Consider the following 72,089-nt stretch of genomic DNA (forward strand, 5'->3'; position numbering starts at 1 on the left):
CGGCTTTGGTGGCTGGAGTCTTCCCCCTCTCCCGCCGGGCACTGGCCAACTTCTGATGCTTCACAGGTGGGGGACTGGCTGTGCTGTGGCTCCGTGCCACACTGGCTGTCCTGGTGGCCGGTGCACCACAATGCGCAGCATCGCCAACGGAGGCTGGGAGATCACAACCCGCGCTGCGGGGTTTTCGGATCATCGTGCGGCTGGATTTCCAAGTCAAGTACTGCTGGGCATGGAAAAACAATGCAAGGCCTGCCCAGACCCGAGAGTGCTGACCGGATCGACGCATCGCTCTCCTGCAGAGAGAAGAAACAACGTGCCCGGACCTGGCAAAAGGAGAAACAACGCAAGGTCCCACTCGTGAGTGGAATCAACGTATCACAAGCCCTTTTTGACACGCACTTGTCCGTGCGGGGTTATTTTTGACGCGCCCAAGGTACTTTTTCACGCTGACAGCGTTAGTGTGTGTTTGAAACTACTTGAAGACTCTTTTTGATTTTGGAAACCGCCAACAAAGACAGCCACTTTAACACTCCGACCGCAACGGCGGTACAAACAAACAGCGCAGCGGTCACCGCCTACAGACAGGCGGGAGACAATGTACCGCCCACACTATTATGACAGGCCAATCCGACACCTTTTCTGGGGCGGATTCACCGCGGATAAAAACACAGCGGAAACAGGAATCTCAAAGGAAAAACGCTCACCTCTACATACCCCACGAGGAAGGAGGACACCATGGAACCGGAACTCCAAATTCTACCTGCGATAGTCTTCCTGCTACTCTACCAGGAGCACGAACGCCGGCGGCGCAGACCACGGTGAGTACTGCACCTACGACACAGGGGAGGTGGGAGGCAAAATACAGGGACACACACACGCAACACCCCCACCCACTACAACACACACACTAATACATGTTAATACATTACAGTTACACTCCCAAGCCCCCCAGAAGAATGCAAAGACAAAAGGAAATGATTGTAACAATTGTAATCTATTAAAATCCAGTACTCCAAAATAGATATACACCATAAACAAATATATACACCAATAATACAAGTCCAGGTATTGCACCATTTATAGTCCGTGGACCACTGGGCCCAAAATGCATAGGCGAGGCACACACTCGATACCCGATCAAAACAGAGAGAACACTGCAGGGGCATCAGATAGAAATACAACAAGCACCTCAGCCGGATGAGTGTACGACGCCACATCCACGAGGGGGCTCAATGCCCACTGTTCAATCCTGGGGAGTGCAAAGCCACAGTCTCTCAAGTGGATAACAGTATCCACTGATTCTGGAGGGGGACTGGTGCCCAGAGTGCTTCATTCTGTGAAGGACAGAGGTAGTGGATGGATCCCTCCACTGGTTCTGGAGGGGGACTGGTGCCCAGAGTGTTTCATCCTGTGAAGGACAGATGTAGTGGATGGATCTCTCCACTGGTTCTGGAGGGGGACTGGTGCCCAGAGTGCTTCATCCTGTGAAGGACAGAGGTAGTGGATGGATCTCTCTACTGGTTCTGGAGGGGGACTGGTGCCCAGAGTGCATCACTCACCTCGTGACGGACCCAGTTGCGTCAGTGCCCCTGACGCTCATGGGCTAGCGGTGCTTGAGTTGGCGGTCCTTCATGGCCCAGCAGTGCTTGCGCTGGCGGTCCTTCATGGCCCAGCTGTGCTTGTGCTGGCGGTGCCCTGTTCAGCGGTGCTTGAGTTGGCGGTCCTTCATGGCCCAGTGGGGCTTGTGCTGGCGGTGCCCTGTTCAGCGGTGCTTGTGCTGGCAGTGCCCTGTTCAGCAGTGCTTGAGTTGGCGGTCCTTCATGGCCCAGCGGTGCATGTGCTGGCGGTCCTTCATGGCCCAGCGGTGCTTGAGTTGGCGGTCCTTCATGGCCCAGCAGTGCTTGCGCTGGCGGTCCTTCATGGCCCAGCGGGGCTTGTGCTGGCGGTGCCCTGTTCAGCGGTGCTTGTGCTGGCAGTGCCCTGTTCAGCGGTCCTTCATGGCCCAGTGGGGCTTGTGCTGGCGGTCCTTCACGGATCAGCTGGGCTGGGGCTGGCGGTGCCCTCCTGGGCAGCTGGGCTGGGGCTGGTAGTGGCCTCCTGGGCAGCTGGGCTGGCGGTGCCCTCCTGGGCAGCTGGGCTGGAGCTGGCAGGTGGCCTCCTGGGCAGCTGGGCTGGGGCTGGCGGTGCCCTCCTGGGCAGCTGGGCTGGGGCTGGCGGTGCCCTCCTGGGCAGCTGGCCTGGGGCAGGCGGTGGCCTCCTGGGCAGCTGGGCTGGGGCTGGCGGTGGCCTCCTGGGCAGCTGGACTGGGGCTGGCGGTGGCCTCCTGGACAGCGGGGATGATGGCGGTCTTCTCCGTTGTGCAGCTCTTCCCAGACTTGCCGGGTTTCTTGTGGCCCTTCTCCACCTTGGGAGGTGTCACAGCTGACTCCACACTCCCAACGGGACCCCTGGGAGCGGCTTTGGTGGCTGGAGTCTTCCCCCTCTCCCGCCGGGCACTGGCCAACTTCTGATGCTTCACAGGTGGGGGACTGGCTGTGCTGTGGCTCCGTGCCACACTGGCTATCCTGGTGGCAGGTGCACTCCACATACCAGTGACTAAAGGCACCACTGGTCCCGGAGATGTTGTGGTTGAGGGGCTACTTCGGGACCTATGAGATGGACGGGGTGGGGGAGGTGTGAGAAAGAGGTCAAGGGTGGACAGGAAAAGTTTCTTGGACACACTGGGACGGGTAGCTGGAGGGGGTTTGGGAGTGGAGGAAGAGGTGGTGGTAGTAGGAGGTGTACGTTTGGTGACTTTGGGTGCAGGTGCATGCGCTGGAGGCTGTCGTGAGGTGGATGGCTGTTGGGTGGGTGTGTGGGTGCGTTTGTGTACCTTGGGAGGGGGCGTCGCAGACACACTGGGAGAGGACACAGGGGACGTGTGAATGGTAGTGGGGGTGGTGACTGCACATGAGCGGGTGTGCTGGTGGGTGTGCTGGTGAGGGACGTAGTGGCTGTAGAGGTAGTGCATGCAGGTGTGAGTGTAGACGAGACTGGGAGGGAGGAGGGAGATGACGAGGAGGGGGACACAGTGGAGGCAGTGGATGTTGGTGTGTCTGCATGTGTGTGTTGCTTGCGTGAGTGCCTGTGGGATGTGTGGTGCTTATGTTTGCCTGAGCTTCCCTTGTGTGGTGAGGTGTGTGCAGGCTGGTCTGATGGTGTGCTTGGGATAGGCAGAGGTACAGGGGATTGGGTCTGGGTGGAGGAAGTTGAAGGGGGGAGGCTAGAGACGGGGACAATGGCTGCCATCAGTGCTGAGGCCAGAGTTTGAAAAGCTCGGTGAAGGGCCGCCTGACCAGAATGAATGCCCTCCAGGAATGCATTAGTTTGTTGCAACTGCCTTTCTACACCCTGGATGGCATTCAAAATGGTAGACTGCCCAACAGTGAGGGACCTGAGGAGGTCAATGGCCTCCTCACTGAGGGCAGCAGGGGTGACAAGGGCAGAGTCTGAGGTGGCTGGGGCAAAGGTGATGCCCACCCTCCTGGGTGGGCGGGCATGGGGTGAAGGCAGAGGGGCTGCTGGGTGGGTGGTGCTGGTAGGGGGGGTGGCGGCTGTACCTGTAGATGCGGGGGGCACAGATGTTGCCGCCACCACAAGGGAGCTCCCCTTGTCCGTGTCGCTGGTGTCAGCTCCTGTCCCCGCCGTGAAGCTCCCCTTGCCCTCCGTCCCACTGGTGAATTCCGAGTCCGTAGTCTCGCCCTCCAGGGCCATGTGGGATGCAGCTCCCTCGTGCTCCGGTGCCACTGCTCCTCCGCCTGATGATGCTAATGCACACAAGAACAGGGAGAACACAAAAAGGGGGACGACGACAGAAGAAAGACATGTTGAGTGCATGGATTACCGCTACCTTTGGCGGACAAGACAGACACAGAAGCCCCCTGCACTACGCCATGCTCTTGGGCTCCACTGTTCAATTACTGGGAAATGGCCTACAAGCTTATGGACGACATCTGCACACAGAGATGACACAGGGGCATGAATAGCTGTACTTGGCACTCTACAGAGGTGTGCTGGGGTGCCACATGGCCTGCCTTACGGAGGGGCCTTGCCTACAGAACTCGCCCTGGCCTAGGGAAACCCACAGCCCTCCTCCCCCACCCAGACAACTCCACTGCGAGCAAAGTCAGCAGAATGAGAGTGTACTCACCCCCTTGTGTCTGCTGTGATGCCCTCAAGCGCCCATCCAACTCCGGGTAGGCCACCGCCAGGATCCTGAACATTAGGGGGGTCATGGTGCAACGGGCACCCCTCCCACGTTGGGAGGCCATACCCAGCTGAGCCTCCGCAATCTTCTTGCTCCAGCGGTGAATGTCCTCCCATCTTTTCCGGCAGTGGGTGCTCCGTCTGTGGTAGACCCCCAGGGTCCAGACGTCCTTGGCGATGGCACGCCATATATCTTTCTTCTGGTGGGCGCTGACCTACATGAAATGTACAGGGGAAGAAGAGAAGTCATTACCAACTGCACCGTCAAAGTGATTGGCCCCCATCCCTACCCTTGCCATGTGGCACATGCATTCACCGTCTTTCATGCATGCAGCACTCTGCCCCCTTCCTTCTTACATCCAGCCCTCTCCACACAGGCATAGCCCATACAACATTTTCCCTGTGTACTTACCTGTTTGTCTGGAGGACCGTAGAGTAGCGTGTAGGGGGGAGGACCCCATCCACGAGCTTCTCCAACTCCTCCCATGTGAAGGCAGGGGCCCTTTCCCCAGACGCACGAGCCATTGTCTCTTCCAGACTGAGGTCATAGCAGCACTTGCAGTGTAGGTCCTCTCCTTTCGAAGATCAGGTATCGAGTGATTGAACAGATAGAAAATGGCAGTCACGTCCGCGGCGGTCACGTCCGCAGCGGTGCGTACCATCACCGCCGGCGTACATCGTCATTGGCTCCTGGGACCCATAGGGTCCAATGTTAACCAATGCAGCATTGTGCCGCGGTCTCCGACCGCCTACCGGGACGGTGTACAACGCCAGCGCAGTTACCTCCCATCCCATTGTCACACTTTAGAGGTCAGACAGCCGCCATTTCAGGGGTCCACATGGCCTCATTTTCAACTGCGTCACACATACCTAGGCCTAGTCTCAACACACATACAAGCCACCTTTTGTGTATGATTGGTGTTCTGTGTAAACTGTGGGTACGTACCTCTGAGTTGTTTGACTCTGTGCTCGCTGTTGTCCTTCAGAGGCACCGTCCGCTGGGACATGTGAGGAGATGGCGGCATCCTCCGGTGTACCGACCGTTGGTGGACCTGTCGACAATGGAGGAGCAACATTTGATAATCACCTACAGGTTTGACCGTGCCACAATCCAGGAACTGTGTACCCAGTTGGAGCCAGACCTGATGTCAGCAATCCGCCATCTCACAGGAATCCCCCCTCAAGTGCAGGTGCTGTCAGTGCTCCATTTCCTTGCAAGTGGGTCTTTTCAAACAACTGTGGCCATGGCATCAGGGATGTCCCAGCCTATGTTTTCCAACGTATTGTCCAGAGTGTTGTCTGCCCTTCTGAAACACATGCGGAGCTACATCGTTTTCCCTCAGGTGGAGGATTTGCCTACTGTGAAAGGTGATTTCTATGCCCTGGGACATATCCCCAACATCATAGGTGCCATTGATGGGACCCATGTGGCTTTGTTCCCCCCCCCCCACAGGAGTGAACAGGTGTACAGAAACCGGAAGAGTTATCATTCTATGAATGTACAGAGGGTATGTTTGGCAGACCTGTACATCTCCCATGTGAATGCCATGTTCCCTGGCTCAGTGCATGACGCCTACATCCTGCGGAATAGCAGCATCCCTTATGTGATGGGTCAACTCCAGAGGCACCGTGTGTGGCTATTAGGTGAGCACCTGGAAGCAAGACAGTGGGAATGGTTGTCTGGGTATATCCCTACAGGTTAGTGTGTGTGTCTAACAGTTGTCCCTCACCATTTGCAGGTGACTCTGGTTACCCCAACCTGTCATGGCTACTGACCCCAGTGAGGAATCCCAGGGCAGGGGAACGCTACAATGAGGCCCATGGGCGAACTAGGAGGGTGATTGAGCGGACCTTCGGCCTCCTGAAGGCCAGGTTCAGGTGCCTCCACATGACAGGTGGATCCCTATTCTACTCACCAAAGAAGGTATGCCAGATCATCGTGGCCTGCTGTATGCTTCACAACTTGGCTTTGCGACGACAGGTGCCTTTTCTGCAGGAGGATGGTCCAGATGGCGGTGTTGTGGCAGCTGTGGAGCCTGTGGACAGTGATGAGGATGAAGCAGAGGAAGAACACATGCAGAACAGGGACTCAGTGATCCAGCAATATTTCCAGTGAAACACAGGTAAGAATACAATCCTGCCTACTACATGTACTTTTACACTACTACCTCTCTCCTGTCTGTCGTTTTCACCCAGTGTATGGTCACTGAGTTGTCACTTTCCCTTACGGTTTCACAGATGTGGGTCCCACTGTGTGACATCTGCCTAAATTCCTCATGGACTAGAGCTGTGTGACATAGGTATGTTGACATTACTATTTCAAAAACATTTTGTCACTGTAATTGCAAATACACTATTTTGAAATCACAGACAGACTCTAGATCATTTTGTGCTTTAGGTGTGTTTATTTGAATGCAAAATATTGGAGGGGGAAGTTAAATGGTGAGGGGTGATGGCGGAGGAGTGTCCATGGCAGAGTCCAGTCTATTAGTCTCACAGGTGCATTGCCCATATGGGCATAGGAAGTGGAGCTGGGGCAGTTTAATTATGGACAGGGTGACAAAGTGGGACAGTAGGATGACAATCAGGGTGGTCTCATTTCTTGGCGGGGTCTTGGCATTGTTCTCTGTCTGCAGGGGGTGGGGTGCGGGTGTGGTGGTCCTGTGGCGGGGCGTCCTGTCCACTAGCGCCGGCGGAGGTGGTGGGCAGTTTATCGTCCATGATAGTGTCAGGGGCCCCTTGTAGTGCCACAGTGTCCCTCCTGGTGTTGAGTATTTCCTTCAGCACCCCTACGATGGTGCCCAGGGTGGAGCTGATGGTTCTGAGTTCCTCCCTGGAGCCCGTATACTGTTCCTCCTGCATGCGCTGGGTCTCCTGAAACTTGGCCAGTACCGTTGCCATCATCTCCTGGGAGTGGTGGTATGCTCCCATGATGGAGGAGAGGGCCTCGTGGAGAGTGGGTTCCCTTGGCCTGTCCGCCCCCTGTCGCACGGCAGCCCTCCCAGTTCCCCTGTGTTCCTGGGCCTCCGTACCCTGGACCGTGTGCCCACTGCCACTGCCCCCAGGTCCCTGTTGTTGTTGGGGTGGTGTGTTATCCTGGGTTCCCTGTAGTGGTGGACACACAGCTGATTGACGTGCTCTGGGCACGGAGGTATGGGCCCGCTGGGTGGGTGCTGTGCTGGTGTTTTCAGAGGGGGGAAGGTCTGTGGTGACCTGTGCCTGTGTGAGGGGAACCGACTGTCCAGAGGTCCCCGATGGTCCGGGCTGGTCATCTAGATCCAGTTGGACAGAGCTGCGGTCATCACTGTGGGCCTCTTCTGTGGGTGGAGTGGACATGTCTGGACCCTCCTGTTCGGTGACTTTGGGTAGGGGTCCTGCAGGGGTGGAAAGGCATGATTATTGCATCTGTGTGTGCCATGGTGTGCAATGGGTGGGTCACCATGTACCCCAGTGCTTCCATTCTTGTGTGGGACCTTCTGTGATAATGGTTTAGAGGGGTGTATGGGTATGTGCAGTGGGCATGCTTTGGTGATGGGTGTCCATGCTTTGGTGTTGCATGCAGGGCTTGGTGCTGGGATGGGTGGTTTGTGATATTGGGACATTTGTGAGGAGTTGGAGTGATGGGGGTGAGGGCAAGGGTGGGGGTATGTGATAGCATGCAGGTAGGGTGGGGGATGTAATAGTAAAGCTTTGACTTACCGGAGTCCATTCCTCCACCTACTCCTGCAAGGCCCTCAGGATGTAGAATCACCAAGACCTGCTCCTCCCATGTTGTTAGTTGTGGAGGAGGAGGTGGGGGTCCGCCGCCAGTCCGCTGAACCGCCAGGTGGTGTCTTGAGACCACGGAACGCACCTTCCCCCGTAGGTCGTTCCACCTTTTCCTGATGTCCTCCCGATTTCTTGGCTGTTGTCCCACTGCGTTGACCCTGTCCACTATTCTTCGCCATAGCTCCATCTTCCTTGCAATTGAGGTGTGCTGCACCTGTGCTCCGAATAGCTGTGGCTCTACCCATACGATTTCCTCCACCATGACCCTGAGCTCCTCCTCCGAGAACCTGGGGTGTCTTTGCCGTGCCATGGGGTGGTGTAGGTGATGTGTGGGGTGGAGTGTATGGTGATAAGTGTGGTGATATGTAGTGGTGTGTTGTGTGAGGTGCGTGGAAGTTGTGTGGGTGATGGTGTTATGTGCCTGTGGATGCTGTTGTACTTGCTGGTGGTGTCTCTCTCTGGCCTTCTTTCTGAATTTTTTGTCGTAGGGGTTTGTGGGTGATGTGGGTGTGTGTTTTATATTGTAATGGGTGTGTGGGAGTGGTGTGTGTATGTGTCTCAGGTGTGTGTATTTTGAATCGTCCAATGTGGGGATGTTTTGTAGAAGTGTGTGTATTTTGAGCGCAGCGGTATGTACCGCCAATGGAATACCGCGGTTGAAAGACCGCCACGTGGATTTGTGTGTCGTGATAGTGTGGGCGTATTTTTGTTGGCGTGACGGTGGAGGTTTTGTTATCGCCAGTTTATCACTGACCTTTGGTGTGGCAGACTTGTGTGGGTGTCTGAATTTTGGCGGGTTCCGAGATGTGGGTCATAATAGCTGTGGCGGAATTCTGTGGCCGCGGCGGTGTGTTGACGGTCTTCTGCACGGCGGTAAGCGGCTTTTACAGTCAATGTTGTAATGACCGCCTAAATCATTTAGGAGAAGGTATTGAACACTAAAGTAGTCACATTTACTATTTTAACTCTGATCTAAGCCATTTAGTTGAAGATGTTAGCTTGGGGTTATGTTATACACTAAAGTGGACACATTTTCTATCCCACTCAAATGTAAGCCACTCAGGGGAATGTTTTGGACAATAAAGGGTTGCCATTTACCATTCCCACTCCAGTCTAAGCCATATAGGGGAAGGTGTTGGACACTAAAGTAGTCATATTTCCTATTTCACCTCTTTTCCAAGCCATTTAGATGAAAATATTTGACACTGAAGAAGTGACATTTACCATTCAAATTTAAACCATTTAGGGGAAGTTTTAAAACACTGAGGTGGTCATATCTACGATTCCCACTTCAATCCAAGCCAGGTATTGGAATGTTTTAGACACTGAAGGGGTGACATGTACAATCCCCACTCCAATCTGACTCATTTAGGGGAAGCAGTGGACACTAAACAGGTAATATTTCTTATTCGTACACCAATCTAAGGCACTTAGTGGGAGGTGTTGGACACTAATGGTCACATGAACTACTCCCACTCCTATCTAAGGGCCTTATTACAACATTGGAGGTCCTAGAACCACCAATGTTGCAGTGGCTGTCAGACCGCCACAATCAAGGTGGTCAGACTGCCAGGGTCATAATGTGGTGGTCTGACCACCTGGAGTGCGGCCACCAGGGGATCACCTTCCCCACCCGGAACATGGTTCCCAACAGGCTGACCGCTGTCGGAGTCGTGTTCAGCCACAGCGGTGCTGAGTTTAGCACCACTGTGCTGATTGCAAGTCCAGTTTTTACCAGCCTTTTCATGGCGGGGGCCCCCAGCCCAGCACCCTCGGAATTCGTACTGTCTGCTTTGCACTGTTCCCACCAGGCTGACCAGCGGGAACACTGTAATATGACAGAGGGTGAGGCAGCTGTGTTGACGTCCACATGATCCCCGCAAGTTTGACTGTCAGCTTGTCCGACCGCAATAATCATAATAAGCCCCTAGGTCATTTAAGAGAAGGGTTTGGATATTAGAGAGGTGACATGTACATAACCACTAAAATCTAAACCATTTAGGGGAAAGTGCTGGGCATTACATTGGTCACACATACTATTTAAACTAAAATTCAAACTATTTAGTGGAAGGTGTTGGTGTCAACACTAGAGCAGTACGCGCTCTACTGGCGACAAAAATGCAAAAACCCAGCACTCTCAAAACAACGTCATTTATGTATTGTGCTGATATGTTGTGGTTTAACTTTTTGCATTGCAGAGTTCAATCCTGAAAACGTATTTTTAATATGCTTACAAATACTGTTCCTTTGCAATGTATTGCTGCAGGTTTTCAGAGTGTGTTAGGGTGTGGCCCCTTTCCAGGGCCTTCCAGAGACTTTCCCTGCAACATGCCTGGGCGTGGTTGTGGGCTGGGCCAAGACTCTATAAAAGAGAGCTAGCCCAACTCCCAGTGCTCACTATTCAGAGGTCCCGGTGCAGAGCAGCAGCTTCTTCCTGAGCTCCTGTTCCGGCGGCCTATTTGGATCTTCCAGTCTTCTGCCCTCATCCTTCATTGGTGATCATTGTTCCAGGCGGTAAGACGGTGGTTGAACGTTCCCGACACCGTTATTGAGAATTTTCATATTCTTGGTTTAATTCTTAAATGAGTAACAGATTACTTGCACGCTACCATTTCTTGACAATTATATGGTAGTTTACAAAGAGGCAAGACACGCGATTTATTCCATAAAGGTTTGACTTTGTTATTCATTACACGCTACCATTTCTTGACATTTACATGTGGCTTAAGAATCGGCAAGAGGCACAATTCGTTTTATGGTGTTTAAACATTGTTGTCCATTGTGCGCTACTATTTCTTGACATTTACATGATGTTTTACGAATTGGCAAGACGCACAACTCGTTTCATGAGCATTTAACTTTGTTGTTCATTGCGCGCTACCATTTCTTGACATTTTCATGGTGGCTTAAAAATCGGCAAAAGAAGCGCGATTCGTTTCATTGTACTTTGATCTTGTTATTTATTGTGAGCTGTTATTCCTTGACATTTATATCGTGTTTTATGAATCGGCAAGAGGCGCGATTCGATTAATGATGATTTGACTTTGATATTCATTTCTTGCTACCATTTCTTGGTATTTTACATGGTAACACTCGAATTGGCAAGACGCACGATTCTCTCCTCAAGTTTAATTCATGTTGTTTATTGTATGCCACTATTCTAAGATATTTATTATGTAATATTCGAGTTGACAAGTTATGTGATTTGTTTCCTGAATCCATATTGTGTTATTCATGGTGCACAATCCATTTATAGTGTTTACTATATATATATATATATATATATATATATATATATATATATATATCTGCAATATTCGCAATTTGTATTGAAATATTTTAAAAGTACACAGAAGGCCAGAGTTTCTAGATGCAATATTGTATGGTCCTAGTATACATTCTCAAAACAGGATTTATATGACTGGTTTAAAATTTAGTCAGAATGTTTTTTCTGATTCTCATGTAAAGGGAAGTATTTGAATAAGAAAGTTTTCATTTAATTCATCTTGATTCCCCTACAGGTATCCGCTCATCTTGAAACTTAGTCATTTTAAACTTAACTGTTCATGTTTTCAGAGTGACTAGGCTTAGAATCATAGTCTAGTATTGATTTCAGGAGATATAATTTTCATATTGTGTGTTCTAATCTTTTTCTTACTACAGGTCTCCTTTCCAGCTGTTCCCTTCCTAATCCCCTCTTCCCCTCTTGAACTCTCTCAGTCTCTGTGATTTATCTATCAGAGTCTTGGAGCTGTTCAGTGGTAGACGTGTTGGGAATGTGCACAGACCCCGAGGATCTGGTGACTCTGACAGAATAGTGAGCACACAAATTATTATCCTCCTGGCTTGTGTATGTTCTCAGCATGGCCACGCTAGACGAGTTAGTCAAGGCTATCACCCAGCTCCAAGCAGAGGTGGTATCATCCAAAGAATTGACAAATAGCTTAGCAGAGAGAGTGAGTCAGTTGCAAGATAAGGTAGAGAAGAAGGAACAAAGGGCCAGATGTAGGAAAAAGTTTGCGACTCGCAAACGGCAAAAATTGCCGTTTGCGAGTCGCAAACCGGAGTTTCCTATGCAGAAATGCATTTTGCGAGTCGGAACCGACTAGCAAAATGCATTTCCGACTCGCAAATAGGAAGGGGTGTTCCCTTCCTATTTGCGACTCGCAGTGGGATGCAATTCCATTTGCGACCGCGTACACGGTCGCAAATGGAGTCGCAGTTACCATCCACTTGAAGTGGATGGTAACCCACTCGCAAATTGGAAGGGGTCCCCATGGGACCCCTTCCCCTTTATGAATGGACCCCAAAATATTTTTTCAGGGCAGGTAGTGCTCCAAGGGACCACTACATGCCCTGAAAAAATTCAGAAACAAAAGGTTTCGGATTTTTTTTTAAGTGCAGCTCGTTTTCCTTTAAGGAAAACGGGCTACACTTAAAAAAAAAAACTGCTTTATTGACAAGCAGTCACGGACATGGAGGTCTGCTGACTACAGCAGGCCTCCATGTTAGTGAGTGTCCATAGTCGCTATGGGGCCGCAATTTGCGACCCACCTCATTAATATTAATGAGGTGGGTCTTTGCAACCCCATAGCAACTCGCAGACGGTGTCTGAGACACCGTTCTGCATATGGTTTTGCGACTCAGTAATTGCGAGTCGCTCGGAGTCGCAATTTCCGAGTCGCAAAACCAAGTTTTGCTACATCTGGCCCAAAGTCCCACAGGTGTGTCTTGGCCAGGTATTTCTTCTCAGGCTTCTGGAAGTAATCCGATTTCCCTAAATGTTCCTTCTGCAATTCCTTTAGCTCTCCCAGAACATTTCTCAGGTGACCCTTTGAAAGCGCAATCTTTTCTGGTTCAAGTGGAACTACACTTCACCTGCAGACCAAATACTTTTCCCGATGCCCAGTCCAAAGTAGCTTTCTTGTTATCATATCTGTCTGAGGATGCAGCTACTTGGGCAATTCCTCTTGTGCGTAAAAATAGTCCCTTGTTGTATAACTGGAGAAATTATGTTCGTGAATTTGAGAGAGTTTTTGATCGTAGAACTGTAACACAATCAGCAGATCCTGAATTATTAGATTTACGCCAAGGAAATCAAGACCTAGGGGGTCATTACAACCCTGGCGGACGGTGTTAAAGGTGCGGTAATACCGCAAACAGGCCGGCGGACAAAAAAAGGGAATCATGACCCTGGCGGAAACCGCCAACAAAGACAGCCACTTTAACACACCGCCCGCCACGGCGGTACAGACAAGCAGCGCGGCGGTCACCGCCAACAGACAGGCGGGAGACAATGTACCGCCCACACTATTACAACCAGCCAATCCGCCACCTTTTCCGGGGCGGATTCACCGTGGATAAAAACACAGCGGAAACAGCTTGTGCTATGGGAAAACGCTCACCTTAACATATCCCACGAGGAACGACGACTCCATGGACCCCGAACTCCAAATACTACCTGCCCTTGTCTATCTGCTCCTTTACGACCAACAGCGAAGTAGGCGCAGAAGATACCGGTGAGTACTGCACCTATGACACGGGGGAGGGGGGAGGCAAAAGTTAGGGGGACACCCACCAAACACCCCCACCCTCGCATATTACAACATACACACCAATGCAGTCAAAAATATCACATTAACAACCCACAATCCCCCCGGAAGAAACCAAAGACAAAGCGAATTTTGGTCAAACATTGTAATGTGCCAATATACATGTCATACAAAAATATACAGATATATATGTCTAAATCACTCATAATTATATATACAATACAAGAAGTAGTGCAGAAATGTACACAACAATGTCCGTGCACCAACAGTCCAAAAATTCATGGGCGAGGCCCACAATAGATACCTGACCAAAATCGGAGAGAACACTGCCGGGGCATCAGATAGAAATAAAACAGGAACCTCAGGGGGAAGGGAAGGGGGGCACCTCAGCCAGATGAATGCGAAGCCAGATCCACGACGGGGCTCCATGCCCATTGATGTATCCTGGGGAGTGCAAAGCCACAGTCTCTCAAGTCACTACAGTGGGTGGTTTTCCCACTGTGCCATCCTGGGGAGTGCAAAGCCACAGTCTCTCAAGTCTCTACAGTGGGTGGCTTGCCCACTGTGCCATCCTGGGGAGTGCAAAGCCACAGTCTCTCAAGTCTCTACAGTGGGTGGCTTGCCCACTGTGCCATCCTGGGGAGTGCAAAGCCACAGTCTCTCAAGTCTCTACAGTGGGTGGCTTGCCCACTGTGCCATCCTGGGGAGTGCAAAGCCACAGTCTCTCAAGTAGATGCAGGTCTCCACTTGTTCTGGAGGGGGACTGGTGCCCAGACTGGATGCGTCTCCCCGTGAAAGTTCCTGTCCTGTCACTGTCCCAGCTGCACATGGGATAAGGATGCCTGATGTGGCGGTCCAATCATTCCTACACGGTCCATGCCCTGTTCAGCGGTGCTTTGCCATTGAGGTTCATGAGTGTTCAGCGGTGCTTTGCCATGGCGGTCTTTGCCCTGTTCAGTGGTCTTCACCATGGCGGTCTTTGCCCTGTTCAGCGGTGCTTTGCCATTGAGGTGCATGACTGTTCAGCGGTCTTCACCATGGTGGTCTTTGCCCTGTTCAGCGGTGCTTTGCCATTGAGGTTCATGAGTGTTCAGCGGTGCTTTGCCATGGCGGTATTTGCCCTGTTCAGCTATCTTCACCATGGCGGTCTTTGCCCTGTTCAGCGGTGCTTTGCCATTGAGGTGCATGACTATTCAGCGGTCTTCACCATGGCGGTCTTTGCCCTGTTCAGCGGTGCTTTGCCATTGAGGTGCATGACTGTTCAGCGGTCTTCACCATGGCGGTCTTTGCCCTGTTCAGCGGTGCTTTGCCATTGAGGTTCATGAGTATTCAGCGGTGCTTTGCCATGGCGGTCTTTGCCCTGTTCAGCGGTCTTCACCATGGCGGTCTTTGCCCTGTTCAGCGGTGCTTTGCCATTGAGGTGCATGACTGTTCAGCAATGCTTTGCCATGGCAGTCTTTGCCCTGTTCAGCGGTCTTCACCATGGCGGTCTTTGCCCTGTTCAGCGGTGCTTTGCCATTGAGGTTCATGAGTGTTCAGTGGTGCTTTACCATGGGGGTCCTGATATTGACATTGGTGTGTGGCATGACGATCTCTACACTGGGCATTGGCGTGTGGCATGACGATCTTCACACTGGACATTGGTGTGTGGCATGACGTTCCATCATTGGCCAGCGGGGCTGTGGCATCCTGTCCCCTCCTGGGCTGTGACTCTGGCGGTGGTCTCTGGACCAGTGACGATACTTGTGCCCTCCTGGGCTGTGAATCTGGGGGTGGTCTCTAGACCAGTGACGACACTTGTGCCCTCCTGGGCTGTGACTCTGGCGGTGGTCTCTGGACCAGTGACAATACTTGTGCCCTCCTGGGCTGTGACTCTGGCGGTGGTCTCTGGACCAGTGACAATACTTGGGCCCTCCTGGGCTGTGACTCTGGCGGTGGTCTCTGGACCAGTGACGACGGTGCTGGCGGTTGTGTCTGGACCGCCGGAAAAGATGGCGCACTTCTCTGCCGTGACACTCACAACAGGCTGGGCAGACTTCCTCTGGACCTTCCCCACCTTTTTTGGAGTTACAGCTGACTCACCAATCGCCTTCGATCCCATTTCACTTGTTGTCCCACCAGGAGTCTTGACACGGTCCCGTCGTCCACTCTCCAATTTTGGAGCCTTTACAGGGGGTGGGCTGCCAGTGCCTTGGCTCGGGGTCCTACTGCCTGCCCTGGTGGACTGTGCACTCCAAAAACCTGGAACACGCACCACTGGTACTGGAGGCTTTTTGGCTGAGGCGCTACGACGGGACTGATGAATTGGAGGGGGCGTGGGGGCAAAAAGGTCAATTTGACAGAGGGACAGTTTCTGACGGACACTGGGATGGGTAGCTGGAGGGGGTCTGGGAGTGGAGGAAGAGGAGGTGGTTGTAGGAGGTGTTACTTTAGCTGTTTTGGGTGCAGGTGCAGGTACTGGAGGCTGTCGTGAGGTGGATGGATGTTGGGTGAGTGATTGCCGGCGTTTGGGTACTTTGGGAGGGGGTGTTACAGACACACTGGGAGAGGACACAGGGGACGTGTAAATGGCAGTGGAGGTGGTGAGTGCAGGTGAGCGGCTTGTGGTGCTGGATGTCCTGGTGCGAGTCCTAGTGCCTGTAGATGTGGTGCATGCAGGTGTGTGTGTAGAGGAGACTGGGAGGGAGGAGGGAGAAGAAGAGGAGGGGGACACAGTGGAGACAGTGGATGTTGCTGTATCCGTATGTGTGTGATGCTTGTGTGAGTGCCTGTGGTGTGTGTGGTGCCTATGTTTGCTTGAGCTACTTGTGTGTGTTGACTTGTGTGCATGCTGGTCTGTAGGTGTGCTTGGGATGGGCTGGGGTACAGGGGATTGGGTCTGGGTGGAGGAAGTTGGAGGGGGGAGGCTAGACACAGGGACAATGGCTGCCATCAGTGCTGAGGCCAGAGATTGCAGGGTTCGCTGAAGGACAGCCTGACCAGAATGAATGCCCTCCAGGAATGCATTACCGTGTTGCAACTCTCGCTCTACACCCTGGATGGCATTCACAATGGTAGACTGCCCAACAGTGAGTGACCTGAGGAGGTCAATGGCCTCCTCACTGAGGGCAGCAGGGGTGACTGGGGCAGGGCCTGAGGTGCCTGGGACGAAGGTGATGGCCACCCTCCTGGGTGAGCGGGCACGGGGCGAATGCTGAGGGGCTGCTGGGAGGGCGGTGCTGGTAGGGGAGGTGGCGTCTGTACCTGTAGAAGTGGGGGGCACAGATGGTGCCGCCACCACAAGGGAGCTCCCATCGTCGGACGAGTCCGTGTCGCTGGTTGCTGATCCGGTGGCCGACGTGAAGCTCCCCTCGCCCTCCGTCCCACTGGTGCATTCAGAGTCTGTGGTGTGGCCCTCCATGGCCATGTGGGATGCAGCTCCCTCGTGCTCCGGTGCCACTGTACCTCCGCCTGATGATGCTTATGTACAAAAGGACAGGGAGAGCAGATAAAGGGGGGGAGACAGAAGTAAGAGAGTTTTAGTGCATGGCATACCGCTACCGTTGGCAGACAAGACAGACGCAGCAGCCCCATGCATTACGCCGTGCTCCTGGCCTCTGCACATGCAATTTCTGGGATATGGCCTACATGGCAATGGTGGACATCTGCGCACATGGATGCCACAGGGGCAACTATACCTCAACTTGGCACTCTTCTGAGGTGGGGTAGAGTGCCACATGGCCTACATTACGGAGGGGCCTTGCCTACCGAATTTGCCCTGGCCTAGGGACACCCACAGCCCACCTCCCCCACCCAGACCCCTCCACTGCACGCAAAGTCCACAGAATGAGGTTGTACTCACCCCCTTGTGTCTGCTGTGATGTCCTCAAGCACCCATCCAACTCCGGGTAGGCCACTGCCAGGATCCGGAACATCAGGGGGGTCATGGTGCGACGGGCACCCCTCCCACGTTGGGAGGCCATCCCCAGCTGAGCCTCCGCCGTTTTCTTGCTGCAGCGGCGAATGTCCTCCCATCTCTTCCGGCAGTGGGTGCCCCGTCTCTGGTGGGCCCCCAGGGTCCGGACCTCCTTGGCGATGGCACGCCAAATGTCCCTCTTCTGGTGGGCGCTGACCTACATGACATGCACAAGGGAAGAGGAACAGTCATTACCAACTGCACAATCAATGTGAGTGGCCACCTCCCTACTCTGACCATGTGGCCCATTTATTCCCATTCTTTACTGTAGTATGAACTCTGCCCCCTTCACTCTTCCCCCCAGCCCTGTCCACCCAGGCCTAGCCCATACAACGTGCTCCCTGTGTACTAACCTGTTGGTCTGAAGGACCGTAGAGTAGCATGTACTGGGGGAGGACCCCATCCACAAGTTTCTCCAACTCCTGTGCAGTGAAGGCAGGGGCCCTTTCCCCAGACACAGCAGCCATCGTCGCTTCCAGACCGAGGTCACAGCAGCACTAGCAGTGTAGGTCCTCTCCTGTCGAAGGTCAGGTATCTAGTGATTGAAGAGATAGAAAATGGCGGTGACGTCCGCAGCGGTGACGTCCGCGGCGGTGCGCATCATCACCGCCAGCGCACCTGTTCATTGGCTCCTGGGACCCATAGGGTCCAATGTTAACCAATGCAGCAGTGCGCCGCGGTCTACGACCGCCTACCGCGACGGTGTGCAATGCCAGCGCTGTTATCCCACAATCCCATTGTCCCAGTTTAGAGGTCAGGCAGCCGCCATTTCAGGGGCCCACATGGATTCTTTTTCAACTGCGTCACACATACCGAGGCCTACACTCAACACACATGCAGGAAGGGTTCATTGTCTGGTGTAGTCTTGTGTGTGACTGTGGATACATACCTGGAGGAATATTGACTGGTTCTTCGCTGTTGTCCTTCGTAGGCACCGTCAGCTGGGACATGTGAGAAGATGGCGGAATCCTCCGGTGTACCGACCGCTGGTGGACCTGTTGACAATGGAAGAGAGACATTTAATCGTCACCTACAGGTTTGACCGTGCCACTATCCAGGAACTATGTACCCAGTTGGAGCCAGACCTGATGTCACCAATCCGCCACCCGACTGGAATCCCCCCTGACGTGCAGGTGCTGTCAGTGCTCCATTTCCTTGCAAGAGGGTCTTTTCAGACAACAGTGGCCATGGCATCAGGGATGTCCCAGCCTATGTTTTCAAACGTGTTGTCCAGAATGTTGGCTGCCCTGCTGAAGCATGTAAGGAGATACATCATTTTTCCTGAGGTGGAGGATTTGCCTACAGTGAAAGGTGACTTCTATGCCTTTGGACATATCCCGAACGTCATAGGTGCCATTGATGGGACCCATGAAGCTCTGGTCCCCCCGCAGGAGTGAACAGGTGTACAGGAACCGGAAGAGTTATCATTCGATGAATGTCCAGATGGTCTGTTTGGCTGACCAGTACATCTCGCAGGTAAATGCTATGTTCCCTGGCTCTGTGCATGACGCCTATATCCTGCGCAATAGCAGCATCCCTGATATGATGGGTCAACTCCAGAGGCACCGTGTATGGCTATTGGGGGACTCTGGTTACCCCAACCTTTCCTGGCTATTGACCCCAGTGAGGAATCCCAGGACCAGGGCAGAGGAACGCTACAATGATGCCCATGGGAGGACTAGGAGGGTGATCGAACGCACCTTCGGCCTTCTTAAGGCCAGGTTCAGGTGCCTCCATATGACAGGTGGGTCCCTATTCTACTCACCGAAGAAGGTGTGCGACATCATCATCGCCTGCTCCATGCTCCATAATTTTGCATTGCGACGCCAGGTGCCTTTTCTGCAGGAGGATGATCCAGATGACGGTGTTGTTGCAACTGTGGAGTCTGTGGAGCCTGTGGACAGTGATGAGGATGAAGCTGAGGAAGAAGAAAACGACAACAGGGAGTCAGTCATACAGCAATATTTCCAGTGAAACTCAGGTGAGTACATTTTCCGGTGTAACATTACATTAACTTTCACACGTCTACCTCTATCCTGTACTGACATTTCACTCACTATTTGTTAACTGAGTTGTCCCCTTCCATTTCAGTTTCACAAATGTGGTAACCTACGTGTCAACTGCTTGCATCCTTGAAGGGCTTGTGATGTGTGACATTGGTATGTTAGCCTTCCAATGGGTAACCCATTATGACACTGTCATTGATAATAGAAAAATGCAACTCATAGACTGACTCCAGTTTTTTTAGTGTTTCAAGTGTGTTTATTTAAGTGCTAAAAATGAAGGGGGGTTGTAAAATGGTGAGGGGTGATCGTGGAGGAATGTCCATGGCAGAGTCCAGTCTATTAGTCTCACAGGTACATTGCACATCTGCCCATTGGAAGTGGAGCTGGGGCAGTTCCGATTTGGACAGGGTAACAAAGTGGGACAGTGGGGGGACAATCAGGGTGGTCTTATTTCCTGGTGGGGGTCTTGCCATCTTGCTCTGTCCTGTTCCTGGATCTCAGGGCCCGCTTGCGTGGTGGTTGTCTGTCTGCAGGGTATGGGGTGCTGGTGTGGTGGTCCTGTGGTGGGGCGTCCTGTCCACTAGCGCCAGCGGAGGTGGTAGGCAGTTCATCGTCGTGGCTAGTGTCAGGGGCCCCTTAGAGTGCCACGGTGTCCCTCAAGGTCTTTTGAATGTCCGTCAGCACCCCTACGATGGTGCCCAGGGCGGAGCCGATGGTCCTGAGCTCCTCCCTGAACCCCAAATACTGCTCCTCCTGCAGACGCAGGGTCTCCTGCAACTTGTCCAGGACCGTGGCCATCGTCTCCTGGGAGTGGTGGTATGCTCCCATGATGGAGGAGAGGGCCTCGTGGAGAGTTGGTTCCCTTGGCCTGTCCTCCCTCTGTCGCACAGCAGCCCTGCCAGTTCCCCTGTGTTCCTGTGCCTCCGTCCCCTGGACCGTGTGCCCACTACCACTGCCCCCAGGTCCCTGTTGTTGTTGGGGTGGTGGGTTAGCCTGAGTGCCCTGTAGTGGTGGACACACCGCTGATTGACCTGTCCTGGGTAGGGAGGTTTGGGCCCGCTGGGTGGGTGCTGTGCTGGTGTTACCAGAGGGTGGAAGGTCAGTGTTGGGCTGTGCCTGTGCGAGGGGAACCGACTGTCCTGAGGCCCACGATGGTCCGGGCTGGTCATCAAGATCCAGTAGGGCAGAGCTGCTCTCATCACTGTGGGCCTCTTCTGGGGGTGGAGTGGTGTTGTCTGGACCCTCTGGTGTGGTGACGTTCCTTCGGGTTCCTGCGGGGGTATAAGTACATGATTATTGCATGTGTGTGTGTGTAATGGTGTGCAATGGTTGGGTGTGCGTGAACCCCAGTGCAGGCATTCCTGTGTGTGGGGTTGTGTGCTGATGGTTGGGGGGTGTTCTGGGTATGTGCAGTGGGCATGCTTTAGTGATGAGTGTCCATGGTTAGTTGTGTCATGCAGGTCTTGGGGTTGGGATGTGTAGTTGGTGTTCTTAGTACATTAGTGAGGAGTTTGGGTGATAGGGGAGGGTTTGAGGGTGGGGGTGTGTGATAGCATGCAGGTAGGGTGGCGGATGTGATAGTTAAGATTTGACTTACCAGTGTCCGTTCCTCCGACAACTCCTCCGAGGCCCTCAGGATGCAAGATGGTCAAGACTTGCTCCTCCCATGTTGTTAGTTGAGGGGGAGGAGGTGGGGGTCCGCCGTCAGTCCGCTGTACCGCGATGTGGTGCCTGGATACCGTTGAACGCACCTTCCCCTGTAGGTCGTTCCACCTCTTCCTGAGGTCCTCCCTATTTCTTGGGTGCTGTCCCACTGCGTTGACCCTGTCCACTATTCTTTGCCATAGCTCCATCTTCCTTGCAATTGATGTGTGCTGTACCTGTGAGCCAAATAGCTGTGGCTCTACCCGTAGGATTTCCTCCACCATGACCCTGAGCTCCTCCTCGGAGAAGCGGGGGTGTCTTTGGCGTGACATGGGGTGGTGTGTGTGATGTGTGGGGTGGTGTATGTGGTGATGAGTGTGGTGATTGTAGTGGTATGTGGTGTTTTGTGCTTGGATGTTGTGTGGGTGATGGTGTTGTGTGCCTCTGTGTGATGGGGTTGTCTATTCTGTGCTCTCTCTCTCGCCTTCTCTCAGAATTTCTGGTTGTAGGGGTTTGTGGGTGATGTGGGTGTGTGTTTTATATTGTGCTGGGTGTGTGGGAGTGGAGTGTGTATGTGTCTCAGGTGTGTGTATTTCGAAATGTCCAATGTGGCGGTGTTTTGTATATGTGTGTGTATTTTGAGCGCGGCGGTGTGTACCGCCAATGGAATACCGCGGTTGAAAGACCGCCGCGTGGGTCGTAATAGCATGGGCGTTTTTCTGTTGGCGTGGAGGTGGAGGATGTGTTTCCGCAAGTTTATCGCTGACCTTTGGTGTGGCGGTATTGTGTGGGTGTCTGAATTTCGGCGGATTCCGTGATGTGTGTCATAATAGCTGTGGCGGTCTACCGCCGCCGCCGCGGTGTATTGGCGATCTTCTGCACGGCGGTAAGCGCCTTATACCGCCAGGGTCATAATGACGCCCCCTAGTGTCGTATTTAGCCAACTTTAACCGGCTAGTTGCCAAGACATCCTGGCCTGAAGAAAAACAAGCGGTCTTGTTTTACAAGGGACTCAAAGAGGAATTAAAAGATATCTTAGCGCAAATCGACCCACAACCTACAGACTGTCAAAAATTAATAAATCTTGTCTTGAGACTTGATCATCGTTTAGCAGAACGTAAAGGAACATGCAAAAAGATTGAAAAATATTCATGGCATGTTCATGATAACAGAGACTCAAGAACTCCGAAAGAAAGAACGCCGGAACTGATGGAAATTGGAACCATCAGAAGACCTTTGACCAAAGATGAAAAGGACCTACGCAGAAAAAATGGACAATGTCTTTATTGTGGGCGAAAAGGTCATTTTGCCAAAGATTGTCCAAATCAAACCAAAGAACAAGCAAGGTCCAGTTCAGAAGGTCGCAGCCAATGCATCAGTCAAGTTGGAAAACTAAAACACCCGAGATGCAGAGAAGGGTTGTTCTTGGGTGTCACTGTGGACCCTTCACAATCTAGACATCTTAAACTGGAAATAAGAGTTCAGGTCAAGAAAAAGATCTATTTAAAAAAAGCTCTAGTCGATTCTGGGGCTACTGGGAATTTTGTTGATGTTCAATTGGTTCATGCATGGGGGATCCCATGTATTGAAAAGAAGACCCCAGAAATCATCCAGGCAGTAGATGGAAAACTCTTGACTGGAGGTCCGGTAACTCTTCAGACTATCCCTTTGTCGATGATTTGTGAAGATAAGATTCAAAGAAATAAACATAAAGAGAAAATCATCCTTGACATGATCCATGCTCCCCAATATGGGATTATCCTCGGCTTGCCATGGTTAACTCATCACAATCCGGAGATCAATTGGGCAGAACGAAAAATCGTGTTCTCATCTGCGCTATGTAACGAACAATGTCTCCAAAAGATTCAAGTACCAAAAGTTTGCAACTCTTACATAGCTACTGCCGCGGAGAAAGAAATTCAGCTGCCCAAACAGTATTAATCTTACAAAGATGTATTTGATGAGAAAGGACCAGAGACTCTACCTCCTCATTGATCTTATGACTGTCAAATTGATCTAGCCCCAGGTGCGATACTTCCCAACTGTCGTGTATATGCCCTGTCAGAACATGAAAATCAACATTTACGAAAATACCAAGATACATTTTTGGAGAATGGCTTCATTCGCCCCTCTAAGTCTCCTCCAGCTTCGCCTTTGTTTTTTGTTCTAACAGCTAATGGAGAACTTCGAACTTGCATTGACTATAGGGGTTTGAACAAAGTCACCATCAAGAATAAATATCCTTTACCCCTAATTCCGGTCTTATTGGAACAAGTAAAGAGAGCAAAAATCTACACGAAGCTTGACCTTCGAGGTGCTTATCATTTGGTCAGAATGAGAGAGGGTGACGAATGGAAAACAGCGTTCAAGACAAGATATGGCCTTTTTGAATACACTGTCATGCCTTTTGGTCTGTGTAATGCTCCAGCAGCATTTCAGTTTTTCTTGAATGACGTTCTTAGAGAGTACCTCGACATATTTGCCATAGTCTACATCGATGACATTTTGATCTACTCAGACAATGAAAACGAACATGTCCAACATGTCAAGAAAATTCTTGCAGCCCTTCGAAAACACCATTTATATTGCAAACTAACCAAGTGTGAGTTTCATGTTACCACAGTTGAGTTTTTAGGCATTATTCTTACCCCTCAAGGTATGGTGATGGCAGAAAAGAAAGTAAAAGCCGTATCTGATTGGCCCACCCCAAAGACTGTTCGTGATGTACAATGTTTCCTGGGGTTTGCAAATTTTTACCGGAGGTTCTTAAATAATTTCTCCCAGACAGTGGCTACAATCACTAAGTTACTAAGAAAGAAAGAAAAGTTTGTATGGTCCCCAGAAGCTGATCAAGCCTTCTCGACTTTAAAGGAAGCTTTCTCCACTGCCCCAGTCTTGACTCATCCTGATGCGAATCAACCTTTCATAGTGAAAGCTGATGCTTTCATAGTGAAAGCTGATGCTTCAGATGTAGCAATAGGAGCCGTCTTATCACAACAAAATAAAGACACTGGTCAACTTCATCCTGTAGCTTATATGTCTCGGAAGTTGAACGAAGCCGAACAGAACTATGTCATTGCTGAAAAAGAGCTTCTGGCGATTTGTGACGCCTTTAAAGAATGGAGACATCATTTGTTGGGTGCCAAATACACTGTTACAGTATATACTGATCATCGTAATCTTCAATTCATGAGTTTCGCCAGACTTTTGACCCCTCGGCAATTACGCTGGATGCTTTTTATTCGTCCCGTCAAGAGTCTACCACGTTGCCTGCATTTCAAGCCTCCAGAGGTATCATTGCTCCTGACAAGGTTCTATGTATCATAAAAACTGAAGATTTCTTTGAAGAAATTCACAACTCTTTCACTGTTGAAAAATGGCAAACATGGGCCCAAGCAGATCCCAAAAGGTCAATCAAGCAAGGTTTACCCTTTCATGACGCTCGTTTGTTCGTACCCACTACCAAACTTCGCAAGATAGTGTTTCATAGGTTGCATGTTATACCTACGGCAGGTCATCCAGGTACTCCTAAAACTCTTGAACTGATCCAACACTATTTTTGGTGGCCTACCCTAACAAAAGATGTAAAAGCAATGGTAAACAACTGTGAAGTTTGTGCTCGCATTAAAACAAGTCATTCAAAACCAAAAGGGCTGTTACATCCACTTCCAACCCTGAGTCGTCCATGGGAGCACATTTCTTTAGACTTTATTACCGGTCTGCCAGTGGTTCAACAGCATTCAGTAATTCTGGTGGTAGTAGATCGTCTCAAGAAATATGGACATTTCATTGCCTGTAAAAAATTGCCCACTTCTAGTGAACTGGCAACTATTTTACTGAACAGAGTGGTTCGTTATCATGGATTGCCAAAGGTTATCCTCTCCGATCGGGGGTCACAATTTTCCTCCAATTTCTGGAAGACATGGTGTAAAACACTTCAAGTGACATCTACGCTATCTACTAGTCACCATCCTCAAACAGATGGTCAAACGGAGAGACTAAATCAGACTTTGAAACAATACCTACATGCCTACGCTTAAAATGCACTTCATTCTTGGACATCTATGCTCTGGTTGGCTGAGTTAGCTTACAATAACTCATTCCACACTTCTATTGGCGTTACACCCTTTTTTGGTTTATTTGGCTATCATCCTGACACCTTGCCCATCACAATTCCTCAAGAAAGTTCTCTTACTCCAACTGTGTCAGAAACCATTCAGCATTTACATCAAACCCAGAAATTGATTCAACAGCATTTAGAAAAACCAAACAAAAATATAAAAGGCATTATGACAAGAAACATTGTGAGGGACCGCAATATCAACCAGGTGACAAAGTGTGGCTTTCCACAAAACATATAGACTTCAAGAAGAAGCACATGTTTAACCCCAAATTCATGGGTCCTTATACTGTCCTTTAGCAAATCAATCCGGTGACCTATAAACTACAATTGCCCAGATCCTTATGGATTCATCCAGTGTTCCACACTTCCCTCTTGAAAAAAGCAGTCCAAAAGGTCCACCCTCATCCAGCTCCTGTTCTAGTATAGGGGAAGAAGAATACAAAGTCAAGAAAGTGGTGGATTCTATACTGAGAGGGCGTAATCTATGGTACTTAATCTCATGGAAAGGTTATGGTCCTGAAAGTAACTCATGGGTTTCCGCATCTGATGTTCATGCTCCAGTACTTGTGAGACGCTTTCATCGTCTTAATCCAAGCAAACCAGGCCCTAGAGCGCGTCTGGGAGAGGGGAGTACTGTCAACACCAGAGCAGTATGCGCTCTACTGGCGACAAAAATGCAAAAACCCAGCACTCTCAAAACAACGTAATTTATGCATTGTGCTGATATGTTGTGGTTTAACTTTTTGCATTGCAGAGTTCAATCCTGAAAACTTATTTTTAATATGCTTACAAATACTGTTCCTTTGCAATGTATTGCTGCAGGTTTTCAGAGTGTGTTAGGGTGTGGCCCCATTCCAGGGCCTTACAGAGACTTTCCCTGCAACATGCCTGGGCGTGGTTCTGGGCTGGGACAAGACTCTATAAAAGAGAGCCAGCCCAACTCCCAGTGCTCACTATTCAGAGGTCCCGGTGCAGAGCAGCAGCTTCTTCCTGAGCTCCTGTTCCGGCGGCATATTTGGATCTTCCAGTCTTCTGCCCTCATCCTTCAATGGTGATCATTGTTCCAGGCGGTAAGACGGTGGTTGGACGTTTCCGTCACCGTTATTGAGAATTTTCATAGTCTTGGTTTAATTCTTAAATGAGTAACAGATTACTTGCACGCTACCATTTCTTGACATTTATATGGTAGTTTCCAAATAGGCAAGATGCGCAATTTATTCCATAATGGTTTGACTTTGTTATTCATTACACGCTACCATTTCTTGACATTTACATGGTGGCTTAAGAATCGGCAAGACGCGCAATTCGTTTTATGGTGTTTAAACATTGTTGTCCATTGCGCGCTACTATTTCTTGACATTTACATGATGTTTTACGAATTGGCAAGACACACAACTCGTTTCATGAGCATTTAACTTTGTTGTTCATTGCGCGCTACCATTTCTTGACATTTACATGGTGGCTTAAGAATCGGCAAAAGAAGCGCGATTCGTTTCATTGTACTTTGATCTTGTTATTTATTGTGAGCTATTATTCCTTGACATTTATATCGTGTTTTACGAATCGGCAAGACGTGCGATTCGATTAATGATGAATTGACTTTGATATTCATTGCTTGCTACCATTTCTTGGTATTTTACATGGTAACACCCAAATTGGCAAGACGCACGATTCTCTCCTCGAGTTTAATTCATGTTGTTTATTGTATGCCACTATTCTAAGATATTTATTATGAAATATTCAAGTTGACAAGTTATGTGATTTGTTTCCTGAATCCATATTGTGTTATTCATGGTGCACAATCCTTTTATAGTGTTTAATATATATATATATATATATATATATATATATATATATATATACAATATTCGCAATTTGTATTGAAACATTTTAAGAGTACACAGAAGGCCAGAGTTTCTAGATGCAATATTGTGTGGTCCTAGTATACATTCTCAAAACAGGATTTATATGACTGGTTTAAAATTTAGTCAGAATGATTTTTCTGATTCTCATGTAAAGGAAAGTATTTGAATAAGAAAGTTTTCATTTAATTCATCTTGATTCCCCTACAGGTATCCGGTCATCTTGAAACTTAGTCATTTTAAACTTAACTCTTAGATTGTTCATGTTTTCAGAGTGACTAGGCTTAGAATCATAGGCGGTCATTCTGACCGCGGCGGGCAACGGTCACCACCCGCCATGCGGTCACCGCCAAATGGCCGCTCCGCGGTCAGGAGACCGCGGATGCCATTCTGGCTTTCCCGCTGGGTCAGCGGGCGACCGCCAAAAGGCCGCCCGCCGGCCCAGCGGGAAAGCCCCTGCAACATAGAAGCCGGCTTCGAATGGAGCCGGCGGTGTTGCAAGGGTGCGACAGTAGCACCCGTCACGATTTTCACTGTCTGCAAAGCAGACAGTGAAAATCTTAATGGGGCCCTGTTAGGGGGCCCCACGGCACCCGTTCCCGCCATCCTGGTTCTGGCGGTGTAAACCGCCAGAAACAGGCTGGCGGGAAGGGGGCCGTAATACCCCTAACAGGCCAGCGGTAAAAAAAAATGAATCACGTCCATAGCGAAAACCGCCAAAACAGACAGCCACTTTAACACTCTGACTGTCACGGCGGTAGCAACAAACACCGCGGCAGTAACCGCCAACAGACAGGCGGAAGTCAATGTACCGCCCACCACATCAAAACCCGCCCATCTGCCAGCTTTTCCAGGGCGGTACCAACGCCATCAAAAGCAGTTGCGGAAACAGTACTTGGAAGGGAAACCACTCACCTCTTGACACTCAACAAAGAACCAGGACGCCATGAAACCAGAACTACAAGTGCTTCTGATGTTTGTGTATCCTTCATCTACCAGGAGTACCAATGTCGGCGGCGACAACCACAGTGAGTACTGCACGTAGCAAACAGGAGGGGGGATGAAAGAGAGAGTGACACACACGCAACCCGCAACACCCCCACCCCTACCCTCACCCCCAATACCATACACACAAACACATGTAACAACATTATATATACACCCTGTAACCCTCTGGAAGAACGCAAGGACAAAAGGAATTGAGTCAAATGAGTGTCATAATAGAAATAGTCAGATATACGTTACAAACTCAAAAACAGTATTTACAATATATACAATATGTACATAAGGCAGTACATTGTCCACTCAAAATGTCCGTGGGCCACAGGGCCATATCACATAGGCCAAGCCCACACTTGACTCTTGCCTCAATACGGAGAGAACACTGCAGGGGCATTAGGTCGAAAACACCCAGGCACCACAGGGAGATAGGTAAGGGGGGGGCACCTCAGCCAGAAGATGGGACAACGCCACTTCTCCTGGAGGCGGTTCTATGCCCACAGTGATGTCCTGGGGAGTGCAAGGCCACAGTCTCTCAAGTCTCTCAAGTCGGTGGTTTGCCCACTGCCTGGTCCTGGGGAGTGCAAAGCCACAGTCTCTCAAGTGGGTGGTTTGCCCACTGCTTGGTCCTGGGGAGTGCAAGGCAACAGTCTCTCAAGTGGGTGGTATGCCCACTGCTTGGTCCTGGGGAGTGCAAAGCCACAGTCTCTCAAGTGGATGCCTTTCTCCACTGGTTCTGGGGGGGGGGCTTTGTGCCCAATCATCTTCATCCTGCCAAGACTAGGGTGAGTGGATGCCTTTCTCCACTGGTTCTGGTGGGGGCTTTGTGCCCAGTCTGCTTCATCCTGCCAAGGATAGGGTGAGTGGATGCCTTTCTCCACTGGTTCTGGAGGGGGCTTTTTGCCCAGTCTGCTTCATCCTGCCAAGCATAGGGTGAGTGGATGCCTTTCTCCACTGGTTCTGGAGGGGGCTCTGTGCCCAGTGATGCAACACTTGGGGTGTGTCAGTTCACAGTCCCTCACCAGGGTGTCTGAGCCACAAGATTTGCAGTGACCAGGATGCATGATAGTCCATGGATGCAGGGCAAGAGTCCATTCGGCGGAGGCTATGGCTGCACACTGGTGGTAGTGCCAGTGCTGGTGGGGGTGCTGCCAGTGGTGGAGGGAGGCCCCAGCCCCTCTCCTGCAGCCTCGGACGGCTGCCCACTGGGGCTGCTGCTGCTGGCAGTGGTGCTACTGTCAGTAGTGCCTTCACCTGCAGCCTCGGACGGCTGACATGCCTTGCCTGGTGTTTTGTGCCCCTTCCTCACCTTGGCAGATGGTGGTGTCACCTTGGGTCTGGCAGCTGGAGTCTTTGAGGAGGCCTTGCTGGGTGGTTGTGGCTCCTTCCCCTTGCTGGATGCTTTCCACTTCTTCACCTTGCCAGGTGGCGGAATGGATTTTGCCTTGGCAGGGGTTGGTGGCACACTAGCTGGGAGGACGGGTTCTCCCTTCAATCCTCTGACAGCTACAGGAATCACAGCAGACGTGGACTTGGTGGCTGAGGTGCTGGGCTGGGTTTTGGCCACCCTGGCCCGAGGGGAAGGACGGGGGTGAGGAGGGGTAGGAAAGAGGTCAATGTTTGCCAGGAAAAGCTTCTTAGGGACACTGGGGCAGGAAGAGGGAGAAGGTCTGGGAGTGGAGGAAGAGGGAGTGGTTGTAGGCAGTGTCTGTCTGCTGAGTTTGGGTGGCGGTGTATGGGCTGGATGCTGTTGGGAGGTGGATGGCTGTTGGGTGGGTGGGTGGTTGCTTGCATTTGTGTACTTTGAGAGGAGGGGTCACAGACACAGTGGGAGAGGAAGTGTGCATGGATGTGGGGGTGGTGACTGCCAGTGAGGGGTGTGTAGTGATGGGTGTGCTGGTGATGGAGGTAGTGGATGAGGGTCTAGTGCATTCAGGTGTGAGTGGAGACGCTACTGGGAGGGAGGTGGACGAGGAGGAAGAGAGGGACACAGAGGAGGCAGTGGATGTTGGTGTGTCTGCATGGGGATGGTGCTTGTGTGAGTGTCTATGAGATGAAGTGTGGTGCTTGGGTTTGCCTGAGCCACTTTTGCATGTTGATTTGGGTGAATGCTGGTCTGAAGGTGTGCTTGGGATAGGTTGGGGTTCAGGGGATTGGGACTGGGTAGAGGAAGTTGGAGGGGGGAGGCTAGAGACAGGGACAATGGCTGCCATCTGTGCGGAGGCCACAGCCTGAAATGCTCTCTGTTGGGTCGCCACACCAGAGTGAATGCCCTCCAGGTATGCATTTTTTTGTTGCAAATGCCTCTTGACACCCTGGATGGCATTCAGAATGGTTGACTGCCCAACAGTGAGGGATCCCAGGTTGTCAATAGCCTCCTCACTGAGGGCAGCAGTGCTTACTGTGGCAGGGTCTGAGGCGCCTGGGGCGAAGGCGATGCCCACCCTCCTGGGTGAGCAGGCACAGGAAACATGCTGAGGGGCTCCTGGGAGGGCGGTGCTGGTATTGGGGTGGCGGTTGTACCTGTTGTTGGGGTGGGCACAGAGGTGTCTGCCACCGCCAGGGCTATTCCATCAGAGGAGGAGTTGCTGTCTGTGGTGTCCCCTCCTGTCCCTGTCGTGGTACTCCCCTCGCCCTCTGTCCCACTGGTGCCCTCACCGTCAGTGGATTCTGCTTCCAGGCCCATGTGGGATGCAGCTCTCTCTGTCACCAGTGCCTCTGCTCCTCCGCCAGGTGATGCTAATGCACACAAGGACAGGGTGACAAAACAAAAAGGTGGGGAGAGACAGAGGATACACTTGGTCAATGCCAGCAACAACACTACTGTTGGCGTACACAACTCATAGGGAACAGCCCTATGCACTAGGCCATGCACTAACAGTTAAAATGCCAGTCACCAGTCCATGGGGTACAATGCCTAACGCCATCAGCTGCACACCTGAAATAAACAGGGCCCTGACCAGTAGTAGATGCCCACTAACACTATTCAGTTTGGACTGCTTCAGAGCCTGCCCAACAAGGGACCTACCCTGCCATGTTCGCCCTGGCCTGGGGGCACCAACAGTCCACATCCCCAACCAGGTAAAAGCTTAATGCGCTAAGTAATGAATCTGAATTTGTACTCACCCCCTTGTGGCTGCTGTGATGCCCTCAAGCGCCCATCTAACTCCAGATAGGCCACTGCCAGGATGCAGATCATCATGGGGGTCAGGGTACAACGGGCACCCCTTCCTCATTGGAAGGCCAGCCCCAGCTGGACCTCCGCTGTCTTCCTTGCCCAGCGGCGCAGGTCCTCCCACTGTTTGCGGCAGTGGGTGCTCCGCCAGTCAAAGGCCCCCAGTGTCCACACCTCCTTGGCGATGGCACGCCAAATGCCCTTTTTCTGATGGGCGCTGACCTGCAGGAAAAAGACAGCAGAAAAGGGTTAGTTAACCGTCCGGACTGTCACACTTATGGTCCACCATATCCCTCCCATCCCCTGACATACATACGTTGGCCACCGTACATGCAGCACTCTGGCCAGGACCCCTCAGCCCCACCATATATGTGGCTTACATACACAGCACTCCATATATGCATCATGCTCACAGTGTACTCACCTGTTTGTCTGGAGGACCGTTGAGTAACGTGCACTGGGGTAGGACCCCATCCACCAGTCTCTCCAACTCCTCCGCAGTGAAGGCAGGGCCCCTTTCCCCTAGACACATGAGCCATTGTCGCTTCCAGGCACAGGTCACAGTAGAACTTACAGTGTAGGTCCTCTCCTGTTGAAGGTCAGGTAGCAAGTGAGTGAACAGACTGGCACGGCAGACACTGGCACAGCAACTAACTCTCGGATTCACATACTGGTTCTGTAAATGTAGAAAAGCATCATTATTGCACTAGATGTGTGACTATGACCCTCTCCTCACCGTTTTCCTCCCTAGGCTTCAACCGCTAAGGATGAACATGAGATGGAGACATTCTCCTGTGTACAGACCCCTGGTGGACCTTGCGACAATGGAGGACTGACACATTATCCTAACCTACAGACTTGATCGGGCCACAATCCAAGAACTGTGTGCCCAATTGGAGCCAGACCTGATGTCAGCTATCCACCAGCCCACAGGTATCCCCCCTCTAGTGCAGGTCCTGTCAGTGCTCCATTTCCTGGCAAGTGGTTCCTTCCAAACAACAGTGGCCATGGCATTAGGGATGTCTCAGCCAATGTTCTCCAACGTGCTGACCAGAGTGTTGTCAGTCCTGCTTAAACACATGCACAGCTACATTGTATTCCCACAGGTGGAGGACCTGGCCACAGTGAAAGCTGACTTGTATGCCCTGGGGCATATCCCCAATATCATTGGTGCCATAGTTGGTACCCATGTAGCCTTTGTCCCCCCGGAGAAATGAACAAGTGCTCAGGAATAGAAAACGCTGTCACTCTATGAATGTGCAGATGGTGTGTTTGGTGGACCAGTACATCTCCCATGTGAATGCCAAGTATCCTGGCTCTGTGCATGATGCCTTTATCTTGAGGAATAGCAGCATCCCATATGTGATGGGCCAACTCCAGAGACACTGGGTGTGGCTAATAGGTGAGCCCAAGGTACCCACCGGGTATATGTTGGTGTGTGGGTATGGGGTTGTCCCTAAGGATTAGTGTGTGTCTGACAGCTGTCCCTCGATGTTTTCAGGTGACTCTGGTACCCCAACCTCTCATGGCTACTGACCCCAATGAGGAATGCCAGGACAAGGGCAGAGGAACGTTACAATGAGGCACATGGGCGAACAAGGATGATAATTGAGAGGACCTTCGGCCTCCTGAAGGCCAGGTTCCGGTGCCTCCATCTGACAGGTGGATCCCTGTACTACTCACCCAAGAAGGTGTGCCAGATCATCGTTGCATGTTGCACAACCTGGCCTTGAGACGCCAGGTGCCTTTTTTGCAGGAGGATGAGCCTGGAGGTGGCCTTGTGGCAGCAGTGGAGCCTGTGGACAGTGAGGAAGAGGAGGCAGAGGAAGAAGATGTGGACAACAGAAGTAATATCATACTGCAGTACTTCCAGTGACACACAGGTAAGATACTGTAACTTCACTTTACTTTTCAGTTTTGTGTTGGAAATTGTACAGGGCTCGCTGGTTTCCCTATGTCTATGGCCACTTACTGTACCCTTTCGCATACTAATTTCAGATCTCTGTGGCCCACTCTGGCTCCTGGTATGTTTACTGCTGCCCACTAAAGGTCAAACCAATGTATATATAACTGTACATATGACTTGCAATGTTTTCAGAATGTTGTACTAATATATATTTCAATCATTGACAGACTTAAGATTTGTATTTGTTCCAAGGGTGTTTATTTAAGTGCTCATATGTAGAGGGGGATGTGCAATGGGCTGGGGTGATGGTGGAGGAATGTCCAGTTAGAGTCCAGTCTCTTGGTATCACAGGTGCATTGTCCAATGGGACATAGGAAGGGGAGTAATGGCAGTTCGAAATGGACAGGGTGACAGGTGCATTATCCAATGGGGCATAAGAAGGGGAGTAATGGCAGTTCAAGATGGACAGGGTGGCAGAGTGGGACAGAAGGGTGGCAATCAGGAGAGTCCTATTTCCTGGCGGGGTCTTGGAAATGTTCTCTGGCTTCTGCCTGGATCGCAGGGACCGTTTGCGGGATGGTTCTCCTTCTGCAGGAGGTGGGATGCTGGTGGCCTGTTGGTCCTGTGGCGGGGCCTCCTGTCCACTAGCGCCAGCGGAGGTGGAGGGCTGTTCTTCGGTGTGGCTAGTGTCAGGGGCTCGTTGTTGTGCACTGCCTCCCTCATGGTGTTGCCCATGTCAACCAGCACCCCTGCAATTGTGACCAGGATGGTGTAGATTTTTTTTAGGTCCTCTCTGATCCCCAGGTACTGTCCCTACTGCAGCCACTGGGTCTTCTGCAACTTGTACAGTATCTGGCCCATGGTCTCCTGGGAATGGTGGTATGCTCCCAGGATGTTGGTGAGTGCCTCCTGGAGAGTCGGTTCCCTGGGCCTGTCCCCCCGTCGCACAGCAGTCCTCCCAGCTTCCCTGTTGTCCTGTGCCTCTGTCCCCTGAACCGTGTGTCCACTGCCACTAAACCCAAGTCCCTGATCGTCCTGTGTTTCTGGGGTTGCCTGGGGTCCCTATAGTGGTGAACACACTGCCGATTGACGTGTCCTGGGGACAGTGGCAGGGGCCCGCTGGGTGGGTACTGTGCTGGTGTTTCCTGAGGGGGAGGCTCTGTGGTGGGTTGGGACTGTGGCAGGGCAACCGACTGTCCAGAGATCCCTGATGGGCCAGGTTGGTCATTGTGATCCAGGTGTGCAGAGATGCAGTCATCACTGTGGGCATCTTCGGGGGGGGGACTGGATGTTGCTGGCAACTCCTCTCCGGTGACGTTGAGTAGGGGTCCTGTGGGGATGAAAATGCAGTGCTATTGTATCTGCGTGTGCCATCTTGTGCATGGGTGTGTTTCCCTGTATGGTTGTGATAGCCCTGTCAGCTTTTCCTTGTGTGCGTGGTGATTTTGTGGGCTAGGTGGTTCTCTCTAATGGGCATGCTGTGGTGATGGGTGTCCATACAGGTCTTTGATGGGGGTCCATGGATTGGTGTTACTTGCAGGCCTTGGTTTTGGGATGGATGGGTTGTGATAGTGGGGTATATGTGAGGTGGTGGAGTGATGGGGGTGAGCGTAGGGGTAGGAGTTTGTGATGGCATGCAGGTAGGGTGGGGGATATAGTAGTAAAGAAATGACTTACCAGAGTCCAGTTCTCCTGCTACTCCTGCAAGGCCCTCAGGATGCATTATTGCCTAGACTTGCTCCTCTCATGTTGTTAGTTGTGGGGGAGGAGGTGGGAGTCCACCGCCAGTCCTCTGTAAGGCTGCCTGGTGTCTTGCTACCACGGAACGCACTTTCCCCGTAGGTCGTTCCACCTCTTCCTGATGTCATCCCTTGTTCTGGGGTGCTGTCCCACAGCATTGACCCTGTCCATGATTCTCTGCCATAGCTCCATCTTCCTAGCAATGGACGTCTGCTGCACGTGTGATCCGAAGAGCTGTGGCTCAACCCGGATGATTTGCTCCACCTTGACCCTTAGCTCCTCCTCTGAAAACCTGGGGTGTCTTTGGGGTGCCATGGATGTGGTGTGAGTGATATGTGTGAGGATGTGTTTGGTGATGTGTGGGGTGATGTATTATGGTGTGTGCTGTGAGGTACATGGATGGGGTATGGGTGATGGTGTTCTATGGCTCCGATTGAGTGGGTGCTCCTGGCTAGTCTCTCTTCGCAATTGTTTTTTTCATTGAAAGGGTTGTGGGTAATGTGTGTGTGTGTTTTATAGTGGAGTGAGTGTGTGGGTGTGCCAGGTGTATGTGTGTCAGGTGTGTGTAGTTTGAATTGACCAATGTGGTGTAGTTTTGTAAATGTGTGTGGATTTTAAGCATGGCCGTGTGTACCGCCATTGGTTAACTGTGGTTGAAAGACTGCCGCAGTGATTCGTGGGTCCTGATACTGTGGGCGTATTCCTGTTGGTGTAACGATGTGGGTTTTGGTACCACCAATTTATCAATGACCTTTGGGCTGGCTGACTTGTGTGGGTGTCTGTATAGTGGCGGATTTCTCTGTGTGGGTCATAATACCCATACCGGTATACCGCTGCACTCACGGTATTTGACGGCCATTAGCACGGCGGTAGGCGGCATTTACCGCCAAGGTTGTAATGAGGGTCTATGTGTTAACTTGCGAAAAAAGTAAAAGGGGAAAATCTAACAGATCAGCTCCACAAGGGCTTCTAAGACCTTTACCCACAGCTCCTCACCCATGGCATACTGTTACTATGGATCTTATAGTAGATCTTCCCAGTAGTCAGGGTTATAATATTATTCTGTTTTTTGTGGACACTTTCACTAAGATGGCACATTTCATTCCTTTAAAGAATATTCCTCGAGCTTCACAAGTTGCTCAGCTATTTACACAACATATAGTAAAAGCTCATGGGATTCCAAAGATTCTTGTATCTGACCGGGGATCCCGATTAATTTCCCACTTTTGGAGAGCTTTCACTAAGCGGTTAGGAATTGAGTCCAGTTTTTTTACCAGCTATCACCCAGAAACAGATGAGCAAACAGAGAAAGTAAATCAAGAGTTAGAAAAATACTTGAGACTCTATCTATTTGATCAGAAGGAGGAATAGTGGTAGTTGGTTGGGCAGCTGAATTTGCCTATAATAATGCTGTGCATGCATTCCACCACCGGGTTTACCCCTTTTATTTAACTCAAGGCAGGCATCCAAATGTCATTTTGGGAAAAGTAGACAACACAGTTCCAGCAGTTGAAAGTATAGTAATACAATTACAAACTACCTTACTGACTCCTAAGAAAAACATAACCCAAGCAAAGACTTCATATAAAGTTCAGGCAGATAAAAGAAGAAGAGAGAGTCCCATTTTCACAAGAGGTGACAAAGATTGGTTATCCACAAGACATTGACATCTTAAAGGGAATGATAAGTTTCAGCCTCAATTCATTGGTCCATTTAAAGTGGATAAAATGATTAATCCAGCGGCAGTTAAACTACAGTTACCGTCATATTTAAAAATACATCCAGTCTTTCATGTTTCATTGTTAAAGAACAGTCCTCCAGGTTTACGATCTAACACTCCTTCAATTCCAATTTAGATTAACTCTCTAGATGAATATGAAGTACATCAGATTTTGGATACCAAAATAAGAAAGGGCAAGTTGTACTATTTAATTGACTGGAAAGGATGTGGCCCGGAAGAAACATCTTGGGAACCTCAGAATAATGTGTACGCTTTAAGACTGATAAATAACTTTCACAAAACTAATCCAGACAAACCTAAACTGGAGAACCGTTCTTTGAGGGGGAGTACTGTCAAGAACCCTCAGAGTTGCAATGCTTTGACTCCTGTGAAGGGTGGAAGAAGAGCAAAATATTTGCAATTCAAAAAGTATCCACAGTGGCAGAGGCAGCATCCTTATTGGAAGGTATTGTATCGAGTTATATTACAGTCAATGCGCAGAGAGAGGCATTCAAGATGGCCACCAGGTTGTTCTGGTACAAGTTGCAGTTCTAGTGTTGCTCTTCCAAAATTGAGTTGTTAATAGACGTGCGTGGCTTGAGCGCCGCACACTTCAACTGAGTTCTGACTGGAGTGAATTGAGAGAGCGCTTATCCTGAGGTAAAGGTTTTCAGCAAAAGCTCCGTAGTTCAAAGGATTCGACAAACAATTCAAGTAAGCCACAGAAATCTTTAACTGTGTAAAGTAGACAAAGGTTTCAAGGCAATTCGCAGTGTCCTGAGAGTCCCGATTGGGTTCTATGCTTAACACTTGATAAGAACAATTCAAAAGATGACAGAGAGCATATTGAACTGTATTAAGACGTTAAAGGATTCAAAGTAGTCAGCACGGTTTTCAAGAGTTGTCGGCTGGGTTTCAAGAAGTGGACATGACAAGAATATTTCAAATGAATCGTAGAAGGTGTTGTTAACTGTTTTAACGACGATAAGGACAAGAAGTGTTCGAAGGCGTGGTGATAACATATCGTAAAGATAACCTCAAACATAATATTGTTACCTATGAATAAATATTTAAAAGACAGTCAATAGGAATTCCAATTTCATAAGTCACATGACAATATTTAATATATATATATATATATATATATACATATATATATATATATATATAGCAACCACTATTTACCAAAGGAAATTAAGGCAAGAATTAACTAATGATACATGCCTACAGAAATAATGACACTCAACAAGAAAAATTGACTATTATCTCATTCATATACAGATAGTCCTTCATGTAATCTATTTATTATTAACACTGATATATGCCAGTTGAGAGAAAGAGAGGAAAATCCCTAAGAAAAATTCAGGTAAAGAGTGTGAAGTACAATAGAGGAAAAACAATCTAATTAATTGTTGGTAATGTTAAGGGTGTCAGAGAAAACAATGTGTCCCTAGTAATTGTGATTGTAATTTTTCTGGTGTTGCTTCAAGATAAATATAGAAGAGTCTAGCAGACTGAACAAAAGAAAAAGCAGACCTCTGCGGCAGTCTCTCTTGATCCCACTCCCCTTTCCCCTTCCAGGGTGCTCAAAACGAGGAGCTATCAGCTGCAAGTAGCCTGGGTTGGGAATTGATGATAAATCTTCTGCTCCTGAGGGAATCGAACCAAGGTACTCTTACAGTTTCTCCAAATACCCTTCTTTCGAAACTCACAAATTAAGTGTACTCACCTGAGGGGGTGACATTTATCAAGTGTATGAAGTAAAGGGAGTAACGTGACTGCTAAGGCCAGGAGGCACTGTCTCTCTAACTCCAGATACAAGCCCAGTATTCTCATGCCCAAAAAGCCCTGTGTCTCAACTCTCAAATGAAGTTACATCTGGGATGAGAACATTTGTATGGTAGTGGGAAGTAGAGGGAGTGTAGTCTGTGTAGTGTAGAGAGTGAGCTGACTGCAACTCCCAGGAGGCAAGGTTTCAGTAACTCCATACACCAGACCAGTGGTCACTTGTCCAAATACCCTTGCCTGCTAAGTCTCAATTGAAGTTTACTCACCTGGGAGTGATCAAGATCCAGATCATGCTCAACTCTGAGATGTGTCTGGCCACCTAGCTTCATCTTGACCAGCTAACCCAACATGAAACTATTAAGGACAGGAAGGACACCTTACCCAGTGTGCAAAACAATGAACCCAAAGGCCTCAGGATGCATCACCAGAATGGTATTGGCAGTCGACACATTCACAATGCACTGACCACGATGACTCCAGTCACATGTACAACAAACTCCTGGGTCTACCTGCATAGCAATCAAGTAGGCCTCAAAATGGCCAAAGAGACATCTTTCCGAGCCACTGTTTTCTCTGCACTGTTGGCAAGATGGCATTCTCAGGCCATCTTTCCAAGTTCTAATGATCTGCACATTTTAGCTGCTGCTTTACTTAAATGGAATTGGCATGCTTCTCAAATGCCAGTTCAGTACAACTAATATCATGGCTACTTGCCCCAATAAGATTAACTGTAAAATAACTTTATACAAGATCTATGCTTAATGTAACATGAAATTGTTGGAGGTAGATGTCACAATACAACCAGAAAAGTTGTATCTTTCACATCAACAGGTCGAGCTGACACTGAGCACACAGAGGCCACCAAAGAGACTGCCACTACCCCATAAAGCCCTCAGTGAAGAAGATACCCCTGGATGTCTGGATGTGGAGGATGGTTCTGGCCCATCTGGGCAACCTGGTCAAACACCAAGAGTGAGTCTCTCATTGGCCACATCAATGCCTCCCAGCCTTGTTGCCTCTGCATCACAGGCAACCATTCACCTCAAACCTGTGTCCCTAGCACAGTGTCTACCATTTTGTGCCCCCAGTCCTGACTCTTGCATGGCAGTGCAACACTTTAGACAATGGGAGTACAGGACTCAGAGGAAGAGGGCACCCGGTGACAAGGGTACGGGCCCATGGGGGTAGGGTGCATGAAAGGGATGCTGTGTGTCTGTAGGGTGAGGCCACTGGGGCCGCTCCTGACCACGATACCATCAACCACATCTTTTATTTACTGCATCAGCACTGTAATAAATTCACCCACCAAAAACTGATTGCTTGCTTAATTTCAACATTTTGCTTGTAGAGATATAAGACCATGTGAATCATATGATGAAGACATACCTTATTTGTGCAGGGAGGGATATGTTACAGGTACACAGTGTCCTACTCAGGATCACAACCATTACACATGAAAACATATATACAAGTGTGTGGTCACACCAAACATTTTATTCCAATGTACAACACCTAGGCTGTCCATAAGTCTGGACCTTTTTGACATCAGAATGTATGACTCACACTGACAATAAGATGGTCTGTGCCATTTCTATCTATTCACAGACCTCTAGCTCTTTAGCACCAACCCACTCTTCCCCGTTTTTAACAAGTAAAGCCAAGTCATCCTGTATTAAACTTAAAAGAAGTGGATACAAATTCTTAATACCACAGTTAGTACATCTTATTGTACGCGGGCCCTCAAGCTCAGCACTTTATAGTCCTGTATAATCTATACTATAAACCATCTAAGATTGCGAGCTAGGGGAAGCCTGTTGGTACTACCTGCCAGCAATGTGGAAGCCCGAAAGCAGATCTTTGTCATATGTTTTTTGAGTGTGTAAAACTGTCAAACTTGATTGCCACGATATCTGAAATTTTGAAGAAAATATTTAAACAGGCGGTTTATCTAACACCTCAACTGGTTTTGCTGGGGGTTGACCATGCAGTGTGTAAAATTCGAGGTAGATATCGCTTGTGTGTAGCAATGTCTGTATTACGCAGCTGTGTAGCATCTTACTGGCGGGATACAGATCCCCCATTGTTTACCCAATGGTTTTCACTGTTCTTATACATTTATCATTTGGAATACAGTTTGTATGAATTAAAAGGTGCTGCAGCAAAGAAAAAAGGTGCCAGAATTTGGGCACCCCTGGCCTCATGGCTTCAGGGTTCCGAGAATGCTCTAGATAAAAAATGAACTATGTACTGGCTTTTGAGCGTTATAGAGCGCAATAAGTGATTATGGAGGTTCTTGTATGAACTACGACATTGATGTATTCATGTACTTATGCGGCAATGATGTACCCTGCTGTGTGACCATAACATTAAAAAAAAAAAACAATAAAAAAAAATAAGAATGTATGACTCACACTGAGTCTAAGTACATATTTCAAGGTACAGCCCCCAGACCACGGAATGGAGGGATTTGTCAGACATTGTCTTGCAGAAGAGGCAAAAATTAAAGTGGATGATGTCAGCAACTTGAGCCTTATCACATACCACACCAAAGTAATCCAACATAACATAATAGAAGATACAAACAGATGGTAGTACAACAGTCCCTGATCACAGGCCGTCATAATCCAATGACCATGTATATGGTGGTATGACACAAACATATGTAAGTGTTGTGGCTACGGCACTGTGGCCTGCAATAAGGAAACACATCTACCGCTACATACAGGTCATACAAGAACAGGGTTTAGCCAATGTGAAGAGTGAATGACTTGCTCGTAATCAATGACTACATATTTATGTCCGCACGATGACACACATGATGCAATCAGCCCAATACAGCACACAAAACAAGTCCAATGTGCACTTCAGACCTTTCACCCAAACACTGTGAAAGCTGCCTTGGCACAGGTATCATACACCCAAAATCTGTGACCTACATTACCTGGAACAATCCATGTCCACTTTGTATGTCAGAACAGCATCAGATACCACAACTCTGAAATGCCCACATGAGGATGTCATGGTGAAGGTACCTGTTCAAAGAAAACACAAAGGGTATAGGCTTAAAAACATACCTATTACATAAATCACATAGCAAGCAACTGGAAATTTAATTACATTGCAAGGAAACTGACACAAACAAAGCAACATCATCAAGGTAGGGATATGTCAAAGAGTAAATCTTCAGGCAGCCTGAACATTGCAGAGTGTCAGCTACCTAGTTGTTGTTAAAACACTTACGGGGTCATTCCTACATTTGCGGGCGGCGGTCGCCGCCCGCCAAGCGGGAACCGCCGAATGACCGCACCACGGTCAAAAGACCGCGGCGGCCATTCTGGCTTTCCCACTGGGCTGGCGGGCGACCGCCAGAAGGCCGCCCGCCGGCCCAGCGGGAAACCCCCTTCTACGAGGATGCCGGCTCCGAATGGAGCCGGCGGAGTCGAAGGGGTGCGACGGGTGCAGTGGCACCCGTCGCGATTTTCAGTGTCTGCAAAGAAGACACTGAAAATCTTTATGGGGCCCTGTTAGGGGGCCACTGCACTGCCCATGCCAGTGGCATGGGCAGTGCAGGGGCCCCCAGAGGCCCCACGACACCCGTTACTGCCATCCTGTTCCTGGCGGTGAAATCCGCCAGGAACAGGATGGCGGTAAGGGGGTCAGAATCCCCATGGCGGCGCTGCAAGCAGCGCTTGCATGGAGGATTCCCTGGGGCAGGGGAAAACCGGCGGGAAACCACCGGTTTCCCTTTTCTGACCGCGGCTTTACCGCCGCGGTCAGAATTGCCCCGGAAGCACCGCCAGCCTGTTGGCGGTGCTTCCTCCGTCCCCGGCCCTGGCGGTCCATGACCGCCAGGGTCGGAATGACCCCCTTAATTCCATACATTCTCACAACTACAGTTCATTGTACAGTCACAGTCATGACCTCACATGACATACATGCACTCATGAAAAGAAGCAGTTGATGAGATCTTTCTGCAATTTACCTCCTTCCTCTTCACCAATGTCATCCTAACTTAGGATTTCAGGAATCTCACCTACTGGTACTGCAGGCTCCCCCTCCTCTGGGATGTACGGGATATTCCTCTGCAGGGCAATGTATTGAAGCATGCAGCATGCCACAGTGATCTGACACACTTTTATGTGTGAGTAGAGGAGGTCCTGTCCAGAAACCTAAATCTGGCCTTCAGGAGCCCAAAAGCCCTCTCCACTATCCACTGTGTTCTTCCATGGACCTCATTGAAGCAGACTTCCCGTGGTGTAGTTGGATTCCTTAGTGGCGTCAACAACCAAACAAGGTTTGAATATGCAGATTCTCCTGTTAAGGAATGGGACAAATCTGTAACAATGAGTCACTGACTACATGAGTCTAGCACCTGACATTGCACACACACAAACAGGACAGATGTGACTTACCAAACAGCCAGGCCTTCTCTGGGTACAGTTGGGGTATAGTGCTGTTCTGCATTATGAAGGAATCATGGGATGAACTCGGATAACAGGCACAGACATGTAACACTTGCACGTTGATGGAATGCAATTTTTTTCTGTTGCAATAGACTTGTTCATTGGCCAGTGGTGGGGCCAAGCCACCATGTGTGCCATCAATGGCCCCACCACATGCGGGATGCGTGCAAAACCATAAAAGTCAGCCTTCACATGGGCTTAATTCTCACGTCATGGACATTGGATATAGTTGTCAAGGTGTTTCATCATTGCTAGGAAGTACAATACTGACATGACCTGAACAATGAGTGGTATGCTGGTTGGATAACTAATAGCTGGCATCAGATCTGGATCCAACTGACAACATAAATCCACTATTGTTTTCCTATCCAGGAAGTAATATGTTATTATGTAGCATTGTTCCATGGTCTGAAGGTCTGGCACTGGATGGTAGACAGGAGGTTGTCGCATCCTCCCTCTACCTGGGTACCTATGAATGACAAGACATGATTTGTAGCATTAATCAGTGTGTCCACTGCAACATACATGATGCATGTCAGTGATATGATGTGACAAGGCATTTCTGAATGGATAGACATGGCAACCAGTACACATTACAGCTACAAATAACAAAAGGGTCACATGTGACCCCATGGTTTTCCACATGTGTTGACAACATGCATATAGACCAAACTCAAAGATGTGCAACACAATTGCCCCTCAAAATGTGACTAGATATCCTGACTGCCAAAATGACTGTTGGCGGTGGTAGACAGTGCCCCACTATTAAATGCCATCTGTGCCATTCACCATACTACAATGGTGTTTGAGGAGTAGGACCTACATAACAAGACAGGATAAGTATGTTTGTGCAGTCAAAAATCATTTTTTGCAGGTGTGGCATCGTTTCTAAAGTTGCCTGACCTACTCCACTTGACATTAAGAACCACCCACGACCACCAGTGGAGGTCGTCATGGTGGTTGACCTTGCCACAATCGTGGCAGACACATCCATAGGCTAACGTTGTTGCCAGTGGCAGTCACGGGCCAATGGCTGTGTCTGCCAGACATGATGACTGCATACATGGTGGACGTAACAGCCATGTTCTGCAGATTCACTCACTTGACACCTGACACTGCTGCCAGCAACACCTCTACGACCCCAGCTGCTGTGTGCCACCTCTGGGTGCAATCATGCCACATCCAGCAGGTATTAGGGCCACTACCTTCTCACCAGAGGAGCTGGAGAGGCTGGTGACCAAGGTCCTACCCTTGTATGACTAGCTCTATGGCTCACCAGAGGAGCAGGTATGTATCTCATGTATACAATTTTCTCTCTACCTCACCATCCAATCCCTCCTCACAGGCAAGAATGTACCCATGTGTGCCATTTAGACAACTCATATGCCTGTGGTTGCAGTCTGTGTAGCATCAATGGGATGGACAATGTACAGGTATGGACAATGTGCAGGTACTGGTGGCCATGCCATATGTTAAGTTCAGTCACATTGTGTTGTGTGGGACTTTTGGGGTACTAGATCCTCCTTGTGTAGCGTGCACATAACTCGATAAGGAAACATTATTGCCATCCACTGACAGCTCTTTCCTCATGATTGTTGTGAATGTCAGACAACATGTATGTGAATGACAGCATGAGCTGTGTATGCATGTTGAGAATCATGTGAGAAATGTTTATAGTGCCACAGATCTTTCAAACCACATCTTCCCTTGCTAAACTGTTCCATATCATGAGTCACTCTGCCCTTCGGGTTGCCACACACACCACATGCCAAATTGCTGTTGGCTATATGACGTACTGTCATGCATAGAAGTGATGGGAATAGAGTGTCATGTAGGTTCTATCAGCTCAGCCTGCAGAGACCAGGGCCTGTCAAATGTATTGGCAGGTTTGGGATCTAGTCTAGGCTATGAGAGAGTCAATATGGCTATGCAACTGTGGCACTGTGTCCACTCCCTGTACCCCAGCAGAACCTGTCATGTGGCCAACATGAGACTCTGGTGGAAAAACCTGCCCTGAATGCCTCTATCATTCACTAGATTAAAAATGGTAAATCTTGAACTAGTCCATATGTGCATTTAGCAACAATGTCAGTGTGTCTTAGACTCATTATAATCTCTTACTCCCACAGCTCTGCTGCCACCTTCACACAGGTCACATTTGTCCTGTACATGTGTACTGCATGAAAAACATTCCCACAGTGCAGACAGTGTGTTGATTCCTGGTAGGCCATGATATGTGACTCAGTAGATTGGTCACATAGCAGAAATTGTAGAATGCATGCCTTTGTTTGTTGGATGCCATCTCTGTAGGATACATATGTACGAAGGTGTATTCTGTGCTACAGGTACATAGCACAGAACCCCACCCCTTAAAGTGCCAGGAGTCTGCCTTTGTTAGGGAACATGTCCACAAATGGACAAGGAAGACACTTTCAGTACTCACAATGCCAGCCCTTTGATTGTTACTCATGTGTAATGTTGAAGTTTGTACTCTGGCAGTTGCCTGTAGGAACTGTGGGCCAGATGTAGCAAAGGTTTTTACCCATTCTGTGTCTATGGGAAAAGGTGTTCGTACATATGGCCCTGTATGCAATGAGTCATTCTCACAGAGTGTGAATGTGTTGGTCCATTCATGCCCAAGGAGTTCACCCTTCAGAAGCCACATAGGTGTGTAGTATTTCAGTGTGGCTCATATCATACTACAGGTTGCTAGAGCATGGGCTACGTAATGTCACTAAGCTTGCTTAGTCATTTTAGGCCCTGAGCAGTGTGGTGGGGTAGTCTGCAGATGCAAATACATATGTTTGTAGTCATGTCCCTGTATTTATTGGATTGTGTATTTTTTACTCTTGGGGAGTACTGACAAATAGAAATGTCCTAGCTTGGTGTTACTGACCTGTATGTGACTGAACCATCTGTGATGAAACTTCTGATTATAATCTATTGATTTGTCTTTTGCATCCATGCAGGTCAACACCCTTCGGAAAAAGGGACTATGGAGAGCCAACGCCAAGAAGGTGAGGACCCTGGGGGTCCACAGCCGGCAGAGCGCCCACTGCAGAAAAACATGTGAGGACCTGAGTCGCTGGGCTCGGAAGATCGCAGAGGTCCAGCTGGGGATGTGCTCCCAAAGTGGATGGGTGCCCGTTGGACCATGACCACCCTCATGGCCTGCAATCAGGTGGTGGCCTATCCAGATCTTGATGGGAATTTGAGGATAGCACAGCAGCCATAAGGAGGCGAGTACAGGGCATATTCCATTGTCAAATGAATGTGTTCTGACAGCTCTCACTGACGATTAAGGATGAGCCATGTAGAACACAGTAGATGAGTGATTGTTTGTGTAGATGTGTCATGTTTTGTATACTGAAGTGCCTTACCTATTTACCCAGGGACCTAGGACACCACTGTGTACATTCCACAAACAACTTACTCCCCAGGGACAACATATGGCTGTGTACAGTGATCAATCAAGTACTAATGTTTGTTGTAGTGAGTGTAAATTCTATGCAACAGACCACTACTCCTCAATGCTATAGGCCAAAGGTAAGGGTGTGATAGATCACTGTCCTCAGTCATGTGTCTGGTTAAATGGGTATTTTGGCATTGGCCACCCAGAGGCTACTTATCTTCACCATATGATGGGTGCTAATTCCCCCAAATGCCAATGAACAGGTGTATAGAAACAGGAGAAACTTCCACTCCATTAATGTCCAAGTAGTCTATTTGGCAGACCTATACATTTCACAAGTTTGTGCAAGGTACCTGGGGTCAGTCCATGACACCTTCATCATGTGGAACAGCAATATCCCACTGCTGATGACACAACACTACACAGAAATAATCTGGCTGGTTAGTAAGTCAAATATGTCAGGTGTGTCTGCAACTTAGATCTGCTTCCAAATGTTTGGGTGCCTAAGATTTATGTTTTCACTCTTATGACTATTCCTTACGGGGGACTGTAGCTTTCCAAACCATACCTGGTTGTTGACACCTGTGAGGTACCCAATCATGCCGGGGGAGGTCCGTTTCAATGAGGCCCTCGGAAGGACAAGGTGTGTAGTAGAGCAGACTTTGGAGCTCCTGAAGGCAAGATTCTGCAGCATTGATAAGTCTGGCAGAGCCCTCCTCTACTCACCCACTACTCACCCACCAAAGTATATCAGATTATTGTGGCCTGCTGCAGACTCCACAACCTCACCCTGAAATGTCAAATCCCATACCAGATGAGGGGGAGCCAGCAGTTCTAGCAGGTGAGAATGCAGAATTGCCAAGTGAGGATGACTGTGATCAGGATGAAGCTGGAGACATCCAGGCAGATCTCATCAATCAGTACTTCACCTGACTGTAGGTATGTGATGTCTTGTGATTTCACTGACTCAGTGGGGCTTAGGGGGGTGCTAGAGATGCTTGATAATGTCTTAGTATGACCATCATACAGTCTATATGTTGATTCAATAGACATAACTCAGATGTGCATGGGCAACCCTACATGGAGTAATGTGCGTATGTTTTGATCACCATAGTCTAAGTTAGTCACAATGGACAATCAGAGTTACCATTATTTATAGTACAGAGCTGTATGATGTTTCCATATCAATTCCTGCCTACACCTTATACATGATATTTTTGTCTTGCAGATCACTTCACAAGGTCATCTTCATTTGGCAATATCTGACCGTGTCACAAACAGGTGTTATTTGCAGGCTGACATGTGAAGTGAACATGGATTGAACAAGGTACTGTCAGGCACAGCATTTGTGGTTTGTTAGGGCTATGCCCAAACTGTCAGTACAGTGGGATGGTTCTGTTCTCTTCCACATTATAAACCTGTTTGCTATGGGAGGTGGGCCAAATGGTGCCATGTGTGTGGTCTTGTGTCTCTGACACATGTCATCCTGTGCAGTCCATAACCTCAACCTTCTATGTGGCCTGATTTTGGTTATACCTCGCGTGTATGTAGCTGTCAGTGTGTTTCTTCATTTCAGGTCACTGTGCATGTGCATCTAAACTGATATAGGTGAGTAGCATGCCTAGTGATATCTGACCACGGTAAGTGGAAGGTTCCATAACTGTGGGCATTTGCACTGACCTTTGTCTGTATTATGGCGGAAGGTAATTTGGGAACAATGTTATGGGTATGTGATAAAGGCTTTAGCTGATGATACATTGAACCAACTTGTTTGCCTATTCGGATAGGGAAAGACTGACATGTCCCTAACTTCATGGGTCTGTGGGGTGCTAGTTAATCACACCTATACTTAGTCATTAAAGTGAGCAGCAGTACTTCAGTGTATGATCGTTGGCATCTTCCAAACCTATGTGTAGGAATGTACAATGAATGTCTATCTAAGTTTGTCCATCTGTATCATCAAATGCAAATTGTACCCTGTTTACACAGTACATGTGAGATGGGACTTTGATAATTTGGTACGTGTGCATATCTTGTATGTGCAGGAGGTATAATGTTTAGCAGTTACATATTGCTGACAAAGGACTCTTACATATGACCTGGGCTTTAGTAGTGTTTATTAAGGAGTATACATTCATGTTTTGGAATAGGATCAAATCAAATGAATATAAACAGTAAAGGGTTCAGTCATGGTGGATGTAATCATCAGGGTAGCTTCTACAACATTTGGGCCCTCATTACTACCCTGGCAGTTGGTGGAGAAGTGGCGGTCTTACCGCCAACAGGCTGGCGGTAAAAAGATTGGAATCATGACCATTGCGGTTACCGCCATGGTCATCCGCCACTTCTCCGAACCGACTGCCAGGGCGGAGACGACCGCTGGGCTGGAGACATGGGTCTCCAGCCCAGCGGCCGTCACAAGACCGCTGGCGGTATCGTGACACGGCTGACCGCCATGGATTTCATGGGTTTGGGCACCGCCATGAAATCCATGGCGGTAAGCACTATCAGTGCCAGGGAATCCCTTCCCTTGCACTGATAGGGGTCTCTCCCACCCCTCACCCCCACCCCAAGTCCTTCCTCGACACCCCCCACCTCCTGCCACACCCCAAAGGTGGCAGGAACCCCCTCCCCACCCCTACCCCGACATCACTACACAGACACACACCCGACAAGCATGCAGACACAACCAACACACATACCTGCACACACACAAACATGCCAACAGACACACACACAGTCATACACGTACACCCACATTCAGACATACATGCACACATCCATACAGACATACATACAGGCAGACACGCACACATTTCCAAACACACTACACCCCCGCATGCATACACGCACTCACACACCCCCTCTTCAAACTCACATGCACACCCCCATGCACGCACACAACCCCTCAACCTCCCTCTCCTAACGGACGATCAACTTACCTGGTCCGTTGATTCTCCGGGAGAGGACGGGATCCATGGGGGGCTGCTTCGCCGCCAGCACCCCATCAACAGAACACCGCCACGCCGAATCACGTAACGTGACTCGGTGGGCAGTGTTCTGTTGACGGGGCGGTGGAGGTGGAGCAACCTCCACTTCCCCACCGACCGCCAGTATGGCTGCTGGCGGCTCTCCGTCCGGAAAAGGACGGAGGGCTGCCAGCAGTCTTAATTTGCCGAGCGGAAAACCGCCAGCACTGGCGGTCTTCAGCACAGCGGTCCCTCAGCGGTCTTGTCAAAAGACCGCTGAGGTTGAAATGACCTCCTTGGTGTCTCAAGTCCAGTGTTCGTATACCATTGGAAAATGTATGTTGGTTGTGGAACAAATAACCAATCAGTAGAAGTTCACCTTGCAGTGTCTGGAGTTTTGGCATCTGCTCCACCTGGATGTTTAGGTGGATGTCCCCATTTGCGGGGGTCAGGGGTTCTTCAGCTACAGGGACAGGAGTATCTGGGGCATGTCCTTCCCCTGGCAGGGCCTCCATTCCACTGGCTGCCACAAACACAGAAGTAGAAGGGGCAGATGTCACATTGCAAGTGGAAGGGGCCAGCTGTTGTGGGCATAACTTACTCGGGTGATATTAATGTCTCTCAGCACCCCTGCGATGGCAGCCAGTTGGACATTTTGTGCCTCCCACTGTTGCATGACTTCCTGGTGATTGCCCTTCTGTGGCTGCTTTATCTCCCCCATCATGGCAAGTGCCTGACCCATCACGAATTGGGATTGTTGGCAAGCTCCCCAAGGCTTGGAAGATGGTTCCTGGCCAGTTCTATCCCTAGGACCCTCCATCATCTGGCCCACACAATCCCTCCCATGCACCCTACCCCCACGTGGCTGTGCCCTTGACACAGTTTGACCACTTCCACTGATGCCAGGACCATCTTTGGCTGGGACTTGTAGTGGTGACTCAGGTACCTGTACTGGGGGGGCACATGATGGTTGAAACTGTCCTTAGAACACAGGATTGGGGAAAAATGGTTGGCTAAGATGTAGAGGCAACAGGGCTGGGAGGAGTTGATGTAGGCTAGGTGAGGCTGACAGTTGTTGACTGGCCAGGTGTCCCAGATGGGCCAGAGTCATCCTCAATGTCCACACAACCAGGAGTGTTTTCCTCATTGATAGCTTCGTCCAGAGGGGAGGTGGCTGTCTCTCCTTTCCATGGTCACAATGGCTAGGTTACCTGTAGGGGAAGTGGAACACACAGTGGTAAAACCTCTGACAAGTAGACATGTTATGTGCCATACACAGTAGGCCTAAACTTGACCACCTGATATGACAGTGACACCTACTTCCAAATCTGGGGCACAGCTATATGGGTTACATAGATTTCCTATATCATATACCATGCTACAGGATGTTTGTGAGTCTTGGTGGTTAGAAGTCTGTTCATAGACTCATAGTCTGCTGTGTGGCTTTACAATTTTCTTGTTACCCCCAAGTTAGAAGTTTAGCATCAGTGAGGCAACTAACAGCTGCACAATGTACTGTGGTAACAGAGCTAGCCATCAGATTAGGAGTGACCATCATACCTGGACCTCTGTATGAGTTTAATCCAAGTACATCCAATTTCCTATATATGTGTTTGACCCCCAGGCAAGTTTATTTCAATGGTTGTTTGGAGGTTTAGGGGGCAGTTCATCAGAGTACATAGCTGCAGCTGTTTGTTGGATGGTACTGTACTGGCAAATGCTCATTGCATTGCTGTCATTGCCATGGACTGTACAATTGTGGAGCATTCAGGTAGGTTGTATTAATTGTTAGTTTAACAAGCAAGGCAAGTTAAATTGTAGTACACTGTCATGGTTTTCTAACAGGTGGAGCAGTGCCTGCTGGGTGTTGTAGTGCTATCAGTCCCTGTACAACACATGGCATAAACAGATACCGCGGCCCCAGGTGAGTTTATTTGACATGTGGGATACCAGAGAGGGGTATTTGGACAGTTGACCAAAGGGGCGGTGACTGGTTTGACTGTTAAGATGGATGCCATGAGGAGATCTGTAAGCATGCAAGACAGAACATTGGGGTGAGATCATTGATGTAGTGACTTACCTGACTCCACTCCCCCAGGTATTCCTGTCAAGCCCTCAGGATGCAGGATGCCCAAGACCTTCTCCTCCCATGATGTGAACAGTGAGGGAGGAGTAGGAGCCCACTGCCAGTCTTGCAGACCGCCAGCTTGTACCTGGCTACCATGTAAATAGAATGAAAAATAATCAATATAGCAATACAGAAAAAAGACATTTTGAATTAATTACAAAATTCAAAGTATATCCAAAAATATTGTTCTCAGAAAATAGAAAATATTACATTTAAAATTGAACTTAAAAAATCATATTATAATTGATAGACCAAATTTTATATAAAATTAATACAAATAAATTAAAAAAATCTCCCTACTATTTGCTCCCATAAACCCAACATCCCACTCCTATAACATTATAAAACTTTTAAAAATACAAATATCATCTAATCAATACCTGGAAAATGAATTATAATGTTTACAAATTACATTTAATAAATTAAAAATGAAAAACTTACAAAGTAATTAACACAAATTAGATACTTAAGATGATATAATTACTTTCGATATTTCTGTCCATGATATTTGCGACATCACAATATTCATGACACAATATTTTTGTGCTACAATATTCATGACACAATATTTTTGTGTTACAATATGTTTTATTCAATTTGTTTGTCCAAACATCGTGCTCCTGCAACTCGTTCTCTGGGAAACTGGATGTGAGAAAACGGGGCTGATTGCAGAGGTCCCCTAACTTTTTGCCCCCATTTTCCACTTTTGGCTGGTGTTTTCCTGACTCTGGTGGTGCCCTGCTAATCAGTCCCAGGGCCTGTGCTCTTGTGTAAAATCAGTATGCAAATTAGGCTAATTATAATTGGCTAAGTCAACCTACCTATAAGTCCCTAGTATATGGTAGGGCATGTAGGCTTAGGGACCACAGCATAGGTAGTGCACCCATAGGTGCACTGCTGAGGTGCCCAGTGTCATTTTAAAGGCAGGCCTGCCTTGCTGGCTGCTTTTAAATTAAAGTTATATGCAAATTCGACTTTGGAATTAAAAGTAGTTCCAAAGTCTTAAACTACCTTATTTTTACATATAGGTCACCCCTAAGGTCTGCCCTATGTGCCCCTAGGGCTGGGTGCCATGTAACTATAAGCAGGGACCTTATAAAAGTAGTTTTATAAGCCCTGGTGAGGTAAAAACAGCCAAATTCATTTTTCCCTTATTGTAGTGAATGGCCTCCATAGGCTAGAATGGGGAGACTTTATTTTAATTTTAAAAGTCCCCTTAAGTAATGGATACAAAGAGTTTGGTATCAAATTAATTGTTATAATAAATCCCACAAATTCAAGTTGTGGGATTTAATATAACTTGTTCAGGTAAAGCGTTTTAAACTTTACCTGAAAAAGTTGCCAATTTCAGCCCTGCATTGTTTTTGCTGCTGTGCTCTGATTGTCCAGGCTGCCTTGATGAGGTGTGAAGTGGCCTGGCTTCACACAAAGAGATGTGCCTGTGGGAGGGAATTTCCCCTCAGCAGATGGTGAGGCAGGAAGGGGGAGGGCTGCCAAACTGGTCTTCAAAGGCAGAGAAGGACATTTGGAGCAACCCAGCAACACACCCACATCCTGCAACCCCAGACAACTAGGTGCCCCCTTGATTAGATTAGGAGAGGGAAGGAGAGGGGTGTGTTTATAATTTTGAGCCACACCAGTGGGTGGGCTCAGCAAGATGTAACCTCCAAAAATCAGATTCAGCCATGATGGATTTTTGAAGAATGTTGCCTCCTGGGATTGGTTTTTGCCACACTTCCCAGGAAGTGGTCATCACAGGACCCCCCTGTTTTTAACCCAGGAGCAAGGATACAACTGGCAGACCTGCACCCACCCCTCAGTTCCTTACCATATCCCTACCAGGAAGAACTACAGAAGAAGAAGGACTGCCCTGCTGGACCCCTGGCCTGCGCCTGGAACCTGCACTCAGAAGGACTGCACCAGCTGCACACTTGGGCTTCACCACAAGAAGGACTTTGCCTGGCTTCAACTGGTTCAAGGAGGGACTCCCTGTTTGCTACAGGTGAAAAATTGCTAACCAGAGTCCCCTGCACCAACTCCTGAAGAAATCAACCTGCTGGCCACTGCCCAGTGGCCAAAAAGGAGTTTGCACCAGGTGCATTCTGGGAGTTGTAGTCCACACACCCCAAGGATCATATCAGAGCTTCTGGACCCTTGGGGTGGGCTGTGGACCCCAAAAGAACCTTAAAAGAACATCTGGGGTAAGCCCCAGAATTTTGGAGAAGTTTTGAGAACTTTTGAAAAAAAGCTCCATAGAGGGACCGACCCACTGCGGCAACTCTAGCCGGCTTGCCTCAACCGCGACCCGGCCTGATTTGCAGGTTCATCCCGGTAAAGAAAATCTCCAAAAAAGAGACGAAGTCCGAAGGTAAAAAGTTGACCGAGACCTCCCAGCCAGCGTATCCGAGGAGAGCTCCAGGGACGTCGGATCAAGATCCAGGTTTACCCCGGTCGAAGGATTTTCACCTCGAAAAAACAACTAAGTCAGAAGGTAAAAATCTCCACCGAGGATTCCCGCGACGCGTATCCGGAGAAGGGCTCCAGGAGGTCGGACTGGACTGGCAGGTTCGTCCCGCTACAAGAAAAACTTCAGAAAAGAGACTAAGGGGGTCATTCTAACCCTGGCGGTCCGCGACCGCCAGGGCTAAAATGACGGAAGCACCGGCAACAGGCTGGCGGTGCTTCCCTGACCATTCTGACCGCGGCGGTAAAGCCGCGGTCAGAAAAGGGGATCCGGCGGTTTCCCGCCGGATTTCCCCTGTCTGGGCTGAATCTCCATGGCCAGCACAGGATGGCGGGAACGGGTGTCGTGGGGCCCCCTAACAGGGCCCCAGCATGATTTTCACTGTCTGCTTAGCAGACAGTGAAAATCGCGACGGGTGCAACTGCACCCGTCGCACCCCTGCAACCCATTCGGAGCCGGCTTCTGTGTTGCAGGGCCTTTCCCGCTGGGCCGGTGGGCGCTCCCATTGGCGGGCGCCCGCCGGCCCAGCGGGAAAGCCAGAATGGCCTCTGCGGTCTTTTGACCGCGGAGCGGCCAAGTGGCGGTTCCTGCTTGGCGGGCGGCGACCGCCGCCCGCCAATGTAGGAATGACCCCCTAAGTACGAAGGTAAACTTTTAACCGAGGCCTCCCGCGGCCTATAGCCGAGCAGGGCTCCATCGCGGTCGGCCTTAAACTTTGACTTTGCCCCGGTCGAGGTGGAACCAGATGACCATATTGGCGCTTTTTTTTTCTAGGCGCTAAAAAAACAATCATTCTTTAAAAATTCATATCTCCGGTTCCCCTAATCAGATTTTATTTGTTTTTGTGTCATTTTAAAGATAAAAATATAATCTATTTTTATAAATTGGTTTTGGATTTTTAAAATGTTTCCTGTGTTTTATTTTATTACTGTTTTGTGATATTTGAATGCTTTACACTCTGGGCCTCATTATGAGGCCGGCGGACGGCGGGAGCCGCCCGCCTGGCAGGAACCGCCATATGGCCGCTCCGCGGTCGAAAGACCGCGGAGGCCATTCTGGCTTTCCCGCTGTGCTGGCGGGCGACCGCCAGAAGGCCGCCCGCCAGCCCAGCGGGAAACCCCTTCCCACGAGGAAGCCGGCTCCGAATGGAGCCGGCGGAGTGGGAAGGTGCGACGGGTGCAGTTGCACCCGTCGCGAATTTCAGTGTCTGCTAAGCAGACACTGAAATTCTTTGTGGGGCCCTCTTACGGGGGCCCCTGCAGTGCCCATGCCATTGGCATGGGCACTGCTGTGTCCCCCAGGGGCCCCACGACACCCCATACCGCCATCCTGTTCCTGGCGGGCGAACCGCCAGGAACAGGATGGCGGTATGGGGTGTCGGAATCCCCATGGCGGCGCAGCAAGCTGCGCCGCCATGGAGGATTCCTGAGGGCAGCGGAAAACCGGCGGGAGACCGCCGGTTTTCCCTTTCTGACCGCTGCCAAACCGCCGCGGTCAGAATGCCCTTGAGAGCACCGCCAGCCTGTTGGCGGTGCTCTCGTGGTCGTTGAACCTGGCAGTCAATGACCGCCAGGGTCAGAATGACCCCCTCTGTCTCCTAAGTTTAGCCTTGTCGCTCATTGCCATGCTACCAAGGGTTGAGCTGGGTTTAATTTACTGAGCCCTAACTGGACCTAAGAGGAGGTTAGCGGCCTATTGCTAAGTGTAGGTACCTGCCTGCCCTTACCAATAACCCATTTTCCAACACTGGAGGACAGGAGGGCTGAGAGGGAGCTCATGCTGCAGCTGTCCAAATTGCAACTACAGAAGAGCTGATGTCGAGAGGGCCACAGTAGAGATTCAAGCTGACTAGGCATTGGAAGAGAAGAAACTTCTGCTGACTCATAAAGAGAGTCTGAAAGAGCTGGACCTCAAAGCCAGACACCACACAGAGTCCAAAAACAATGGTGACAGCAACAAGGGTGGTGGTGACAACAAAGTGTCCAATGGAGACACAAAGGTCTATAGCCCTAAATACCTAGTGCCTAGTTATTTGGTGGGGGATGATATTGATTAGTGGTTGTCAGCCTATTCATTGGGTACCAAAGGAGGATTAGGAGACTACCCTATGGAAGCACATGCCCACAACTTGAAAGAAATATAAGGGAGAACATGCTTAATACTTGTTTTACAGAGTTGGGCCAACATTTGATTATAGCAAGCTCACTTCAATCTGGGAGCTTACAGTGGAAGTGGACCTCTAGGTCACAGCAGGGTGTCCAAGAAGACACTTGGAGGGATCACCAAATGGGTGGACATGGTCTCCACCAAGAGAAAGAGAGGAGATATAAAAAAAAAAATACGATTTCTCAAAAGGCCCCCAAAACAGTTCTTGGAGGATTCCCAGTCCCAACTTGATCAAAAGAATGGTAGTTATCATGAGAAGACATTTGAAGCATAACATTCCCCTAAATGCTACATGTGTTAAAGTTATAGGCACATCAAGGGGGACCACAATGGCCCTAGGAGGCAGAAGCCCACCGCTGGTGGGCAGACACTAGGGATTGCCAGTGTAGCTCTTGGGGAGGAGGTTGCCCCAGTTAGCATAGGTGGAAGTGCAGAGGTTACCTTAGTGTCCCTGAGTAACAGAGAGATGGTCCCAAAGGCTCACATGCCTAATAATACTAATAAGCACAGGCAGGGGGTCACCATCAATCAGCAGTGGGTGGAGGCTTAGAGAGACACAGGAGCCAGTATGACTACTCTCTGATGTCATCTAGTGTCCTCAGAGTAAGGTTGCAATAAATGACAACCATGAGAGTCACTAGCCCTTGGCTTCCATTCCCTGTGAATGAGGGTTGGTCTCAGGTTCCTTAAGGTTAGCTGTGAGCTCAGCCATTCCTGTGTATTGTCTGCTTTATAACAACATGGAACACACTATCTGGAAGAAGGTGGCGCTCCAGTCCCACCTGGAGATGTTAGGGTTGCCTGTATGGGTGTGCCTGACCACAAAGTCCAGGATAGCCAAAGAGGGAAGTCAAGAGGACCTAGAGCCTGTAAAAATGGTCTAGGCACTTGCCAGGAAGAGGAACAGCAGGGAGTGTGGAAAATCTTCTTTTTAGATTCCCACAGTCACAGAGGGAGACATCTCAGAGTCTATAGGGGAAGACATTGCTGCCCTAAAAACCTACATGAGCTGGCCAGTTGGCAAGTGGAAGGGGGGCATCTAGGTAGGAAGTTTGGAGGGCCCAGAAAGAATGCACTACTCCTGAGGGGCTATGGCAGCAAGCCAAGGCAGCTAGCAACACCTATATTGAACACCTGATTTACTGGGAGCATGATCTTCTGTACAGTGAGCCTAAGGTTCCTGAGCCTGGTACAACCCACATGTTGATGGCTCCTCAATATACAGGACCTTCCTACTGGTTTTGGTTCATGATAAACCCCTAAAAGGACATTTGGGGCAAGACAATACCTTTGCCAGGCTTGTCACCCACATCTATTGGCCTCGATAAGAGTGGCTTCTGATGCATCCTACCTGCCTGACAAGTGGGAAGTCAAGGGGAAAGCAGAAGGGTCCCCTGGTTCCCCAATGGTGGACATTTACATTGTTGAGCCCCTGGACCCAAAGACTGCCCCAGGCAACCGGTTCATCCTGGTCTTGATGGACTATGCCACTCAGCATGCAGTGGCCATACCTCTGTGGATGGTGACAGTACCAGCTATGGCCAGAATACTGATAAGAATCTTTACCTGAGTGGCTTTTCCCAAAGAGGTGGTGTCTGGCTTGGGCACCACAGTCATGTTAGCATACATGAATTCAATGAGGGACAAGTTTGGAATAACCTACAAGTTCTTCAAACCCTATCATCCCTAGACAAATGGGCTTATTGAGAGAGTCAAAAGGACTTTCAAAGCAATGACGATAGGCCTGTCAGAGCCTTTCATGAGCCTGGCAGAGAGCCTGAGATGGAAGTGGGATGTCCCCTTCTCATGCTGATGTTTGCTTACACGGAGGTGCTACAGAAAGGAGTAGGGTTCAGTTCCCTTGAGCTTCTGTATGGCCATCCTGTCAGAGATACTCCAAGCCTTGGTAAGAGGAGTGGGTGCAAGCTCTCAAGAAAGTCCCCTGGATTTAGTCAGCTACATGTTTTCTCCCCGGACTCAGATGAGTGCTTTTGAAAGAAAGCCACTAAGAACCTGAAAGCGAGCCAGTAAGTCATGAAACTCTGGCAGGACCTGAAGGACACTCTGTTTGAATTTCAGCCTAGTCAAAAAGTGTGGGTGATGGAGCCAGTGGAACCACAGTCCTTGCAGGACCTGTGGACTGGGCGCTATGAGGTGAAGGAGTGCAAGGCAGAGGTAATTCACCTGGTAGATCTCAAGATCCCAGGAGCGACACTGGAGACAGCTTGTCTGTCAAGAGTAAAATCTAAAGGCAATCTGACAAGGTGAGGGCCAGTATTAAGGATGAGGTATCCTAGATGCTGGAGCAAGGAGTGATTGAGCACTCCAACAATCCTTGGTCCAGTCCAGTGGTTCTTGTGCCAAGGGGACCCCACCGGGTGCCACACCAGAACTCCGGTTCTGTGTCGACAATAGAAGCCTCAATACAGTGGCTAACACTGATGTTCACTCCATCCCCTGAGCTGATGAGCTCATTGATCAGTTAGTAGCTGAAACATTCCTGAGCACATTTGACTCCATGTCCAGTACTAGCAGATTGCCTTAACTGAGGTGAGTAAAAAGAGATCTAGATTCTCTACCCTGGAGGGCCACTTACAGTTTTCAGTGCTGCCATTCGGGTTAAAGAATGCTCCTGCCACCTTCTAGAGGTTGGACAACCAAGTGCTGGCTGGGATTAAGGCATTCAGTGCTGCTTATCTAGATGACATTGCAGTCTTCGGGTTCAGCTGGAGGGCCACCTGTTCTACCTCCAGTAGGTATTTCAGTCCCTGCAGAAGAGAGGCCTGATTATAAAGGCCAGTAAGTGCCAGATAGTGCAGGGATTGGTGGGCTATGTGGGACACCAAGTTGGTGGGGGCAAAGTGCAGCCTCTCCAGGCTATAATTCACACCATCCTGGCTTGGGAACCCACAAGACCCAGAGTGAGGTGACAACCGTCTTGGGCCTCATTATCCTACAGGAGATTTGTCAAGGGGTACTGCACCATTGTTGTTCCTATGACAGAGCTGACTTCTAAGAAGCAGCCCAGTAAGGTGATCTGGACGGAGGCATGCCAGTACATTTTTGACAGCTTGAAATAGGCCATGTGCACCACAAGGTCCTTGACTTCTCTATGGAATTCAATGTCCACACAGACTCCGCAGAGCACAGCATAGGGACTGTGCTCTCACAGCTGTATGAAGAGGGCCTAGACCAACCCGTAGCTTTCGTCAGGAGGAGGTTTCTTCCCAGGGAACTGAGGTGGCGTGCAATTGAAAAGGAAGTCTTTTCCTTTGTTTGGGCACTAATGAAGATGAGACCATACCTGTTTGTGACTCATTTCTCGGTTCAGACAGACCACAGAACCGTCAGATGGCTAGTGCAAATGAGTGATGGGAATCTCAAACTATTTAGGTGGTCCATCTCCCTACAGGGAATAGACTTTATGGTAAAACATCACCCTTGAACTGACCACACCAATGCTGATGGCATTTCCAGGTTCTTTGCTCTTAGCGATGAGAACTCTCATGAAGGTGGTTAGTTCTCCATGCTGTCAGGTGTGGGGGCACATGTTAGACTTGACATCCTTGGTGTGTTGTTCACCTACATTTTTTTTCTTCACCCCCCCTGTTTGCTGAATTTCATTTTTGTTGGTTCTAGGAGGATTCTGCACACTTTACCACTGCTAACCAATGCTAACATACTTGTGCAAGTAAATGGTACTACATGTACCCAGAGCCTTTAAATGAAATGCTACTAGTAGGCCTACAGCACTCATTGTGCCCCCCACTAAAGTAGCCTTTTGAAACATGTCTCAGGCCTGCCACTGAAGCCTGTAGTGTCGTTTTAAACTGCCATTTCAACTTGGGAAATTAAACCTTTTGCCAGGCCTAATAATTCCTTTTGAAAATAGATTAAACACCACTAAGGTAGGCCATAAAGGTTCATAGGGAAGGGATCATTATATTTGGTAAATAGGACATGTATGCTTTAGTTTTACATGACCTGCCAGAGAAAACTCCTACAGTTGCTTTTCACTGCTGTGAGGCCTCTTTCTCCCACTGACTAACACTGGGTTACCTTATTACATTTAATAAGTTATAACTTTAGATTGGGAGCAGGTAGAAGTATATTGCTTCCACTCAAATACATTGTAATGCAAAATCATGTTTAATGGTAAAGCCAGATTTTAAGTCACAATTCTGAAAAAGCCACTTTTAGAAAATTGGTGTTTTCTTGATTTAACCATTTGTGCCTTCTGTCAGTGCCACTTGTCACATGACTGTAAATAGCTCTGCTGTTGGGGGTTGTGTATTGTTTTCCGACAGTAACACAAAAGGGGCTGAGGTGTGAAAAGGATGGGCCATCCTAGAAGGATGACTGGGCAGGGCTGTACTCAGCCCCACTTACATTTCAAAGGGCTTTGCCTCCTGCACGCAGAAAGGAATCTGACACTAGGTCTGCCCTGTCTTATGCACTCCAAACAGTTTGAAGCCTTGACAGGGAAAGATAAAGAATTGTCCAGAACCAGATGTGGGGGTAGTGAGGGTAATCCGCCAACACAAAGGCTGACACCAGGTATAAATATTAAACCTTCAGAGCCACTTTTCAGACAATTCCTGGACCTATTGAAGTTACAGAACAAGGACAGCCCTGCTGCTCGAAGGGCTGTCTTGTCTGGGAAGGAAGACTCAACTGCTTAATCCCAGATTAACTTGTCTGTTTCCAAGGGTCAGTTGGTTGACCTCCTGTTTGAGACAGATGGACATAACAAGCTTAAGAAGTGTTGCTGCAACTTCCCAGCTGACCTGTTGGATTAGACCTGACTTGATGCTGCGTTCACCTAAAACCTTAAAATTCAATGTCTTCGGTTCTACTGATTTACTCTATTTTCATAAATTGTTTTGGGATTTTTCTTGAGTTGTGTTTTCACTTTATTACTGTTTGTGTGCTGCATAAATACTTTACACATTGCCTCTATGTTAAGCCTCACTGCTTTGTGCCAAACTACCGGAGAGTTAAGCCCAAGTTAATTTTGTGACTTTTGTGGCTCACCCTGACAGGGATTATGGTTGTTGTATGAGTGAGGCTTCCACCCCCTTCAACCAGTAACCCAATTTCTTACAATTGCTTGTCACTAATGTAGTCAAGTGAGTATACATGAGTGTGTCATGCCTATCTGACTGAAAGACAAAAAACACACATGACATCATAGACAAGACACAGGTTTAGAGAAATCACATCGTCTCACAGTACAGATCATATGCATTTGCAAATTTGGAAATTTGAAAGAAGTGAACTCATGATGCCGATGCTAATAGACCTCTATCTGACTTAGGAGATCTAACCAGGCCTTCACCACAACCATCGTTTGCAGTGGGGTGAGCCCAGACAGGAGTTTTTCTGTAACTCCAGTTACATGAAGGAACCTGTTGAGGAGCCACTGCCCAACAATTCATACTTCCTCTAAAATGAAGTTGATGTCTCTCACATTTTTTTCCTCATCCATTGTGAGGCAATTCTCCTTCAAGCTTAAAAGAGTCACTAGCGATGCCGTATACATGTAACTACTATATCTAGCATATGTGCCGAATAGCATTACTCTGAATGTTACACCTAGTAGACGATTCCACACCACAGGAGTTGTAATATCCCACACGCTTCTAATGGGGAAAGATGGAAGATAAACACATTCATCATACTGGTAACAAAGTAGGACATGGGAATGTAGGTTTGGTGAGGATAAGTGGAGGAGGGCTGTGGTGCAGGTATTGTCAATGAGCCCACCCAAGGGTTTGAATTGTCAGGTGTGTGTAACTTAAACAAGCTTTCAACTGCACCACTTTTTCAAATGTTTAACTTGATATAGTGTTTTAGGTGTGTGGTGCTATGATTTGTGTGTTTGTTGTTTTCACGGTTGTTGTGTTCACGTGTATATTTGTGGATCAAGGTATGTGACATTTTCCCACTGACAGTCTTATTTTTGTTTATTTTATTTGTTTGTATTTTGTTTTACTTATCTAAGGATCTTGTTATGGCAATTTCTATATTTGTAAGAAGCGTTTTATCAGTGACCTGTTTGTTTATTTTTCTCTTTTGTCCTGGTAATTGGTGAATTGGACCTTACACGTTTATAGGTGTGTAGCTGGATTTGAATAGTACTACTTCTGACCCCAATGTGTTCCCCCTTGCTGCACCCTTTTTGAAGGAATTGCCCGTTCACACCCACATTTACAACTCAGTGGCACGTTTTCATTTTTAGAATAATCTGCTCGCATGGCGTAATATTCGGAGCATGGCCTCAGGCTATTGTTGCATGTTTTCACATGGGGCTTTATGTATTTCTATTTAATATGCACTGCACGCTATTTCATATCTTCTAAAATGGTTTTGTGAACTGGCTCCTTAGACATTAGCACAGTTACATCCTAGACTAAATTGGTTGTGTTCACTTCATATTACGGAACGGAATCCGCCATCTTCACGTGGAGATCTGGAATTGACGACATTTTGCTGCACGGATCAAGCATATGATTCATCTTTAAGACGGTGCTGGAAAAGATGAGCTACTGGTCCAAGGTCACGTCTTGTTTGCTGTTCTGACAAGCAACGTTTTTCAGATCAAACTTTGAGTTCGTGGTCCACACATTGTTCTTTTTGTTTATAATATTTTAAACAATTATCAATTAGACTGGTGTGTTTTAAATCATTCAATATTGCTTGTTTTTCATGTTAATATGTTTCTTATATGTGGTAGTATGTGGTTGTTGGTTGTTTAATTTTGTGCAGTGACTTTTCAAAACAAAGGGCCAGATTTATGGAAATGGTGCAGCGCCACTTTCCCTGTGCCCCTGTGCCCCTTAGCACCCCCCTACCGCCACAATGTGTGTGCCGTATTTAAAATACAGTGCACCATGGCACAGGGTAGGGGGCAATAGCGCCATCTTTCATGACGCTATTGATGTACTCTGCAGGAGTAGCGCCAAAATATTGGCACTATTCCAGCAGAGTACATAGGGCCCCATTCTAAAGAATGCCATTCTAAGGAAGGCCCCTTTTAACGCCTGCTCTTGAAATCCTCTCAGTGATTTGTGGTGCAACAAGTCCTACCCTTTTCTCTTGTTCAAAATGAGTCTCTTACACACACATAGGAAGAAGAAGATGCAGGGAAGTTTTCAATATATCTATTGAAAAGACTGCAATCTACTATAAAATTCATAAGCTGTAATAATTAGGATGATGGTAAGGGACAAAATCAGGATTGTGAAGATAAGCAATGTGAATATGAACAATCCTAACATTTTGCAATAAACATGAATACATAAACTCCTCCCTAAAAGCGTACTGTCTACCCTAAAGAGAGCAAGGTATGATCAACCTACCGTGCCCAAACCATGTCCATGAGAAGCCCCTGCCCCTGTTACCTTGGAACAAGGTCGGCCTTCAATCCCCAAATCAAGCGATGGAGAGATGCAAAGACTGAGGACTGCTGCAAAATGACATGCAGTGTACATGAAAGTTCCTGAGTGGAACCCCCTCAAATGACCTTGGTCTCACAGAGTGTTTATATAAAGCTCACGTTATTGTTTGTGCAGACAACCTGATGTGGGTATGTACCTAAGCGTTAGCCTGTGGGCGCAAACTTGGCGGCATATTTATACTCTGTTTGTGCCATTTTAGCATCATTTTATTTTTACAAACAAATGGCACAAACTTAACTCCATATTTATATTTTGATGCTAGACATGTCTAGCATCAAAATATTAGAGATAGCACAATTTTTTGGATGCGTGAACCCACCTTGCGTCAATTAAATGCAAGGTAGGCATTCCAATCCAAAAAAACACTCTAAGCCTGTAGTGCCATATTTATCCCCGTGCAAAAATGCGGGTGGGAGGCGTGCCTAAATAATGGTGCTAAGCCTGCTTAGAGCTATTACTTAACACCTGGGTCAGACTAGGTGTTAAAGTACCTGTGGACCCATTTCCAAAGGTACCCACCCCAAGCCCCAGGAACACCCCCACACACACCAGAGAGACACCAGAGGACGGGGGACCCCATCCTGGGTAAGTATAGGTAAGTATTAATTTAATTTATTGGCTGTGCCATTGGGGGCCCCTTACATGGGCCCCCTGCATGGCACTGGGTCCAATGGCCATGCCCAGGGGACACTGGTCCCCTGGGCATGGCCATTGGGGTGGTGGGCATGACTCCTGTCTTTAATAAGACAAGAGTCATTTTTGGGTGCTATTGAGTCAAGAAATTACACTAGGCTGGTTAACACCATATATATTGGCGTTAACCAGCCTAGCATCATTACTGGTCCCCTAACACCATTTCCCCCTACTGTCACCCCCCTCCCACCACCTGGTTAGCGTCTTTTCTTTTGACGCTAGCTGATCCTTACCACGGCTTGCACTATTTCATAAATATGGCACCCGACTTACATTCAGGAATGGCACTAGCCGGCGGTAAAGATTTTGACGCATAACTGCATTTGCGCAGTTTTGCATCAAAAAGTATAAATATGGGCCTTGGATTGTCAATACCATAACAAAAATGCCTGACATGTTTGTATTCTGTGAAGCAGAGGGACATGATGACAATACGTACATTACTGATAATGACGCTTTCACGGAATGGCAAAAGATTATAAAATAAAAACATTTCTTATAAAATGCAGGAACTGCAAGTACCATTAACATGAATAAAATATTAATAATAAAACTGAGCATGTTTATCTAGGAAAAAAGGGCACAGGCCTGCAAGTCGAGGCTAAGCTAAACTAAAATTGATCCACAACACCCTCCCCTATTAATGAAACAAGGGTGTGAAATCCAAAGACTAAAAATGTTCTAAACTAAAATACCTAAAGCAAGTTTAAAATCATACATAAGAGGTGAAATGTCAACAGTGACAAGCAAAACAGACCGGAAGAAAGGCTGAAATGAAAGGCAACTTGGTGTCACACTTTGTATATTTTTTATTTCATTAAAAAAAAACATTGGTCAAATTAACAATAATTATGGTCTTGCAAGAGGTCTTCAATGTTGTCAATGGAGATTGAGACCAAAAAGGATTCCACTTCGGCAGGCAACACGTGAACCAAAGGTTTAGAAAAGGGATCCACGGAACAGAAGTGCGCAGTATCCTCAAACGCAGAATGACTTGCAGAGGTGGCACTCTCCATCGTGCCAGATGTTATTGAACCAGGAAACCCACAAGCGGAGGATAATCAGTTGCCCCCGATTAAACCTCAGTGTAAGGAAATGCCTCTTTGGCATGGTTACCCCCTGACGTTTTGCCTTTGCTGATGCTAAGTTTTGATTTGAAAGTGTGCTGAGGCCTGCTAACCAGGCCCCAGCACCAGTGTTCTTTCCCTAACCTGTACTTTTGTTTTCACAATTGGCACACCCTGGCATCCAGGTAAGTCCCTTGTAACTGGTACCCCTGGTACCAAGGGCCCTGATACCAGTGAAGGTCTCTAAGGGCTGCAGCATGTCTTATGCCACCCTGGGGACCCCTCACTCAGCACAGACACACTGCTTGCCAGCTTGTGTGTGCTGGTGAGGACAAAACGAGTAAGTCGACATGGCACTCCCCTCAGGGTGCCATGCCAACCTCACACTGCCTGTGCAGTATAGATAAGTCACCCCTCTAGCAGGCCTTACAGCCCTAAGGCAGGGTGCACTATACCATAGGTGAGGGCACAAGTGCATGAGCACTGTGCCCCTACAGTGTCTAAGCAAAACCTTAGACATTGTAAGTGCAGGGTAGCCATAAGAGTATATGGTCTGGGAGTCTGTCAAACACGAACTCCCCAGCACCATAATGGCTACACTGAAAACTGGGAAGTTTGATATCAAACTTCTCAGCACAATAAATGCACACTGATGCCAGTGTACATTTTATTGTAACATACACCCCAGAGGGCACCTTAGAGGTGCCCCCTGAAACCTTAACCAACTACCCGTGTAGGCTGACTGGTTTTAGCAGCCTGCCACACTCGAGACATGTTGCTGGTCACATGGGGAGAGTGCCTTTGTCACTCTGTGGCTAGTAACAAAGCCTGTACTGGTTGGAGGTGCTTCACACCTCCCCCTGCAGGAACTGTAACACCTGGCGGTGAGCCTCAAAGGCTCACCCCCTTTGTTACAGCACCACAGGGCACTCCAGCTAGTGGAGTTGCCCGCCCCCTCCGGCCACGGCCCCACTTTTGGCGGCAAGGCCGGAGGAGATAATGAGAATAACAAGGAGGAGTCACTGGCCAGTCAGGACAGCCCCTAAGGTGTCCTGAGCTGAGGTGACTCTGACTTTTAGAAATCCTCCATTCCCCCAATAGGGATAGGAATGTGACCCCCTCCCCTTGGGAGGAGGCACAAAGAGGGTGTACCCACCCTCAGGGCTAGTAGCCATTGGCTACTAACCCCCCAGACCTAAACACGCCCTTAAATTTAGTATTTAAGGGCTCCCCAGAACCTAGGAACTCAGATTCCTACAACCTAAGAAGAAGAGGAATGCTAAGCTGAAAAACCCTGCAGAGAAGACGGAGACACCAACTGCTTTGGCCCCAGCTCTACCGGCCTGTCTCCCCACTTCTAAAGACGCTGCTCCAGCGACGCTTTCCCCAGAGACCAGCGACCTCTGAATCCTCAGAGGACTGCCCTGCTCTAGAAGGACCAAGAAACTCCAGAGGACAGCGGCCCTGTTCACCCAAGACTGCAACTTTGTTTCAAAGGAGCAACTTTAAAACAACTGTGTTTCCCGCCGGAAGCGTGAGACTTGCTACTCTGCACCCGACGCCCCCGGCTCGACTTGTGGAGAAACAACACTTCAGGGAGGACTCCCCGGCAACTGCGAGACCGTGAGTAGCCAGAGTTGCCCCCCCTGATCCCCCACAGCGACGCCTGCAGAGGGAATCCCGAGGCTCCCCCTGACCGCGACTGCCTGTCTCCCAGATCCCGACGCCTGGTAAAGACTCTGCACCCGCAGCCCCCAGGACCTGAAAGATCAGAACTCCAGTGCAGGAGTGACCCCCAGGAGGCCCTCTCCCTTGCCCAGGTGGTGGCTACCCCGAGGAGCCCCCCCCTTGCCTGCCTGCATCGCTGAAGAGACCCCTTAGTCTCCCATTGATTTCCATTGGAAACCCGACGCATGTTTGCACACTGCACCCGGCCGCCCCCGTGCTGCTGAGGGTGTACTTTCTGCGCTAACTTGTGTCCCCCCCGGTGCCCCTCAAAACCCCCTGGTCTGCCCTCCGAAGACGCGGGTACTTACCTGCTGGCAGACTGGAACCGGGGCACCCCCTTCTCCATTGAAGCCTATGCGTTTTGGGCACCACTTTGAACTCTGCACCTGACCGGCCCTGAGCTGCTGGTGTGGTAACTTTGGGGTTGCTCTGAACCCCCAACGGTGGGCTACCTTGGACCCAAACTTGAACCCCGTAGGTGGTTTACTTACCTGCAAAACCTAACTAAGTCTTACTCCCCCCAGGAACTGTTGAAAATTGCACAGTGTCTAGTTTTAAAATAGCTATATGTGACTAATATGAAAACTGTGTATGCTATTTTGATTATTCAAAGTTCCTAAAGAACCTACCTGCAATACCTTTCATTTAAAGTATTACATGTAAAATTTGAACCTGTGGTTCTTAAAATAAACTAAGAAAAGATATTTTTCTATACAAAAACCTATTGGCCTGGAATTGTCTCTGAGTGTGTGTTCCTCATTTATTGCCTGTGGGTGTACAACAAATGCTTAACACTACTCCTTTGATAAGCCTACTGCTCGACCACACTACCACAAAATAGAGCATTAGTATTATCTCTTTTTGCCACTATCTTACCTCTAAGGGGAACCCTTGGACTCTGTGCATACTATTCCTTACTTTGAAATAGTGCATACAGAGCCAACTTCCTACATTGGTGGATCAGCGGTGGGGTACAAGACTTTGCATTTGCTGGACTACTCAGCCAATACCTGATCACACGACAAATTCCAAAAATTGTCATTAGAAACTGATTTTTGCAATTTGAGCTATTTTTCTAAATTTTTAAAAGTCCTGCTAGGGCCTTGTGTTAGTCCCTGTTAGCATTTCTTTTAGAGTTTAAAAGTTTTGTGAAAGTTTGAATTAGGTTCTAGAAATAGTTTTAGATTCTTAAAAAGTATTCCAACTTTTAGAAACATAGGGCCTGATTCTAACTTTGGAGGACGGTGTTAAACCGTCCCAAAAGTGGCGGATATACCACCTACCGTATTACGAGTCCATTATATCCTATGGAACTCGTAATACGGTAGGTGGTATATCCGCCACTTTTGGGACAGTTTAACACCGTCCTCCAAAGTTAGAATCAGGCCCATAATGTCTGGTGCAGAAGACAATGTGATGGAACTCAACCTCACACCTTACCTCCATCTTAAGATGAGGGAGCTAAGTTCTCTCTGCAAAATAAAGAAAATCCCAGTTGGCTTAAGACCCTTCAAACAACAGCTCCAGGAGCTGCTGGCAGAGTTTGAAAAAGCCAACCCCTCTGAGGATGACCTCCCAGAGGATGATGTTAGTGACTTGGAGGAGAATTCCCCCCTTCCAGTCCTAATTAGGGAGATCAGGGCCCCTCAAGCCCTGTCTTCAAAAATAATAGTCAGAGATGCTGCTTCCCTCACAGGAGGGTCCAGCACCTCTGTAATAACTGAGGAGAGCCTCAGTGAAGATGACCTCCTGTTAGCCAGGATGGCCAAAAGATTGGCTTTGGAGAGACAGCTCCTAGCCATAGAAAGGGAAAGACAAGAGATGGGTGTTGGTCCCATCCATGGTGGCAGCAACATAAATAGGGTCAGAGATTCTCCTGACATGTTGAAAATCCCAAAAGGGATTGTAACTAAATATGAAGATGGTGATGACATCACCAAATGGTTCACAGCTTTTGAGAGGGCTTGTGCAACCAGAAAAGTAAACAGATCTCACTGGGGTGCTCTCCTTTGGGAAATGTTCACTGGAAAGTGTAGGGATAGACTCCTCACACTCTCTGGAAAAGATGCAGAATCTTATGACCTCATGAAGGGTACCCTGATTGAGGGCTTTGGATTCTCCACTGAGGAGTATAGAATTAGATTCAGGGGGGCTCCAAAATCCTCGAGCCAGACCTGGGTTGATTTTGTGGACTAGTCAGTGAAAACACTGGATGGATGGATTCAAGGCAGTGGTGTAAATGATTATGATGGGCTGTACAATTTATTTGTGAAAGAACACCTATTGAGTAATTGTTCAAATGATAAACTGCATCAGCATCTGGTAGACCTAGGACCAATTTCTCCCCAAGAATTGGGAAAGAAGGCGGACCATTGGGTCAAGACTAGGGTGACCAAGACTTCCACAGGGGGTGACCAAAAGAAAGGGGTCACAAAGCCTCCCCGGGGGAAGAGTGTTGAGACATCCAAAAACAAAAATAGTAAAGAGTCTTCTACATGCCCCCAAAAACCTGCACAGGAGGGTGGGCCCAGAGCCTCTTCACAAAACAGTTTTGGGTACAAGGGTAAAAACTTTGATCCCAAAAAGGCCTGGTGTCGTAGCTGTAATCAGCCTGGTCACCAAACTGGAGACAAGGCCTGTCCCAAGAAAAGTACCACTTCTAACTCCACTCCAGCTAACACTGGAATGGCCAGTCTCCAAGTGGGATCAACAGTGTGCCCAGAGCAAATCAGGTGTCACACTGAAGCTACATTAGTCTCTAGGGGGTGGGTGGATTTAGCCACACTGGCTGCCTGGCCTTCTAACATGGAAAAATACAGGCAGCAGCTCTTAATTAATGGGACAAGTGTAGAAGGCCTGAGGGATACAGGTGCCAGTGTCACCATGGTGACAGAGAAACTGGTTTCCCCTGGTCAATACCTGGCTGGACAAACTTATCCAGTCACCAACGCTGACAATCAGACTAAAGTACATCCCATGGCTATGGTAACTTTAGAGTGGGGAGGGGTCAATGGCCTGAAACAGGTGGTGGTCTCCTCAAATATCCCAGTAGACTGTTTGCTTGGAAATGACCTGGAGTCCTCAGCATGGGCTGAGGTAGAACTGAAAACCCATGCAGCCATGCTGGGTATCCTTGAACTGGTGTGTGTCAAGACAAGGGCACAGTGCAAGGCTCAGGGTGAAAAAGTAGAGCTGGAGCCTGGAAAAAGGGCCCAGCCTACCAAGAGAAAAGGAAAGACAACTGGGAAACCAGCTGCAACACAACAACAAAAAGAGAACCTCTCTTCCCAGGAAGAAGTTCTGCCCTCTAAGGGAACTGAGCCTATGGAGTTAGAACCTTATCAGGTTGAGCTCTTAGTCCCAGGGGGACCCTCAAGGGAGCAGTTGTGTAACGGGCAAGAAACCTGTCCCTCTCTTGAAGGCCTTAGGCAGCAAGTTGCTGAAGAGTCCAATGGCAAGAAAACTGGAACACATAGGGTCTATTGGGAAGATGGACTCCTTTACACTGAGGCAAGAGATCCCAAACCTGGTGCCACTAGGAGAGTGGTAGTGCCTCAGGAGTTTAGGGAGTTCATACTGACCTTAGCCCATGATATTCCTCTTGCTGGGCATTTGGGACAAACCAAGACGTGGGAGAGACTAGTCAACCACTTCTATTGGCCCAACATGTCCCAGAAAGTCAAGGAGTTTTGTGTCTCCTGTACCACCTGTCAAGCCAGTGGTAAGACAGGTGGACACCCAAAGGCCCCCCTCATTCCACTTCCAGTGGTGGGGGTCCCCTTTGAAAGAGTGGGTGTGGACATAGTGGGTCCACTTGAACCTCCCACAGCCTCAGGGAACATGTACATACTAGTAGTAGTGGATCATGCTACTAGTTACCCTGAAGCTATTCCCCTTAGGTCGACTACTGCCCCTGCAGTAGCCAAGGCCCTCATTGGTATCTTTACCAGAGTGGGTTTTCCTAAGGAGGTGGTGTCTGACAGAGGTACCAACTTCATGTCAGCATACCTGAAACACATGTGGAATGAGTGTGGAGTGACTTATAAATTCACCACACCATACCATCCACAAACTAATGGCCTTGTTGAGAGATTCAACAAGACATTAAAAGGCATGATCATGGGGCTCCCTGAAAAACTCAAAAGGAGATGGGAAGTCCTCTTGCCATGTCTGCTTTTCGCTTACAGAGAGGTGCCTCAGAAGGGAGTAGGGTTCTCACCCTTTGACCTTCTGTTTGGCCACCCTGTAAGGGGACCACTAGCTCTTGTGAAAGAAGGCTGGGAGAGACCTCTTCATGAGCCTAAACAAGACATAGAGGATTATGTACTTGGCCTACGTTCAAGGATGGCAGAGTACATGGAAAAGGCAAGTAAAAACCTTGAGGCCAGCCAACAGCTCCAGAAGTTTTGGTATGACCAAAAGGCTGCAATGGTTGAATTTCAGCCAGGGCAGAAAGTCTGGGTTCTGGAGCCTGTGGCTCCCAGGGCACTTCAGGACAAATGGAGTGGCCCTTACCCAGTGCTTGAAAAGAAGTCTCAGGTCACCTACCTGGTGGGCCTAGGCACTAGCAGGAGCCCTAAGAGGGTGATCCATGTGAACAGCCTTAAGCTCTTCCATGACAGGGCTGATGTGAATCTGTTGATGGTAACAGATGAGGACCAGGAAGCTGAGAGTCAACCTCTCCCTGATCTCCTCTCCACCAACCCTAAAGATGGCTCAGTTGATGGAGTGATCTACTCAGACACCCTCTCTAGCCAACAGCAATCTGATCTTAGGAAGGTCCTGCAACAGTTTGCTGAGCTCTTTTCCCTAACCCCTGGTCAGACACACCTGTGTACCCATGATGTGGACACAGGAGACAGCATGCCTGTCAAAAACAAAATATTCAGACAGTCTGACCAAGTTAAGGAAAGCATCAAGGTGGAAGTCCACAAGATGCTGGAATTGGGAGTCATTGAGCACCCTGACAGCCCCTGGGCTAGCCCAGTGGTCTTAGTCCCAAAACCTCACACCAAATGATGGAAAGAGAGAGATGAGGTTTTGTGTGGACTACAGA

Source organism: Pleurodeles waltl, chromosome 4_1 (genome assembly GCF_031143425.1).
Source record: "Pleurodeles waltl isolate 20211129_DDA chromosome 4_1, aPleWal1.hap1.20221129, whole genome shotgun sequence".
Taxonomy (NCBI): Eukaryota; Metazoa; Chordata; class Amphibia; order Caudata; family Salamandridae; genus Pleurodeles; species Pleurodeles waltl.